The sequence below is a fragment of the Podarcis vaucheri genome (genome assembly GCF_965113315.1).
Source record: "Podarcis vaucheri genome assembly, chromosome: 8".
NCBI lineage: Eukaryota > Metazoa > Chordata > Lepidosauria > Squamata > Lacertidae > Podarcis > Podarcis vaucheri.
Window position 1 is genome coordinate 62,312,015 of NC_138766.1, and position 72,089 is coordinate 62,384,103.

The 72,089-nt window shown below is 41.2% G+C and overlaps 1 protein-coding gene across 3 annotated transcripts; it reads left to right on the forward strand.

The window, feature by feature from the left end:
• Nucleotides 1-11,030: 11,030 nt before the first annotated feature.
• On the forward strand, nucleotides 11,031-39,031 carry CRISPLD1 (cysteine rich secretory protein LCCL domain containing 1). Of its 3 annotated transcripts, none has more exons than XM_082233867.1 (15): nucleotides 11,031-11,246; nucleotides 12,877-13,199; nucleotides 23,150-23,268; nucleotides 23,415-23,547; nucleotides 24,553-24,668; nucleotides 27,440-27,540; nucleotides 28,897-29,049; nucleotides 29,147-29,207; nucleotides 29,310-29,376; nucleotides 29,952-30,082; nucleotides 31,309-31,352; nucleotides 31,451-31,523; nucleotides 32,226-32,301; nucleotides 34,920-35,050; nucleotides 36,832-39,031. In XM_082233867.1, exons 2-15 carry the CDS (start codon nucleotides 12,942-12,944, stop codon nucleotides 36,881-36,883), a joined length of 1,515 nt encoding a protein of 504 aa, XP_082089993.1. In that variant the 5' UTR covers nucleotides 11,031-11,246; nucleotides 12,877-12,941; the 3' UTR covers nucleotides 36,884-39,031. The 3 variants fall into 3 exon arrangements, with proteins under 3 accessions (XP_082089993.1, XP_082089995.1, XP_082089994.1); XM_082233869.1 differs by lacking the exon at nucleotides 11,031-11,246 and adding an exon at nucleotides 11,745-11,773; XM_082233868.1 differs by lacking the exon at nucleotides 11,031-11,246 and adding an exon at nucleotides 12,040-12,101.
• The last annotated feature ends 33,058 nt before the right edge of the window (nucleotides 39,032-72,089 follow it).

A 72,089-nucleotide genomic window follows, 5' to 3' on the forward strand; every position in this document is an offset into this window, starting at 1 on the left:
AGTCCAATTTTAAAAATAATTTCTTTCGCAATGCTTGCACTCTCTTCACTGTTCATTGTTTTGATGATAAATAAAATCATCCACACACCGCTTAGGCTGGCATATCAGCCCAATTCAGGCATTCATTGCACACCTTATTACAAATCCATGAGCAGGAGAGCGGGGCTGTTTCTGCTGGCCCTATCCTGCCATCTGTGGCTCACTGTCCCTCTGAATGTTGGGAGGAAGATTTGAAGTGGGGAGCCTGCTCTGTGCCCCTATAATTCAGAAGACTGCACATGTGATATAGAACCCTATAGAGCAGGTTCTCTGCTTTTGAAGGTCAGGCAGTGGGGATGTCAGAGGATTAGAATGGAAGACACATGCAGCTTGTGGGCAGACATGGCAGGTATGATCCAGCTCCATTTTCCATGCATACATTACAGTCATACCTTGGGTTGAATGTGCTTTGGATGAGCGCATTCAAGTTGCGCTCCGTGGCAACCCGGAAGTAATGGAGCGTGTTACTTCCGGGTTTTGCCGCTTGCGCATGCGCAGACGTTCAAAATAACGTCACGTGCGTGCGCAGAAGCGGCAAAAAGCGATGTGCACATGCGCAGACGTGCCATTGCTGGTTACGTTTGCTTCTAGATGCGAACGGGGCTCCGGAATGGATCCCATTCGCATCTAGAGGTACCACTGTATATGCCTGGAGAACCAGCATGTATATAGCTCTTGTGAGTCCATTTTTTAAATATTATACATGTTTTCATCCTCATATCTTAAACTCTAAAACTTCATCCAAAATCTGTATAGGAGAGAGAGAAACAGGCTTTCTTTCAGTTGGAACTTTCCGGAACTCAGTTCCGGCACCTCTCAGGTAGGCGCCATTGCCATTCTAAGAGAATGAGGGAGGTTTTCATGGTGATTTCCAGCATCTCTCTTTTTTTTTTAAAAAAATAGCACAGGACAGAACATATCCATCAAGCGGTGTGAAGGTAAATTCTCAAGTGCAGACTTTTTTCATTGCCATACAACCACAACCCTCCTAGATAATGCAACAAAGGCTTCATCATGTGCTATTTTGTGACATTTTGGCGGTCGTCATAAATACATTTTGCCATTTTTTTTTCAGAATAAAAGTGGTAGTTTTTAACCCTTAGCCATGTGTGGTAATGTAATTTCTCTCTCCCTCTTGGCAAGATTCTGAGAGAAGCTTATTTATCTGGCATGCAGAGGATTTGCAAACAGCACCCCAGGAGATGACATCATCACCCCTGCTGTGAAATAAGTAGTGTTGCTTCAGCCCTGCCCATCCTCGCCACTGGGTGAACCACATCATCTTGTGTATGCCCTTTAGTGAGGTCTGACAAATTTTAAGATGGTATGGTACAGGCTTCTTGGTATGATAATTTTCTCCTGGTTCTCACATGTATGTTTAGTAGGCCACATGTCTGCTAAAGGAAAAGTCAAATCACCTTTAAGGGAACAGCCAGCTATTACTGACTCCAACTTGACTACTCTCTCTGACACAGTTAAGCCCAAGCACTTTCCAAAGTGTAAATCTTTGAAAGAATTTGGATAAGTGAATGTGACAAGCACTATCAGGTAGCTAGGGTGAACTGCAATGTGAGAACTTCTTGGTCACTTACTTGAAACCTATTTTTCTAATGTCCAAAGCCGCTTTAAGATATTCTTGAAAGTTTATTTATGAGTCTGATCAGCAAAGTGTTCTCACCCTTCCTTAAATGTAATGCATTTAGTATTTTGGAGTAGCATGTTTTTCAGTGTGGGAGTTGTCATGAGGAAAGCAAATGTTTTATGTACGCTAGTTTTGTGGTTGTGCCACTGTGGGACTGTGGTTTCAGTGGTGATTACTAGTTCTCTTCACTGCCTGGCAAGCCTCCTTTACCACTTAAACAAGCAAGCTGATGTTGTGGTAGGGCTAGCAGCCAAAGGATAACGAGTCAAGTCCAATCAATATACAGAAAGCAATTCTGTGTAATTTCTTCTTACCATATTGAGCTATAATTAGTCAGTACACTGGTGAAAGGGATACCTTGCAAAAAAAATTATGACGACAAGGACAGTACATTTACATGAATATCCTCATTTAACAGCAATAACTCCAGCTTTTATTTATCTTTTTCATTTTCAGTTGACTCAGGTATTTTATCGTTCCAATTTCTTCTTTTTTGTTACTCTCTCTTCTTTGTATGTATATTTACAATGGTGGTCACAGATGTATATTTATTCCCCCCCCGGTACTAATTGATTCGTTTCAGCTTTGGTCGGTTGGATAGACATGAATATAACATCGGCTACACAATGAGACCAAAAACCTATGTCCAAGGTACCTGAGGGAGGGCTTGAACCCTTATATTCCAGCTTGATGGACATGGGATGAATAAGTGAACATCAGCAATTTCTGTCTCCATTTCTGTTTCCATCAGCATTCTCAGACATCCCTACCCTCAGCCACTTTCAATGATAACCCTCAAAACCCTCACCCACCAAAATTCTTAGGAAAAGTGCCCTCAGATCAAGGCAGAAAAATGGAAGCTTCTTTCTCAGGAGAAGAAAACTTGCAACTAATTGGAAGACGGATTGTGGCATAGCTCTTTCCAACTTTAAAACTCTGGAACTTATTTTGACACGATAGTTTAATTTTCCTGGTTCACACACCTTCACCTTTTCTTCTGCTACCTGCTCGTTGGATTAACATCATTTGCTTCATGCAGTTTTATTATGCACCTTTTGACTACAGGCTGGAAGAAACTGCTTTTCTAGCATTTTAAAGTGAAATGGGGAAAGTATGAAACATCTGGAATTAATGCATTCTGCTGCATTTTAAAAGACCCCCCCTCCTCACAGATTTGAGAAGGGGAGGGGGAAATGTCAGACACTTTCATCCAGATTACTAAAATATATATTATGTCTTGCTGACAGGTCATTTTTGGAGAACGTTATCATCCCAAGTCAGTGGGTGGGTGGTCCCTTCAGGATTTGAAGGGAGGAAGCACATAGCATTCATAGATTTGTACAGTATAAAGTGGGTTACCACACAGTTCCTGTGGGTACATGGCATGCTAGCTTTTACTGTGTTTGTAACATTTAATAATCCACTCAACATGCACTACATGGCAAAACCAAGGAGGCATTAGTAATTCATCAACTATTCCCTCCCCTCCCCATGCTATACTTCTGTGTAGCAGGGAGCTTTATCAGGGATGGCGATAATGGTCCAAGTAGAACTGTAGAACAGATAAAAATGCACTACACCCACAGAGCCAATCAGGTGCTTGTATTAATGCTTTGCACGACAGTAATCTCCCCACCACCTGCCTCCTCCTGGGAAGCCACAGTAGCCCGCCCCACCACGAAGTGAGTGTTGCAGCTCTGCCCCACTTGATGAACTTCTCCTGACCACAGATGATTCCTTAGAAGGTCAACTAGAGCCCTGTTCAGGGATGAGCATGCTGGCTTTCTTCTCTGCCACTGTCCCTGTAGCCCTCAAGGACATGGGAGCAGAATTTTCGGAAGTGCAGAGCTCTTTCTGGTCAGGCAGGCTACCTATGCAATTTTGAGTTCTAAATTGTTCGCGGAGGTGCAGATGTTTTTGTCCAGCTCATGAAGGGTGAGAAGAACAGGGTTGGGGGAAGGAGAGCTAGCGTGTTCTTTCCTCCTCTCCCACCATTGATTCTAACCGAATGGGTGACTAGAATGCCTGTGCAGGACTTGTGTTCTACACCTCTGGTGGCTTCGTTTAGGATTTCATCATTCCCTTTGAACAAGGTGCTTAAACTAGTGGATTGGAACAGCATCTTTGATTATCTGCAAACAGTGGGCACATGATGGCCAGAGTTAAACAGTGTCGAATCCTTCAGATTTCGATGGGATAAAGTGCACCTTTAATTTCCCCCGGATTATGCCATGTCATTTTTAATACAGTGCATTTTATTAACTGACCACATTCTCCTGAGCATGATGTTTGCGTAAATTATGCCTATTTAACATTTGATCCACTATTGGGTAATGTGGTGCATTACTGAGAAGCCTGGTTCAGCTGCAACCCTGTGTATGCCCCAGGACTAAAGGTGGATGCAACCATTAAGGTCCAGTCTGTCCCATTTCTGAACAGGGAATTTTTAAAATCCATGCTTGAAACCTTGCAAGCTCTCACTCTGACCTAGAGCAGACCAGCCACTAAAGGAACTCATGCTTAGGCTTTGCTAAAGTCTAGGTATACTCTGCACTCCCAGGCTACTGTGAAACTCAGGGAACCATATCCTTCCTTTCCATTTTCTAAGTGTCTTTCTACACATGTATTGTCCAAACCCCAGTCATTGCTACTGCCAGTATCTTAGTGCATGCCCCACTCCAAATACGATGAGTCTGGCAAGCAAAGTCTCTTGGCTGATAGAATGATAATACTGTGATGCTGAAATCCACCCTTTATCTGCAATGATCTGCATTTAATCTGCATCTGCTTGAAATTTATTTGTTTTTGCTAATTCCCCCAACTGTATATTGGCATTGATGAATTCCAAGTAATACAGTTATACAGTGCAGTGACTGAAAACCATGCTTCTGTGAATAAGCATCTATGTGTTCACTTGTATGTGTAAATAGAAACATAGGCAAGCCTGGTAACATGGTGCAGTATATCAAATGGTATGTTTGGCCCGGAATTGATTTGCATGTATTCCACTAGGCCCTGCATAGACAACCATAGCTTATATATGTTGTGGAGGTTATTGTGCTGTTGTCATCTGCAAAATGTTAGCTATGAGATAGTCCTACTGAAAGCAACGGGATGTAGATGGGCCTGTTCCTCTGCTTTCAGTGGACAATTACTCATGACTAATTTTTGCTCAGTTGTGTCTGTCCCAAGCAATGGAAAAGGCGAAAAGGAAATATACTTCCTACCATAAGACCATCAATTCATCAGCCCACCATAGATCCAGAACATGGTCTATCACAAGTACAGATAAGGTGCCCTGCGAAGTAGATACGTTTGCTCTGCCAGTGCTACTTGTAACTCAATACTTGTCTTATTATTCACATAATGATTCTTCAGAGAATCCGTAAAAAGTCAGAAATGGAGGGGGGAACCTGGCCTAACATTATAAAGCAATTTGCCCAGTACAAGGAAACACTGTTTAGCCAGGTTAGCACTCTTGCCCGTAAGCTGAATTGCAAATGACTAGCAAATAAGATATTAATTAAAATGGAAATTGAATCCATCTTATGGGATTTACGGGAGAAATCTGATTTTCATGAGGTCTCTTCTGAGTGCTCCTTGAGTATAGCTGGAAACAGTGCTTTAATCTTTATATAATCCAACTCAATAATTAAAATATTTTTTCCATAAACTTTAAAATATTAATAAAAACTTAACAAGTCTGGCCAAACTGCTGCTGGGCAATACTAAGGAGCTACTAATGATCATACATAATATATGCTTGCATTTTTGGCTCACTGGCCATTGCAATTTTTTATTCACAACTGCATACAATTACTGAAATTGAGCAATATTCACATGGCATTTCCCATCATTTTGTTAAATGCAATCTGCTGGTTGTGAGAATTTAAATGAGACTTTGAGGGACATTCAAAAGGAATGTGAATAGCATGCTAGCAAATAGGCAAGGAGCTGGGCAATAGATGTTGAATCCAATAGCCAGTATGGTAAGAACCCTTGGGTGCCAGAGTTCCAATCACTGGGTGCATGAAATCCTTGAATGGGAACACAGTCTCCTTGGGGGCAATGGTGATTATACCATTCCCCCCCAAAAAAAAAAAATCCATGCCAATCAATGGAGCAAAAATCCTTCCCTGCCTTTCTTCATGAGTATGGAAAAGAGGCTGCAATATATATGGGAAAATATTTGGGGTGGAACATCCTATTCCTTGCAGCACAGAATGAGATGTGGGGGTGCTTGTGTATTACTTTCTCCTAGCTCAGAAAGGTTGCTTGAATTAGGTCTTGTTCTAAGCCTACCCCACTGTCCTAACAGGGCCATGAGGTACATTGCCTTGAAGAAGCCATGGCTGCTTGAAAGAGGGCAGCTCTATGAATACAAGATTCTAGATGGTGGAGTAATGGCCTGTTTTCCTGGTTGCCAAGGATCCTTATCTGAGATTTTGTTGCCCCAGACTTTCAAACTATTCTGTGCATTGAGGGTTTCCTAGATTATTGGAAAAGAACTGCTACTCATAAGGTGTGCTTCTCATAGGCTGCCTTCTCTCCTAGAGGTGTCCAAGTGGGATCCATAAGCTGCTGCCTCTTTCTGCAATAGCTTAGTACAACCATAGCACAGTCTTCTTGGATGTTGGAAACGGGCAATGGGCCTGACCCACTATGCAGCGGGGTGAAGCAACCTGGTTCAAAGGGATGGGCTATATGATGGTCGGAAATGATGCCTTAAGGATGCAGTAAGACTTTACAAAATATTGACCCTAGAAATTATGTGTGTGGAAGGGAACCTTTGGGCTCCTATTCAAGTAGCGAAATGTCTTGGGCCAGCACCAATAGTTAACAGTCCCCATCGTCACACACAAAAGCCAATTGAGTGTTTATAAGGTCAAGGAACTGGTGGGGAAGTGAGCCATGGTGTTGTGCCCTGACTCTGACCTACACACATCCAGACTGTGTGCATTTATGCACTTAAGACTGTATGGATCTTAAGATACAGGGGCCGCAATAAATCCGCACAGTCTGCACACATAGAGTTTGCATGCACATAGTCTGTTCACACAATTTACTTAAGATACATTGATTGGAGGCAGAGCCATCAAGATCCTGCTTCGTCCCTCCATGCTCACATGAATCCATCAGGGATGAGGAACCATCCAGATGTTTTTGGACTCCAATTCCCCTAGTCTGTGAACACTGGTGAATTCCATAATTTTACTATGTGTTGTATGAAGAAGTACTTATTTTAAATTTTGTTTTGCTTTTAAATTGTCCCCTCCTCTTTTTATGGTGTTATTGTTTGGTTTTAAGTTTTTTACATTAATGTAAACCACTGTGATGTATTTTTAAATGATACATCAGGATATAAATATTTTTATAAATAAAATAAAAATCTTCTGAGATTCAACTTCATTGGATGTCCATGAATTTGAGTGTTATGGAGGACGGAGAAAAACTTTTTTCTGTCCATTTTCTCCATGCCATGCATAATTTTATAAATGCCTATCATGTCACATATAACTAACCTTTACTCCAAATGGAAAAAGTCCCCAATGCCGCAAGTTTTCCTCCACCCACTTTATAATTTTGGTTGCCCTTTTCTGAAGTTGCTAGTGAGTGAGGCGTGCTGTCCTTGCATGGGTAACTGAAAGAACAAATCCATAATCTGTGAGAGAAGTCTTGAGACCTGTATAAAATAGTGTCTTCTTACAATGTTAAGTGACGCTGGCTATTATTGGTTACCTTACAGAAGGCTAGGCAGATTGTCAGCATCAGTTCACCACAAGGTCTGACTGCATTCTTGTCACCAGTTTGGCTAGGGCATTTTTTTCTGATTGCAGTTCATCTATATGATGTAAGCTGATGAAGCAGGAAAGTGGTCTGATGAATCGCTCTTCTGTAGAACCACAGAGCAATGAAGGGCATCTGCCCTTTCTATCTGAACATCCTCACATACAAAATCCCCCTGGAATTCATTTGTGAAAGAGTGTGACAGCAGTGTGGTCCTTCCCAGTCATATAATTATGTTAAACCATGATTGCAGAAAAATGTGTTGGTTACCCACAATGCTATATTTCATGTTATTCTCTTAGGCCACCATTGCCACCAGTACAGAAAAAGAAATCAGCTGAGAATAGCTTAGGAAAAAACAAAATCATTCTGGTGGCAAAACCAAATCCTCTGAAGAAGTGGTTGTGAGCTCATCCAGTCCATCTCCATCTAAAGTCAAGTGTTTGTCAGAAGGTCTCAGTATTTGGGCTTTGGACTGATCACCAATGTTTCTTACCATCAAAGATGAGTTGTCACATTTCCACTCTGTCTGTTTTTGTAGTGTGGAGAGATGGACTGCCTATGGCCCTCCAGATGTTGTTGGATATAACTCGCATCAACCAGAGCCAGCTTGGCCAATACTCAGGGATGATGCCCAGCATCATCTAGAGGGCCACAGGTCCCCCCCCCACTAGTTTTAAGACTATGTGTGTGCCCACAAATTTATAGTAAACATATTCATGGAAACCACAGACTTGTAGCATGTATTCATGAAAGACTTTCATATGAATGCTCTTCAAATATTCTTCACCGTGCAGCTAACCTGCAGCGTAGACAGTAGGCCCCATTTTGTTGTGATCTGTGAAGTGGTCCTAAGCGTAACATGTAAATCCATACAATAACAACTCCCTCTTCTTTGTCACCTGAAATTCACAAGAAGGTTTTTACTTTAAACATCTAAAGTCTTAAGCAATACATGTAAGTGGGTTTTTTTTTTGGGGGGGGGGGAAAGCATTTTAATATCTGTCAGGATAAGAGTTTTACCCAATAAATAAAGGGTGTGTGTGTGTGTGTTTTTTTTCTTAATAAGATCAGTTGCAAACTTACTAGTTAGAGATAATCTAATGCAAAGTAAATTCTTATCTACCTTCCATGTAAGTAATTCACTTTGAATCTAATGTCTGTATGGAGACTGATTCTAGCCTCGGTCAAACCCACATTTGTCAAGGTTGCAAAAATGTTATGTTCCCACAAATCAAGCAAATGCAGTCAGAGCACAGTCATAAAGTTTAAGTGCTTATTTACTTTCTGATAATTTAACAGCCCAAACTGAAATTGTAATCATCTTAAGATCTATCGTTTCTGTTATATTTTCTTGAACATAAAAACTGCAATAAATTTTTAAGAGCAGATACAAAATCAGTATATCAGATCATAAGAAGAGCCTGGCTGGATCAGACCAGAGTAAAGTGAAATAATCTTTTTCATTTAAATTCTGATGGTGTAGGAGTATGCAAGGTTGCATGTCAGCCCAAGCAGACATCATTGAAACACAAACACAACATTTTTGGCTACAGGTTACTGTAGCAAAAAAAGATTAGAAACAGTGAACTAGATAATATTGATGGAAGTTGTTCTGGAGATTCTGAGGCTTAATCAGAAGTTGACTTTGCTGATGGCACTTCTGTTTTTCTTTTATATTGTTGATGTTTGTTATGTTGTTATTATGTTTGTATTATGTATTTTATAATGTAATTGTCATGGCACAATAAACTTACAAAATGAGAATAAGGTTACTCATGACCAGGTTATCCTAGTTATTGCTAGACTTTGATTTATATGATATGGCAAAGTGCCACTGATGGTAAAAGAAATGACCTCAGCTGATATGATGCTACACTCTACCACTGTTGTTTCTTTTGTTGTTTAGTCATTTAGTCATGTCCGACTCTTCGTGTACCCATGGACCAGAGCACGCCAGGCACTCCTGTCTTCCGCTGCCTCCCGCAGCTTGGTCAAACTCATGTTTGTAGTTTCGAGAACACTGTCCAACCATCTCGTCCTCTGTCGTCCCCTTCTTGTTTCTCTAGTACACCTCAACTGGACCACTGAAATATTTCTTTTGTATTCAAGTGCAGGGATGATTAGCAATGGGAGTTTTCATTGGCATCAACCTGGCTTCCTATGTCACAACCAAAATATGCTCAGTGGCACCAGCTTACCTCAAAGTGGTGTGATGTGATGTAAACATACATCAAATGTTACCTGTGTCACACCTGGCTGCCACTTTTCTGTGGCCTAATCAGCACCAAGGTGTGAACCATGTGGGCTGGATGGTGGCATGTTGGTCCTAACTACCAACAAGGATTTCCTGCCTTTATTTCTAGGTGGATCTCCACTCCTTCCAGAGGATAATCAGTTTATTTATTTCAGGTCAGGGGTGTCAACTTGAATAAAATATTGGGGGGGGGGCAGGGGCAGGTAAGCCCCACCCTATATAATCTATCACAAAACATGGCACACTCACTATTTGAATCAACTATGTGACACATCAACTGGGGGGGGGGGCTCAGCCCCCTCAAATATTTTATAGGAGAGGCAAAGGCACCTTGCCCCCCAGGAGTTGGCTCCCATGTTTCAGGTGCAAAACTGTCTCTGCCTTGCACGGCTGGAGCTGAGCACACTTTTTAACCTTTTGAGTTCATCTAGGCGGGACGTGGGTGGCGCTGTGGGTTAAACCACAGAGCCTAGGACTTGCCGATCAGAAGGTTGGTGGTTCGAATCCCCATGATGGGGTGAGCTCCTGTTGCTCGGTCCCTGCTCCTGCCAACCTAGCAGTTTGAAAGCACGCCAGTGCAAGTAGATAAATAGGTACCACTCCGGTGGGAAGGTAAACGGCGTTTCTGTGCGCTGCTCTGGTTCGCCAGACGCGGCTTAGTCATGCTGGCCACATGACCTGGAAGCTGTACGCTGGCTCCCTCGGCCAATAAAGCGAGATGAGCGCCGCAACCCCAGAGTCATCCGTGACCGGACCTAATAGTCAGGGGTCCCTTTACCTTTACCTGGGCTACAATTCTACCTCTTCCTGAAGGCTTCCCCCTCACTGCATCTCCATGGCAGAAGGCCCCAGTGGCTTCTCTTGAAGAGCAGGACAGGCCTCCCTATCCTGGAAATCTATGGGCCACTTTCAGGCCAGCCCGGCAACTCCGCGCCCCGCCCCTTTCCCACACGAGCTCGGCTAATTGCCCACTGACCCGCCCTCGAGCAGGTCTTTGAGTGACATCACGCTTAGCGTCTCACCGGAGCCCCTGACGTGGGCTGCTGCGGCATCCAGTCACCCAAAACGGGGTCAGGTCGGAGGTGGCTCTGGCCGGCAGGCGGGCGGGCGGGCCGGCGCGGTGAATGAGCAGGGCGGGCGCGTCCTGGTGGGTGTGGGCGCCCTCCGAGCTCGGGATAAAGGGCTGCTGGTGGCCAAGGAGGCGAAACAGAGCAGCGCCTCAGCTCCTCGGGCTCACCCGCGGCTGCCACTGAGAGGCGGGAGACCGTGCTCCGTCCGTGCCGCTGAGGGGGGGGGAAGGCGAGAGCGCGGGAGAAGTGGCCGCGCTGAGGGGATAAGAAAAAAAAAAGGAGGGGGCGAGAAACTTGGACGAGCCAAAGTTTGCAGCAGGCGCCTGCTGGCTTCTCACAGGCCCCGAACCCGCCTTTCACCTCCTCGGTGGGATAGGAGCTGAGGGGAGAAGGCGCGCTCGGCTCTCCCCTGAGCCGCGTATGCACAAGCGAGACCCCAGAGAGGCCCGAGGTAAGAGCTTTGCTTCACTCCGGCGAACTGCCGCGCGCTCTCTCGGCATGCCTGCCGGGAAATGAACTGCAGCTCTGCCGAAGCGCAACGGGCGGAGACGCGAAGGAACGAGCCGGCCACGCTTTTGCCTCTCTCTCTCTCTCTCCTCTCTCTCAGTGCCTCCTCACTCCCGCCCTCCTCGATAGAGATCAAGGTAGCCAGCGGAGAAGTCACGCTCGCAGGCAGGCAGGCAGGCAGGCGATCGAGTAGCGCGCGGGGGTGCTTGGCTCTCGGGAGACCAGCACGGACCGGGCAAAGGGAACTTTTTTTTTGGGGGGGGGCGCTGTGCAAAGGGTGGACTTCCTCAAAGCTTGCGGACCGTTGAACATCTCAAGGATGAAGACCAAACGTGGCATCTCGCAGGATTCCGAGCTGTGATTGTTTAGTATAAGGGCAACTAAAGTTTTCTTTTTAAAAGTTTCTGAGATAAAGCGCCCCCCCTCCTCATGTGACAGAAACGCAAGAAGACCAGGGAGCCGGTCTGAATGGTTCGTAATGGGCAAAACCCCACACTGTTTAAGATGGCCATATGATGATAGGTGGGAGGTAGCAAATTACAGCCGGCACTGATATTTTCTTCAATAATAAACGCGCTCTGTTTCTTGCCCACCTCCCCCCGCCCCCGATCATTTGGTTCACAGCTTTGAATGCAGGGGATGCTGAAACGTTTATATGGTTGTGGCCCCTTTCCAAGCTAAGCAATCCTCTGTTGATATAAATTAAATGATGTGCGCTCCATTCATTTCTGTGAGAACTGCCCTCTCTGTTCAGGACATCTACTAGAATCATTTTTAAGAGTGTCAGCAATACTCCAAGGTGACTATTAATTGTAAGGTAGAGTAAACCTAGGCTGCAGTTTATAGATTTTGAAAACCTTATTATAATTTGTTGTTATGATGGGCGTTGAAAAGATTTTTAAAATGTTTGGCAAAGCCTTTTCACCAGACTTGTGGCATGATTGAGCCAACACATTAAGTACTTTTACATTTTGGTGGGAGAGTTAAGCACATGGATTTCAGCGAGAATCAATGAGATATGCAGCACAGCCCTATGCACATTTACTCATAAGCAAGTACTTCAGTATTTACTGGGGCTTCATCCCGAATAAGTGAATTTAGGACATTTGGCTAAATTGTGCCTTTAATTTTTATTTTTTAGAAAAATCTGACTCAGAAAGCTAGCTTTCAACATGATCTCTTGGATATCTTCTTACGTTTATTTTAGGCTCATCATGCATCTTGAAGTTATAAAAATATTTTTAGATGAGCTTATGAGGGCAGAATTAATCTGCTAATTCTATGACTGCCTGTGCTTTCATGGAGAGAATGGGTTTCTTTCATGCAGGCTTGCATCTGTGCCTTCAAATATATTTGTACAGCATCCTTCAGTTCATGAGAATGAAGATAAATTATCATCTCATACATACAGTATAATTGTTGGCTGTCTGCATTAGTTGGCTTCTTAGACAGTCCCCTAGCTACCACACTAGAACCCTCCTCTTTAAAGCACAGTTTCACTTTTGTTGTTCACCAAATTAATTCCTAACTGTACCTTAGCTTCAAAATAACCTCACTCTCTTTTGCTTTTGCAGCAAGTCAACTTGGAAGAAGCCTTTATTTTGGAGTTAACCCAGAGGAGTTTTTTTAATCATTCATCATGAAGAGTGTAGTGGAAGACTGCTTCAGAGTAACTGCCTTGCTATTCATAGCTCAAGCAGTTTCTGCTATGGTACTCCCCAATGCAACACTATTTGAGGAGATGCTAGAAAAATACATGGACGAGGATGGCGAATGGTGGATCGCCAAGCAAAGAGGAAAAAGAGCTATCACTGACAGTGATATGCAAAGTATCTTGGATCTTCATAATAAATTACGGGGTCAGGTGTATCCACAAGCTTCCAATATGGAATATATGGTAAGGATGCATTGCTGCTGGTTTGTAGAAAGAAAGAAATAATGTAATAGTTTGCATCACTGAACAACATATAAATATTAACTACTTGGCATTTGTATGTTTTTCAAAACTTGCTTCCTATTTAACTGTTTGTTTGTTTGTGATGTTATGAGATTAATGAAGTAGGGTTGTTGTTTTTTTGTAGACCCAACACTTTGTTCCAGAAAGATTGAAAGGCTTCATCCGTTCCAATTTTTAAAACTATTTAAGTTATTTTAAAGGAATGTCTTAAACTAAGGGCATAACCCAGCAGTTTTAAGTCATATTGAACTGAGTGGAGAAGACTTATAGCAGGAGGTTAACTCTCCCATTGAAATAACGGGGACCTTGAACTGCTTAATTTTGGCTGACACACATAATGTTGGACAGTTCCTGAAAATTGCTGTGGGAGCCATGTGTGCCATACCTAAGATCACTTTGCAGCCATCTGGAAAAGCAAGGGTTTGCAGCCATTTACTTTTCAGAATGGCTTTCCCCTCAGAAGGAAGCACTACTATTTTCAATGGGGCTTACTTCTGTTGTACTGTAGCCCCTAGCAATGGACATGTTTTCCCCAGGTCTTTTATAATGAGGTTAATTTTTCTGTGAGCCTTTTCTGTGAAAGCTTTAAAAACCATTCTACCAACATGAACACTTATTTTTCCTCAGGGTGGCTGGAGACAGGAATGAAACCTGATTCTCCCAATCTAACCAAAAGACATACTGTTAGGATGCATGGAAGTTGTAGTTTCCTATTCTACCCAACTCAGTTTATGGAACTGGTGAAACCAGTATGTAAGTGGTAACCCAAGAGCACCATTAATTTTCTGGTGAAAAGGTTTGGGTGCGCAGGTGTGCTTTAAGGAAGCATCAAGGTATCATCAGAGCTCCAAGGAGAGACAATTCCATAGGAAGGGGACTGCCAGAGAGAAGGCCCTCCCACAGGTTGCCATTAACTGAGATAGGGGCACAACCAAGAGGGCCTCCAAAGCTGAGTTCAAAGCTCGGGCAAGGCAGTAGGGAGAGAGGTATCCTGGTTCCAAGTTCTTCAGAGCTCTATGTTAAAACAGTGTGGAACTTGGCCTGCTAGCCTACTGGCTGCCAGTAACCCTCATTCACCTTGGTAGAAAGTGCTGCTAGCCAACATAGCCACTTGGGCTTCCAAGAACAAAGATGAATTACTCCCCAACTGAATACCTGTTCCTTTAGGGGGAGTACAATTTCATCCAGAAGTGGCACATTGCTGAACAACTTCCCTCTTGCCATGATTCTGTTTCAGTTTATTGGCCTTCATCCAACCTGTTGCTGCATCTTGATTCTGGTTCAGTACCTACATGGCCTCATCTGATTCAAATGTAACAGAAATAAAGCTGACTGTCATCAGCATATTGTGCTTCAAACCTTTTAATGACCACTCTCAATGGCTTCAGATGATAAATAACATTGGAAACAGCACAATCCCCAGTGGCACCCTATAACACAAGGGTCAGGGGGCTGAGGTGCAGTCATCCAATGCTTTTAAAATACCAGTTCTTCAGATATGATTCAAACTACATTCAAACTCCCATCTCACAGAGTAGGTCCAGGAGGATAACATGGCCAAGGGTATTCAAAGTCACTGAGAGGTCAAGCAAGAGTAACAAAGTTGTACTGTCCCATCTCCTGGTAAAGAAGAACTACCAAGGTGACCAAGTGTGATTTAAGACCAGGATAAACCTGTGTTGAAATGGGTCTAGATAATCAATTTCTTCCAAGTACTCCTGAAGCTTTCCTGTCACCACCCTCTCAAGCCTAGGAAGGGAGAATCTGTGACCAGGCAGTAGTTATCAAAAACCTCAGGGTTCAAGGTGTGGGTTTTTTTGTTTTTGTTTTAATTCACATTAGCTGAATTATCTAGGCTATGATACTGCTATGATATCAATAGTGGTGAGAACAGTTGGCACGATGAGCTCCCCTGCTGCCAAGCTAAGGCATGAGGGTGGCTGTTACAATTTTCATATCATTGACGTTTGGAAGAGTCGCATGTTACTAGAGTGGCACGGAAGTGGTTTCCTTCTCTCCTAACCTCATGCTGCTCTGGGAAAGTGTGTGGCTTGGCTGAATGGGGGGAAAAGAAATTGCCTTGGTGTAGCCCACTGCTGACTACTCTGACTGCCAGAGGAAAACTCTCCAGGGTCTTGGGCAGAGGTCTCTCATATCATCTGCTACCTGATACTTCTTAACTGGGCATGCCTGGGATTGAATTTCCAGCAGAGCATCTTTCTTTAATTTCCATGCCAGCTTAAATATGATTGGCTTGGATTGAGTTGAGAAAGAGGAAGAGGTGGCTGATTGTGTGTAGTCAGGGCTCTTCTGAGGCTCTGTAATAGAATGCAGATTGAGACATTCAGCTAAAAATCCATAGATCAGGCACCAAGTGCTATCATGCAGGGGTTTTTTTTAGTGGGCATATACTGTATATCAGCCTATGAAACAATTTGAAAGGCACTTTAAATGTTTTAGGTATTCACCTTTTAAGGGCATGCACATGCTTTGTGGTGAATGACTTAACATTATGTTTAAGTTTCAGAAACTGTTATTGCTTTTTTATAGTCAAGTTTAATGTATTGTTAATATATATTTGCTACCATTACCACACCAAATAAACAGAGGAAAGCATTATAAATGGAAGAAGACAGAGAGCGTCCAGACAATGTCTGTTTTCTTCAGTGATCATAGTGCTCTGCATGTGACTTGAATACCGAAATGCTGGTTTGCTGTGTACTCTTGATATAGATGCTGAAAGTGCCACAAGTCATGCTGATTGTTGCTACTCAAAATATAATATTAGACAGCATAGGGAACAGCAGTTGTTGTGCGAAACAATGTCTCTTTCATAAGGTACTTCCTGATGTTGTAAACCGCCCTGTGATCCTGAGATTGAAGGGCAGTATAAAAATTTAATAAATAATTACAATAATTTGCTTCTTGTTGGGATTACCTTCATTGAAGAAGCTAACACTTGGAAGTACTCTGTTATTCAATCAGTATGATCAGCCATATTTGCTAATATTTGGTTGGGGTTCTATTATGCAGCCAAAGGTAGAGATGACACAAGTAGCAGAAAAGGGGAACTTGTAAAAGTGAACTCCCCTTGTTTGATCATTTGCAGTGAGTTGTAGATTGAGCAGCTATCAATAAGTCCCCCTTGATTTGCACATTGAGTGTTCACTTCAGTAGTTGTCACCTCCTTCTCTTATTTCGCAAAGAGTCATTTGAATGTATTTGAGGCAAAATAAGGGGTGCCACCTCCCAGCATCCCCAGTGACAATTTCTTCTTACAAAAGGTGATAGCAAGAAAGCATACTCTGTCAAGGAGTTGGAGCTGCCACTTTTTCTTCTGCCCCAGGTAAGAAGGGACAGGAGAAGAAGGAAGCGGCAGAGGTGGGAACAATTCATGAGCACCCATGATTTGTGTGCCCCTCACTTGGAACATGCACAAAGGATTCAGCCCCTTCAGGGTTGAATGAAGGTACACTTATGCACCTATATTCAGTGGGTTAGAGGGTTACAGGTGCTGTCAAAAGATTCATATAAAGTCTACAAAAACATTTATTTTTGAATGAATGAGAAAATTATTACTGAACACTGAAATTTACACGATCGCTTATAACATTGTAACTCACCAGCGTTACATTTGTAAACAGGATCACAGTGCCATTGTTTTATGCAACACAAGTAAAAAGTTCTGTAAGCAACAAACTTTAATTTGATTCAGATAGAGCCTTTCTAGCTACAGTGTTGCCAGGGATATGAGTGGAACTACAACTTGTTAAAATGTGACAATATGGCAGTGCTGAATTTATGAGCTTTTTCTCTAAGCTTGCTCCTTTCATGTATCTCTTAATTTGCAGAAAGTGGATGTACTTTCCAAAAGATAAATTGAATAAGTAGACTAATTATAGTCCCCACAAGATCGCCAGTTTATTAGAGTGCCACAATTCTACCTGTTCTGTTCAACATAAGTGCCATTGCTTTCTTGGTGCAACTAAGAATTCCCTGGCTCCTGGCCATGTGCTACTGAGCACAATGTTTTGCACACTGTTTACTGGAGGGCAACAATAACACATGGTTTTTACAAATTTCATAGTGATCTGGTTTTCTCTAGGATGAAGGAAGAGAAGCAATTGTAGCATCAAGTTACTTCCTTAAAAAGGCAGAAGTAAAAAGGTGAAGTAGCTAAATCAAACAATTAAAAAAAGGACAGTTAGTACACTTTTGACTTCAGTTGATATTTTATTGCAGTAAGGAAGTGAAAGGTCAAGTAGAAACATGGAGTCAACATATTAGCATCTAGTAGAGTGGTTGAGACTATCCTTTACCTGCTGCAACATGCTACACACAGGCTGCAACCCATCTTTTGGTTGTAGTTTCGTTCACATTTTCATCATTTGAAAATGAAAATGAAGTCCTGTAGCTGGAAAGGATTGAAAGGGAAAGGCGTCAGGGGCTTAAGGTGAATCTTATAAAATGCAGCAAAGAAGGCATGAAAAGGACCTCAGAGAAGGATGAGACAGGTAACTGACAGAAGGCATTGAAGAAACATGGAAGAAGACAAAGTAACAAAGATCAAGCAAGAAGAAAGTAGGTAGGATCAGCTGTGAGGATAGCAGAAATAAGGAGGAAAGGGAAGAATGTGGGGAAGCCACAGGGGCTTAAGGAAAAGAAACAGATGAAGATGTGGCTAGAGAGAAAGGAAGCAAGGAAAAGTGAAAGAAGGAGGAGAGCTGGAGAAAGCAAGAGGTCATTGGAGATAAGTAGGGTGGTCAGGTGTCCCACGAGCCTTCCATTTGAAGGGATGTCAAAGACAGTAATCTGTTTGAAAGACTTGTCCAGTCCAAGGACTCAGCTACATTTGTAAAGATAAAATGCTTTACATGTGTTATAACACTGTGACATCAGATGGAGCTGCGGAGACCCGTCTTTCGCCAACGGAATTTCTCTGTATGACGTTTACAACACGTTTAACTGAATTGCTTCTTTGATGTGTCTAGATCCAGCCCAAGACTGTCACAAGTTCAGTTCAGGAGAATGCTGATTTGGCCTCACATGATTCAGTAGGGAGTAATTACTAAATATTATAGTAATTATAAATTAGCATGGTCACCTTTTATGCAAATTTGTGTCCGTTCACCCTCTTTTTTGCTGATGTATTTCCTGTTTTTTGGTGATGTGTTAGTGACAAAAGCTACTGAGTAGGCAGGGGAAGTTGGTTCTAGCACTATTTATTTACTTAGCGATGCCTCATCTTTCTATACATATTTACATTACTTGTCACATATAATGAAGGTTTATAGCTGAGAGGAGTCAAAGGGAGAAAAACTAAAAAAAAGGCCTGTTCTAAGGTTAACAATACAGTATTATACGAGTATACTTAGAAGTAAGTCCTACTGATTTGGATTTACTGCCAGGCAAACTGATATAGGATTGCAGTTTTAGTAATCCTATATAGTACTTACTTCTGAGTAGGCTTGTATAGGATTGAACTGGAAAAAAAGGTTTCCAATATGTCTTCCTACTTATTTTAAGTACTTTTCATATTTTTCTGCTTTCTTTTCTTTTCTCTATATATTTATTTATTTCATTTCATTTTTTATTTACAGTATCTGCTGTTCAGCCAGAGCAGCTAACATAAAATCAGTAGTTTCAGAGACACCTAATGAACACAATTCCCATTTTCAAGAACAGAGTACTATGGCCTGTGGGGCATTTTAAGTGGTTGGTTTTCATAAGTAGAGCACTTAACCAAGAACCTAGCTAAAGTTTTCAAAGTGAAAATGCTTCCTCTCTAGCTTTCCACTTTCCTGCTTTACTTCAAAGCTTGGCGGAAGTGCTCCAGATTCCATGCCTTCACCCAGAGGCTATTGACATGGCATCAAAGGGCTGAGCAATGTCAACTTATCCTCTTATTCTTATCTGGAACTTTTCATCAGTAGATTCTGCTTTGTGAAAGTGGTCAAGAGGGCATGTAGGTAAATTTCTGCTGTGATACCCAAGGATGTATAGTCTTGATGTAAAGTTTATCACAGTGACAACAACAATTTTAAAACACAGAAGCATTCTTTCATTTATCTTTCATTTTTGTGCATTTATTTTCTGTTAAATTCATTTTAGCAGTATTGAGGGCTGCAGGCTTTAAGTACATGTAATCAGCACACTAACCAAAATAAAAGATCAAATCAAATGCACACACATTTACATAGCTTAGCACAATCACCTGATGCATGTATACCAGATCAAATCAATGTTTCACCTCTATGGAACTTCAGTCAGAGGTTAATTAAGGTGACATTTTTAAACTGATGGCACTGAGATTGTGTTCTGGCCATTACAGTTACAAAATTAGACATGCTTGGTGATATTGCTGGAGGGGTGGAGTTTCAGTGCCCTCCCCATGATTTTAGTGGCATAAATTACACAAAATAGTCCAAAGTGCCTAGGATAGTGCTGGTGAAAGCTGACTTCCCTGCCCAGTCCTATGCCATATGTAACATGGGGGGAACTGATGAAAAAGGAGGAATCCCTGCAAGATGGATGGAGACAACTTCAGCTAGTAGAAACAGGAGCTTTGAATATTGTTTTTAAAAAGATCCCAACTATTGGCATTTAATTTGCAGCATTGTATGAGAAGTTCAGGCAATATATTTTTGAATAAGGAAGCTTCCCATTGTTTTTAAATAAAGTGAGAATGCCCCTGTATGTCAGTGATATGTACTCATGTCTGTATATACCTTTTCTAGCAAATGCACACAAAATTTAAGCCCATGACTCCAGGTTCAGCAAGAGATATTCATGGAGGACTGCTTCTCTACCTACATCTCTTTAGCTGGATCTGGGCATCTAATTAAAATGTGCCGCTTTGCTATGATATTTCCTATCCAGTTTTTGTATCCTTCTTTCACTTATTCATTGTGATTTGGCTTAAAGAATATAGTGGGTTTTATTTTAAAAGTAAAAAGCACCATACTGTACAGTGATATTTACTTTACGAGTCTATTCCTTATATTTAGAATGAATACTGCATTGAGGCTTTCTATCATGCCACAGTAAATGTTTACTTTTGTTGGTGCCAACTGTATGCATTACTGTCTTTACCAAGTCTGAATCTTAGCTCTTTTTAATTTACTTTACAGGTTTTCACATATTGCTTTGGAAAGGTTTTCTTTGTGTTCTGTATGCCACTCCAAAAGATTCTGTGATTCTTTGGCCCAGTTCAGATTTTACATTAAACCATGGGTTAAAATAAACTATGGTTAAATCATGCAAATGCCCAGCTCATTGCTCAAATGTTTCTGGGTTGCTCTTTCTCCACTTATACTACTGCTATGCTACAGATTACACAAGCTTGCCATTCCATGTGAACTGGGCTTGTGGTACGTCAGGGTTCATTTTAGCGAAAGAACCACTGAGCTTGGATTCTGATGATACAAAAAGCCACATTTTAACTGTTCTGTCTGTGAAGTGAGGGCGGAGTGTAATGGGAACTTTTGAGCAGTGTGCCTTATTAGCATGCTGCTTGTTCACATTTAACCATAGTTTATTTTAAATTATGGTCTAATGCAATGTGCACACCAAGCCTTTGTCTGAGACTCAGGATACTGATTAGAAGTTGCTTGTAGAAGCATTTCGGAGTACAATTATGAATCCGAAATCAGTGACATTTCTGGTAAATTGTTTGAAGATTGTTTTATAAGATAGTTGCATGTTTCTCAGGGTGAGGCATCTGCCTTGGGGATTGGTCCTGAGGCAGCTGGAGATATCCTTTTTCACATTTTAATTCATATTCAAATCTGATGTACATATTCAAATCTCTGTGCAACTTTGTGTCATACTGATTTTTGTGAAAATTAGTATAAATTCACAAACATTAAGTTGGTTGTATTTCCACATGTGAACTTTAGCAAACTGAACAGAGCTTGAGGGTTTAGTATGGAAACATGTATCTACTGATAACTATTAGTTATTGTACAATCATACTAATATAATTGCTTGGATATTTGTCTGAAATTAGGCTATAATGGAGAACATCACTGATATATTAGAAACCTGTGCATTTCAGAATATTGTTTTGCAGCTAGTTCAATCTTTCCTTGCTACATTGGAATAATTTAATCACTGTAAATGGATTACAAATTAATTTTAACTTTGTAACTGTGATTATTTCTACATCAACAACGACCCAGGTCATATCTTGTGTAGATAAAGATTCCCATTCCATATTATTTTAGATGCTATTTAATTGTATGGTTAATGTTAAGTGGTATTTAACTTCAAAGATTAAGAGGTCTGTATTTCCTTCCTTTTATAGAGAATACAGTCCCAAAATATTTGTGCCCACCTCAACATTAATTGAGGAGTTAGCTAGTGGAAATGCACTGAGCAACTGTGCATGGATCAGTACTCAGTGGACAAATACCTTATTTGCACGAAACTTGCATGCAATGCATACGTTTCAACTACAGTAATGTAGTTAAAGAAAATATACATTATTCTGCCTGCATTTAAACATACAAAAGTAAGGTGGATATTTTGCCATGTAGGCAATGTAGAAAACAAGATATTATTGTAATTATTTTAAAAAGTATAAACCTTTCAGGATGACTTTCAATAATCGATCCAACCTCAACAGTTCCTAAGGATGTATATGTTCATCTGTCATGAGTGAACACAAGAAATGAAATGCTTCATTAAAGGCAGCTTATGCAGTGCTTTGGACAGTTGTACTTCATTATTCACTGCAGAAAATGGATTCCCGCTAAAAATCCCACTTGATCACAAGCATTGCCTTACTTGCTGGAATATACTATAGAAAGATTACCCAGTGGGATTCTCTATATATGTCCACTCAGAAGTATGCCCCATTAGGTCCAATGTGGCTTTCTGCCAGGTGGTTGCTATAGGATACTATTAATTATTACCAAAGTAGAAACATCTCCAAAAAAAGTATGTAGAACAGTGAAGGGGGATCTGTAGGTCATCAGATGTTGATAGACTACAACTCCCGTCACTCCTGATAATGAATTGTCCTTGCTGGAACAGAAAGGAGTTGGAGTCCAGCAGTATCTGGAGGGTCACAGATTCAGAATCTCTGCTTTAGAATAGCATTGTACAATTTGTTGAAGCATCAAATTTCTTGAATTTGTAAAAATCACTAGTTTAAATTACAAAAAAACCTTATCATTTCACTGGGTCAAAGTCAGTCTCATTATACAGATGGGAGTTATGAACAGATTCGATTTGACACGTGGACTGACTAATTATGAATTCTGGTGATACCACTAATTCCAGTTCAATCTGCTTCTCAGGTTAGCAAAGGGGGGGAAAGCTAATGACAACAAATGTGGTATTAACAATTTAGAAGCTTGACAGTTGAAATAATCTTTATGATATAAGTAAACTAACCTTCTTGCAATTTGGAATCTGGCAACCAATTCATGAGTCCAAACACAGATTATTGTGAAAATATAGACTCTTCAGGGGATCCAAGACATATCTGGAAAACTGTATGAAGGATATCTTGTGGCTTTCTATTCAGGTGTCTCAGTTTAGGCCTTGATTACAAGAATAAACTTTTCATTCCAAAGTCTTGCTTGTTTCCTACTTCTTTGTAAGATAAATACGATCAAGGACTCTTTTTTTTGAAAAAGAATGAACATTTTAAAAGAATGAACATTGTCTTGTTAAGCAAGGTCGGATGAAGGGGGCATGATTCAGACCAATCAGTCAAACAAAGACTTATGCCATAAGTATTGCCAAATGAAGTTCTATTTCACTGGGATAAGTGGCGTCATAGCTTGTTTGTTCATGTGCATCACAAAATGTCCCTTTTCATAAGCTTAAAACACTTTCAAACAATTGCATTTTCCCTTCTCTCCCTACCTCCTCAAATATAGACATGGGATGTAGAGCTGGAGAGATCAGCACAATCCTGGGCTGAGACATGTCTTTGGGAACACGGTCCTGCAAGTCTTCTTCCATCCATTGGACAGAATTTGGGAGCACACTGGGGAAGGTATAAATAATTATATTTTACAAATGATTTCAAACAGTGTTAAAAAAAAAGGTTCTCCTTAAAAATGTCATATAAACATTTTCTCTGTTGATAACTGCAGCGGCTGTTTGAATTATTTTTGAGTTTTGCTGGTTCCTTTTTTGTAGATATAGACCTCTAACATTTCATGTCCAAGCATGGTATGATGAAGTGAGAGACTTCAGCTATCCTTATCCTCAAGAATGTAACCCTTATTGCCCTTATAGATGTTCTGGTCCTGTATGTACCCATTATACACAGGTAGGTATGCATTATTCTTCCCAATATCAGATATAACACCAAGCCAGCGATTGTGTTTCTTTTCTTCCACTCACATGGGCAAAGAAGGCAGAATTGGCCTATTCATGATAAACCATTAACTGTGGTTTACCTTGACAGTTACCTTGACTGTCATGAATTCAGTGTAAAGAGACAAGTATAGAATTTAGTAATGAGACCGTCAGAATTCATTTTAATCAAGTTTTGTTTAAAGTGACACTTAATACAACTGATTATCTATCTATCATCTATCTATCTATCTATCATCTATCTATCTATCATCTATCTATCTATCTATCTATCTATCTATCTATCTATCATCTATCTATCATCTATCTATCATCTATCATCTATCATCTATCTATCTATATCTATCTATATCTATCTGTCTGTCTATCATCTATCTATCTATCTATCATCTATCTATCTATCTATCTATCTATCATCTATCTATCATCTATCTATCATCTATCATCTATCATCTATCTATCTATATCTATATCTATCTGTCTGTCTATCATCTATCTATCTATCATCTATCTATCTATCTATCTATCTATCTATCTATCTATCATCTATCTATCTATCTATCATCTATCTATCTATCTATCTATCTATCTATCTATCTATCTATCTATCTATCTATATCTATCTATATCTATCTATCATCTATCTATCTATCATCTATCTATCATTGCATTTTTATGCTTGATCAAAGACCATAAATGTTTTATTTTATTGAGATCAACAGATGATGTAAATAAGCGGAATCCCGTCAGAATCGGGATTCCACTCATGCTAGCAAGAGATCTGCAGTATATGTACTTTCCTCGGCCATTCAGTGTGTTAAACTTTAACTATATTAATTTTTCTTCTCTCTCTATGACTGCAGTGCTGCCTATATTTTTTTCTGGATAGTATTATAATATTCATTTGTTTTGATTTGAGTCAGGCATTTAACTGTCTTTCTTTCATTTTGTCCAATAGGTGGTATGGGCCACAAGTAGCAGAATAGGTTGTGCAGTTAATTTGTGCCATAACATGAATGTCTGGGGACAGATATGGCCAAAAGCCATTTACCTGGTGTGCAATTATTCTCCCAAGTAAGTATATATGACAGATTAAGAAGTTAGCTATGGTACATTGGTACACAGAGATAGGTATAAAAGAACCCCAGTGCCATTTTTAAAAAAACAGAAAAGCTATTGGGAGGGTTACTTTGGGAGGTTTGGAACCCGTGGCCCACCAGATGTTCTTGGACCAGATGTTCAGCCCCAGATTTGCCCCAGCCAAAGGCCAAATGGTTAGGAATGATGGGCGTTATAATCTAACATCCGCAGGACCAAAGATTAGTAGTCATCCCTGGACTACAGAAATGGTGGGGGTGGGAGTGCTTTATTATTTCCCCACAATCTGCTTTTTAATCTCATAAAGTACACATGGGTTTATGACAATTTAACACCCTGCTCTCCCCAACATCATGTTTCTGTTCCATATTCCCAATCCCTAAGGTTTCTTTTCTTTTAGCGTGGGGGGGCGGGTCTGTTACATTTATAAATATATCAGCCACTCCATATGTGGCTGGGTCATTAAAATATTACCCCAGCCACATGGAAGCTGGTCCCAGAAAATGTGCCTGTTACACATAATTAAACCTTGACACCTGTGTTTATTTCGAAAGGACAAAGGAACTTTTTAAATTAAGCTTTCAATTTTACATTTTTTAAAAAATAAACATTTTACAAACTTTAAAATATCCTATGACTTCCCTTCTTCTCCTTCCATGGTTCATTTTATGTATCATACATTCCTGCATATTTTGCTATAACCATTCACATCAGTTTTCCACTTTTACATCTCTCAAAAATTATTTACTCTGTTGAATTTATCTTAGTGCTGCCAGCGTTTTCAGCTGTATACAGTTATTTTCAATAAATGTTTTCCACTCTTTTTTAAATGCATGTTCTTCTTGCTCTCTTATTCTCTGTGTTAAATGTGCAAGTTCTGCATATTCTATCAACTTAAGTTGCCAGTCCTCTTTAGTTGGGAGCTCATTCACTTTCCAGTTTGGGAATAACAAAACACAGGCTGCAGTTGTTGCTTACATAAATAACCTTTTGCATGCCCAGTCGCAGACCCCTCATCCCCAGGAGCCAGGCCTAGATAAATAAGAAACAACACAGCATAGTTATGGGATTAAAATTAGGTCACAACTTTATTAAATTTCAGATGTAGGAAACCTTGGATTAGGCATTGGGCATATATCCATCTCAGCCCCCAGTAGTGGTCTGAGGCTAAGAAGGGACAGACAGGAATTATGGGGGACACTGCAAAACATGTGTTTATACAGCTGCCCCCCCACTCCTCCAGTTCTGGGAGTTTGACCATACACCGAGCACTCATGGTCAGTGACTCTCAGCATAAACACCTCTAACAGGGCCCTGCTAACAATAATTTTCAAATAATTCTCTTTCAACGAATAACATGCAGTAAATTTCAGGTCGCTTTTCCAAAGCTTCTGCCAGAGGTTAAGATCTATATTGTGTCCTATATCTATTGCCCAGTGTGTCATTGGAGCTTTACCTTGCTCGTCTTTTGTTTCCCATTCTAATAAAAAATTATGCATTATGGACAGAAATTTATCCTTATTTTGTAAGAGTTCTTTTTCAAATTGTGAGCTTTGGTCCAGAAATCCATTCTTTCTATCTAATTTAAACATGTCATATACCTGGTGATATTGCAACCAATCTGTAACTTGGCTCCTTAAGTATTCCATTGATTTCAGTTTGGGTCCCCCCCCCCTATACAACCCAACAGTTCCCTGTAAGTCACCCATTTCTGTCCGCAGACAAAGGAACATTTAATCTATTAGGTAACAGAGAAAAATCAGACTGAATTTTCTGTTTTGAGTTTCTGTAATATGTTGCATTGTTTCTAGTGGAGCTTTGACCCAGTGCAATGGTAACACGTTTTGAATTTTGCAAGCTCCAACCTAAATCTGTTTTAGTCCAAAATTACAACATTCCAAGCATTCTCGAAAATCTGCCAGCTCCATTTATATACACAATCTGCTCATTTTACAACAGATGATTAGAGGGGATTTGATTGGCAGCAGTTCACCTGCATTATGGTAATTTTGCATGGTGTTAAATAAGGCTGCACTCAGCTACATTCTTCCTTGGCTTTGGAACAGTATGGGCAGAGCAGACCTATACTCCAAATTTTTTGGGTTTGGGAGGGGAGGGAGATATGGCGCTACTGTGCTGGCAGAATGATAGTGGAGGGACAGCCATAAATTTCCCATAAGGAGAAAAATAGCAAACACCACTTCTCCCTCCCAGACAAAAATACCCCTCAGTTTGGCCAGTTATCAACCTCAGCCCTCATTTGTGAAATCAAGCAATTTCTTCTGTACCTTTGGCTCTACCAGCAGGAAGGATAATCTTCTGAGCATGTTTCTGGGGATTAGCTATATATGTTGCAGCTATAGATCACGTTGTCCTACTTACCAAATGCATTAATTGTGCCTGTAGCTCAATAAAATACTATATCAAAAGCTTATTAAGGCCTGAGAATACATGTCTCTGCCCTCCCTGCCCCCAGGGCCATTTAGGGTAATGCTTTGGAAGCAAATCTACCATTCATGGCATGTCGCCATAGCTATAGCTGTGCCACTCTTACGGCACCATCTAGGAGGTATGACTTGTGCCCCCTAAAAAGCAGTCCAGGTGAACCAACCACCCCAGTTGGGTGAGAGGAAGTTTCACAGTCACAAGTGCCTGTGTCCTTATTAGGTCAGTGATAGACCTTTTAAACTGTGCAAAACAAAATATTTATCATGAATATATTTCACTAAATAGCATTTCTCCCCTAGGGGTAATTGGTGGGGGCATGCACCATACAAGCATGGTCGCCCATGTTCTGCATGTCCACCTAGTTTTGGAGGAGGCTGTAGAGAAAATCTTTGTTATAAAGGTGTGTATTCAGCAAATTAAATTGTATCTGCTGCCACTTTTCTTGGTATCTAAGGGAAAGGGAAGGGATCATTTGATTCCATGGGAATTCTATGTGTTGGTCAAAGGCTTATTCTTATTTTTTACTCCACATGAAGTGACTTTGATGGTCAGAAAAACATAATGAATATTTGGCTTTAACAATTTGTACCAAAAAGCTTTTGCAAATCGACACCTATATCATTCCATCTTTTAAGAAAGACCAAAAATCATGCAATGAATTCATTAACAGGGCAATCATATATATGTCTATTCAGAAGTGAATCCTACTGGGCTTACTTTCAAGTCAGCAAACATTGAATTGCAGCCTAAATGTATTCTAATTCAGAACCTTCTGAACACAACAGAAGGCATTTTCACACTTTCTATCTGGGGATAAAATGTAGCATATAGTGGTACCTTGGTTTGCATACATCTTGGTTTGCAACCTTTTTTTGGATTACAACCCATTTCCTTCGTATTATGAACAAAAAATTTTTGGAGGCCCCATTGGCGAAAGTGCGCCTTAGGTTACAACCTGTTTTGGTTTACAAACGGACTTCCGGAACAGATTATGGTTGTAAACCAAGGTGCCACTGTACTTGGAGTGCTGACCAACATGTACTTATTAGAATATGAGTAAAGAACTTCCCTGCGTAGAACTGTTCTTGAATAGAGTTTTCTCTGTGTAATCTGGAATGTTGCCTTTGCAAGCTTCCTGAGTCCATAGAGCAGGCACGGGGAAGCTATAGCTCTCCAGATGTATTTGGACAACAATTCCCATCATACCTGGCCATTGGCCGGGGTCAATGGAAGCTGGAGTCCAACAACATCTAAAGTGCCATAGGCTCTCTACCCCTCACTAATATAAACTGGCTCTCTACAGACATTATAATGAACCACGTGTATTGAGGAAAAGCCTGTACTTGTGATGCTGCCTCTTCAATGCATGTTCATTATCTTCAGATTGAAGAGGATAATCTCTCATTGTGTCAGTAGCTTTGCATCCTAATACATTTACTTTTGTTTGTAACCGTCACTTAGTGACATGATAGTAAAAACAATTATCACAAGCCGGCCAGTATTAAACATTTTTAAGTCCCATTAATTGTAGTGAGAGATATTTACTCCCAGCAGGGCTTGGAGGTTCTAAGTACTAAGCTGCATTTGTATGCACACAAGCTCCATACAGTGGGACTTACTTCCAAGTAGACCTCCATCAGATGGCTTTGGCTTCCTCATGGCTAGTTACAAGACATACTTGCTATTCCATTTCTGATTCACAGGAATTGACTGTTGTTTAAAAAATGGCATTTGTTTCATTTGTTTGCTATAACAGAAGGTTCAGAAAGACGTTACTCTCCAGAGATGGAAACCAATGAGATTGAACGGCAGCAGTCACATGTTCAGGATTCATCACAAAATCGATTAAGGTCACACGCAGCATCTGATGATGGTGACAGAAATGAAGTCATAAGCAAACTACAAATGTGTAAGTCAATTTCATTTTTATCACCAGTTTCATTTTGTTGTTGGATTTCTCTAACACTGTGGGACACTGAAATAATAATGGCCACTTTCTCCCCCAGCTCAAATTGTTTCCTGTGAAGTACGGCTAAGGGACCAGTGCAAAGGAACAACTTGTAATAGGTAGGGCATCCTTCCAGTTTATCCAGAATCCATGGGATTACATGCATTTTTAAATTTCATTGTTTTTGCCATTATTCTCAGATCAAACTGTTTCCCCCCCAGGTATGAATGTCCTGCTGGCTGTTTGGACAGCAGTGCCAAAGTTGTTGGAAGTGTACATTATGACATGGTAAAAATATTATAATTAACACTCACTGTAGCACTATTTGATTACATTGTTTTTATCTAGGAGGTTAGCTAATGCACATTATCATTGACAAAACATTATGTAAACAGAACTGAGTAAAAAGTAAGCTAAAATTGATAGAAATATCTGAGGATAACTGTTTGGTGAGATTTCACTCAGTATCTCATTTTGAGTTGGAGATTTAGTTAGCACCTCACATAGAGAATTCACAAGTATAGTCAGACATACTGGGTCGTATCCAGTGTCTTTCACATTCAGAATAGACATGTTGAAATTGATTGACCTGATTAACTCAGGTCCATTGATTTCAATAGGGCTATTCTGAGTAGAACTTAGTTGGACACAACCTAATATATCTGGTATCATTTGCTAACTCACCTTTGATAGCATAAAACTGAAAATGACTAATAGATGACTGACTTGCAGTATGCCAGAATATAATAAAAACACAAGAGTTTGCTTTGAAGTAGAGGTGCTCCTCCTTTTGGAAATGTCATGGGGGAAATAATTGTTCGGGTATGGATCTTAATTTCTGTTTCTGTGTTTTTCTATCGTAGCAATCAAGCATTTGCAGAGCTGCAATACATTATGGCATCCTAGATAACGATGGTGGCTGGGTTGATGTTACCAGGCAAGGAAGAAGAAATTATTTCATTAAATCCTATAGAAATGGAGTTCAGTCAATTGGGTGAGTAGAAATACAAATATTCAGCCACAAATGTTGTAGGTAGGTCTCAGGTTTTTAATATATTAGCCTATAAGCATATATATGCTTATAGGGAGCCCTGACCATTATGTCCAGTCGTGACTGACTCTGGGGTTGCGGCGCTCGTCTTGCTTTATTGGCTGAGGGAGCTAGCGTTTGTCCGCAGACAGCTTCTGGGTCATGTGGCCAGCATGACTAAGCTGCTTCTGGCGAACCAGAGCAGCACACGGAAACGCCGTTTACCTTCCTGCTGGAGTGGTACCTATTTATCTACTTGCACTTTGATGTGCTTTCAAACTGCTAGGTTGGCAGGAGCAGGGACTGAGGAACGGGAGCTCACCCCGTTGCGGGGATTTGAACCGCCGACCTTCTGATCGGCAAGTCCTAGGCTCTGTGGTTTAACCCACAGTGCTACTCGCGTCCCATATATATATATATATATATATATATATATCAAAAGCAATGTAAATTCTGTTTTTCTGCCATATTTAGCTGCTTTTATAATCAAGCAATATATAAATGTTGTGAAATAAAAATATATATCCTGAGCAGAGATTTTGTTTTACCATATAATACTTGTCACTGTTTACTGTTATGTTCTAACATAGTATCTATGAACCTTGAATAGTAATCAGAAAATTACTTCAGTAGTTATCTCAGTCTTTTGAAGTAACCTGGCTGTCACTACATTCATCTCCCCAAAATTTCTGCATTATAATTTTTGCCATCTCTTGTTCAGTCTGTGGAACTTTAGGCTGAATCAACACAGTTAAGGATTCTCCAGCAGGTTTAAATCAATCACTTGACTTTGTGTTGGATGCTCTTAAATGTTTAGCACTTAAATACATATTTATGCAGACTCATTGAATTTATTTATTTATTTATTTAGAGACCTAAAGCTGCATTCTTATTCAAGCTTGGGAATGAGATGCATTGAAGTTAATGAAATCTACTTCAGAGAAGACATGTATAACACTACACTATAAGTTAGAAAGATGCTTGCAGAGTGGATTTCTACACAGTTGTAGAAGTATTCAAACAACATATTTTTGTTCCATTTTCCCATTAATTTGTGCCCCTTTTGCTCAGTTATTAAAAATGTTTGTGGCAATTGTTTTATGATTTCATTGTACATCACTTTGGAGAGCATACATAAAGCAAATATATGGATATTGGTAATAATAGCTATGTTTCTGTTTTTATTGTAGCAAATACCAGTCTGCGAATTCCTTCACAGTCTCTAAAGTGCCAGGTTAGCATTAATTTAGATAATACAGTACAGCATTACTCATTCATTAATGTATATGTTATCTATTAACACTTATTTGAGTATGCTTTTTAAAATTTCAGTGCAAGCTATCACTTGTGAAACAACTGTGGAACAATTATGCCCATTTTACAAGCCAGCCACACATTGCCCAAGGTAAGCTATTTAATTTTGTCTGTTGTTTAATTGCCATTCCTATCACAATGCAGGGGAAAGGCTATTACAAACCATATGGTGATGTTGAACTAGAAATATTAGAGTCATTAGACTTCCTTATATATTGAACTTCAGGCTGCTGACATTATACTGGACCTTGTGAATATAAGTTCATACACTGAGGGTGCAGATGGGGGCCACTATGCCAATCCTGGAACAGGCATATTTATTTTCCTTCCCATTAAAACATTTTTTATGGGGAGAAATGGAAAGGGAAAAGGGGAAAAAAAGGAAAAGGAGCCTGGCAGGGCTTTGGATTTGGCCATTTGCTCACCACAACCACTCCTTATGTTGACTAAGTCAGATTGCTCTGTAGTTGATACATAGGTGGAACTCTCTGAGCCCCCATTCATAAAAATGAGCTTCTCTATTCACACAGCGAGTTCTGTGTGCACACTGAAGCATGTACAAGTACTATGAACTGAAGGCAAAGCCAGAATTGTTGGGAAATCCTCAAGCAGTCCATAGTGTAAAAAGCCCATATGACCAAGAGAACAGGAAATATAATAGAACAAAGCAATGCATGAACATAAACTGTTCCATTATGTGTGCTTTTCATTGGATGAAATGATTGAAAATTTGTACTTTACATGTGAAAAAGTTATAATTGCCTATGTTTTTATTTTATTTTCTATTTTCAAGGCTCTATTGTCCTCACAATTGCATGCAGGCAAATCCACACTATGCTCGAGTGATAGGATCAAGAATTTATTCTGATGTAAGTAAGATAACATATTTCTAAATCTGGAGTGTAAAATAATTGCATTTATACAATTATTTATTATTTATTTATACTAGCTTAGCAGGTGGGAAATTGAATCATTAAAAATATGTGGCTTCATTTCCAGTTTAGATCCATTGATATACATTGATTCTCTGATTTAATTTTTTAGTTCAAACAGACACTATGTTTACAAAGCTGCTTGTTGTCTGTTTTATCCACTTGAACCAGTGGTACCTCAGGTTACATACACTTCAGGTTACATACGCTTCAGGTTACACACTCCGCTAACCCAGAAATAGTGCTTCAGGTTAAGAACTTTGCTTCAGGATGAGAACAGAAATCGTGCTCTGGCGGCGTGGCAGCAGCAGGAGGCCCCATTAGCTAAAATGGTGCTTCAGGTTAAGAACAGTTTCAGGTTAAGAACGGACCTCCGGAACGAATTAAGTACTTAACCCGAAGTACCACTGTAGATACATACAGTTCAGATATATTCAGTTTCTTTCCAGTCACAGGATACTTTTACACATACCGTATCCATGTGGTAAACCCTAACAATTAAAACCTATTTCAGGATGCCACATGGCCGCAATACATATTTTGTGCTAGGAAAGATCTGAAATTGTCAAGAGGAATGTTGAACTGCAAACAGAAAGTAGACCACACAACACAAGCGGACTAAGAAAAGCCAAATCAGGAAAGGTTTCACTGACTGGCTGTTCTCCTCAGCTGACTGTGGCTCCATTCATACACTTACATGTCTCAGTTGCTGTTGGCATCCGTCTCCCTCGGGAGACAATGGGGGAGTGCGCCTTTGGGGGTAGAGCCAAACTATTGGAAGGTTACACCACCTGCTGTGGCTCTAGAGACTGAAGTGGAAGAGACATGTTTTGCTGCAGCCAGGGCAGATGAAGGTGTCCAGTTGTGCTGCTGCAGATGCACCATGGCGTTTCTTCTCTCTGCACTCCTCCCATTTCTGACCTTTAAAGCCCTAAATGGCCTTGGTCCAGTATACCTGAAGAAGTACCTCCACCTCCATCGTTCTTCCCAGACACTGAGGTCCAGAGCTGAGGGCCTTCTCGTGGTTCTCTCGCTGCAAGAAGCCAAGTTACAGGGAACCAGGCAGAGGGCCTTCTCTGTAGTGGCACCCTGTAGAACACCCTCCCCACTAGATGTCAAAGAAAAAAACAACTACCAGACTTTTAGAAGACATCTGAAGGCAGCCCTGTTTAGGGAAGCTTTTAATGTTTAATAGACTATTGTATTTTAATATTTTGTTGGAAGCCAGATGGGCGGGGTATAAATAATAAATTATTATTATTATTATTATTATTATTATTATTATTATTATTATTATTATTCTACTACTCTGGTCATTGCTATGGATACACGACTTAACTGTCTGTCTCCAGGCACTGCAGTTGCCTGCAAGGGATTCGCACATGGTGGGGTTGATGTTACATGTCATGTTTGCAGACATATTTGAAGACAGAGTTGTCCTGGTGCCGTAAGCCAGCTCCCCGTAGAGAACGTCCTTGAGAAACTTCCCGTCTTCCATTCTGTGGACATGACCAAGCCAGCATAGATGTCACTGGAACAGGAGTCTCAGTAGTGACTGGCTATATCACTACGCAGTACCCTCCAGATGTTTTGGATTACAGCTTCCATCAGCTCCAGCCAATATGATAGAAGTTGTAGACCAAACTATGCTGAGGGCATCATGTTGGGGAAGGAATGAGGCACAACCAGCAGTCTTATAAGCTAGAAATGGTTGCTGCCAAATTCATGTTTCCGTGGCTCACTTTTATTGGTTTTACCATCACTTGTTTGTTAGAAAATACTCTGGCAATATTGGTTTATTCAGTACTTGTCAAGTAATGTGCCAGAAATGTGATCATGCCCTTCTGCTGGTGACTGCAGTCGTGTACGATTTCAACTATGCTGACAATCTGATTGCCATTTGAATTATATACACACATCTCTCCTCATATATTTGAGAGCACATTGATAACTTTCTACAGCAGAATAGGTAAAATTCCCAGGAATTCCATCTGTCATCAATAATAAATATCTATGTAAATAAAGGCTTGAAAGATCCTTTTATAAGTGTTTAACATGCCTTTGCAGACTGATTCTATGCTGTTGTAAGTATCTGGAATTTTGCTGAGTAGTGAAAGAAGGAAAATGATTAAGCAGCTCGGTATTCAGATTCTGTGACCTGTTAAATGCTGATGAATGCCAAAGGGTTCACAGCACAGCAATAAAACAAGGCCTTGTAATACTATATGAAATGTTCATGCTAACTTTTAAAGTACTTTAGACAGTCTTATTTATGCATGGGGCTGTACTGCAACCCAGTAAGACTATGGCCAATATATATATATAATTGTTTAGTAAAGTGTGTTAAATGCAGACTATGAGTTACCCAGTACCTTTCATAGTTACCAATGCATGGTCATTTCGTCTTTATTAAAACTACATTTCCCCCAAAGAAAATGATGGTGAATACCCTGGTGCTACATAAACCACAAAAGAGAGAGAGAGATAAAAGTTCCGTCACTTGATTTGCAATTTTTCATTTTTTTAAAAAAACCCTTCTATTTTAATTTTCTTAGGCATCTAGTATCTGCCGGACAGCTATACATGCTGGAGTGATTCGGAATGAAGGGGGCTTTGTTGACGTTATGCCAGTGGATAAAAGAAGGATGTATACTGCTTCATTTCAAAATGGGATTTTTTCAGAAAGGTACAGAGTGTGACTTTGAAGACCAGTGTTTACTATCTACATGCACACACCTGCCATTCTTTGCAATCCTACGTTAATCCTGGAATAGTTGTGTTCTACTTAATGCTAATTAACCAGACGTGAGTTGTATAACAATGGCAATCGCCAGGGAGAAGCAGCTGCCTGTTTCCCGTAAGCTCAAATCATAACCCTAAAAGCTGCTTATGAATAAAAACAACTCTTTTGTTGTTGATCCAGTAGCAAATACCATAGTAGCTGATAAGAAAGTTGCATTGAGTTTCTTCAGGATTTTCAGGTTTGCTTCTGCCTAAGTATACATGTTTATATCCACAATTTATTAGCAAAATCCTGTCAACATTAAGCATGTGCAATCTCATTTAATTCAGGGATAGAGTTGGCATTTAAAAGCAGAAGTGTTTCACTTTGTATTGTGCCCTAATTATTTAGTGTAGGTAGCTAAGTTTTCTTACACAGGAGGATTTCAACCTCCACCTCCCCAAATAGCTGTGTACTGTAAATAATCACTATATATATATATATATATATATATATATATATATATATATATGCAGGTTTTGGTGTCTTCGGGTGTCTTCCCGTGTAAGAGTCGGGGTGTCTGTATCTCTCTCATATATATATGAGAGAGATATGCAAAGGTATAGAGAAGATATATTTGGTGGCATGGAGAAATAAACAACAAAATAAGTTTTACTAAATTTGTAAAATTGCAAAAGAGCATAATAGAACTATCCCAATTCCCTAGTGCAGATGGCTTGAATGGTGGTGGTGGGGTGGTGGTTAGGATAGTGTGCAATTGCCTATCCATTGGATTTCATTGCTGGAGAGGAATCTACTGGTGGGGAGGTTCCGGCTGTGTGGGCAGAAGCCAGTGTGGTATAGTGGTTAAGAGCGGTAGTCTCGTAATCTGGTGAACCAGGTTTGCATCCCTGCTCCTCCACATGCAACTGCTGAGTGACCTTGGGCTAGTCACACTTCTCTGAAGTTTCTCAGCCTCACTCACCTCACACAGTGTTTGTCGTGGGGGAGGAAGGGAAAGGAGGTTGCTAGCCACTTTGAGACTCCTTAGGGTAGTGATAAAGCAGGATATCAAATCCAAACTCCTCCTCCTGTAGGAAGCCCCTAAATGAGCTGGACCAGTGCCTTGTGGATTTCCCAAGGGATCCAATCTTTCTTTTCTCTGCTATGCCAGCCTTGTTTGGTAAATAGTAAATATAATGACAAAATCTGCAACCCCACCTTCTGCCCGGGCTGGCATGAGCTAGTTGGGCTCAGGATATGGCAAAGATCCATCCCTGGTGGCTTTCCAACCTGAGGACATTAGGCCTACTCTGCCCATGTCATAAAATGTGTGTCAGGATTTCTGATCCTAGTAGTTGTTTTGATAGCGCTAAGCTATTGAATTGTATCATAATTTTACATGCTGTCAGGCATGGGTCTGTAATAACCTTGAACACAAGATTGACCTGGTGTGTGTGTGTGTGTGTGTGTGTGTGTGCGTGTGTGTGTGTTTTGCTGGAAGGGTTGCACTTATTGAGAACTAGATGTTTTACTTCAGCAGAAAGTATTTGGAAGTACAGATGGAAGTACAGATAGAAATTTCTGAATGTCTATTTGCACATCTGATGGTGGGAGGACCAGGGCTTCTGCAGATGGCTTAAATGTATGGGTAGATTTATCTCTAGAATAAGTGCTTGGTAAGATTGGGATCTTAAAACACAAACTAAGCTATATGAAATGTTACTACTTTTTCCCTTCTGTAGTTTACAGAATCCTCCAGGAGGCAAGGCATTCAGAGTGTTTGCTGTGGTTTGAAGGTAACAAGTAAACTGTAAAAACAAAAGCTAAATACAGTGCTTGGAAGAAGAGAAAGAAAATGCCATCTAATTTCCTTCCTCAAGTTTGTATAAAGATGTAATATTGCTGTACAGAATATATTTACTGTTTTCTGACTGAAAAGCGGTTTAACTGCATGTAAATCTTAATGGGGGAAAATCTGTAAAGTTAAACATGGGAAAATGCATATGCAAAACTATGATGATAAATAACTTGTTTTGAATCCTGTGTTAAATATTGCTATATTTTCTTAGCATTTATTCCTATGCAATTCGTTTGAAGCTCATAAATGTTCCACAATTTAAAAACAAAACAAAACTGAATACATTATTATTATGGTGTTTATTATTATTATTATGGTGTTTTATGTATGCCACTAACATTAACTGTAAAGGTATATCTATGATAGATCTTATATCCACTGTATATATCATTTTTCAATGCTTAAAATTGGGGGAGGGGGAACTAATTCCCTAAAGCAAGCAGTGAACATATATTATTGCAGAAACACACAAAGTCAAAAGAATGAGATATTTTGCCATTTTTACACTTTTCTGTTTTGATCCACCTTTTTAAAATGCCAGTTAAACGAATCCTGGTTGAGAGCAGTATATTTTTAAAAATATAATAACTGTCTTGTTTTTGTATCGTGTTGGTAATTCAATTTTTTTTTTAAAAAAAAGCAGGATCAGATGCCACCAGCTTGGTACAAGCTGTTGTTTACATAATGATATGTAAAAGTAGGGCAGCAGCAACATCAGGTCTGCATGAGTACACTGGCAGAGTCAATTTAGCACTCTCACAGGTGCACACAAGGACCTTTCACCTCTCTGTCACCCTGTCCCAGCCCCATATGCATTGCCCCATGACTCCTGTTAAAAACTAAGAGTTTTAAATCCTATAATCGTGTCAAGCATTGGTGAGACTGACATTTGAGTAAACCCTTAGAACTGGGTTTAAGACAGACTATATACGGTACTTTTCCGTGTATAGGACGCCCCCCCCCCGTAAAAGGTGTTCGCTTTTTTGGGGGACTCCATATAGAGAAAATGGGGGGAGATTGCCCACAGTTGCTGAGCTTTTTTCGGTGGGGATTGCCCAGATTTGTAGAGCTTTTGTGGGGGTGAGGGTTTGCCGAAATTTGCTCACCTGTAGGAACACAACAGCCAATCGCATGCACATCAAGGACACCACCAATCGTCTGCACGATCACTGAAAGCAAGCACCAATCTCCAGTCCAATTGCCGCAGCAGCCAATAGCCAGTAGACCTTGCAGCACCCACCAATCACCTGCAAAAATGCAGCAGACATTATATTGCTTGCAGCAGCCACCAATCGCTCGTCACACCTCTCCACTATCCGTATATTAGATGACCCCAAGTTTTTAGCATAATATTTTAATAAAATAACCTAGTCTTATACACGGAAAAATACCATAGTTCATTTGGGCTCCAGTAAATCAGCTCCCAGAAATACAATAGACATAGAATCACAGAACCAAAAAGCTCTAAGGAAACACAAGTGTCACCCTTCTTGCAACCCCCTGCAATGCAGGAATCTTTTCACCCAACTTAGAGCTTTTTACCCAACCCTGAGATTAAGATGCTCTACCAAACTGAGCTCTCACTATGCACAAGGTTGTTTGTAAGACTGACACCCCATACTACATAAACTGTCCTGTATAGTACTGGTAAATGGTGAAACTGCAGAATAACGGAATTTGTAACATAGGCTCTAATACCTTTAATTTCTTCATCTGATGCATATTCCTGCAGGGCGGGACACAGTGCCAAAGATTACTATCACATTATTTCACCATTTCATTTGATCTCATTTATGGTAGATAGCCCTGTGCATTACATCTGCCCTATTGTGGTATACTAGAGAAATTATATAATGGTGACATTATCAAGCTTTCTATGAAAAGTGTATTGTGTAAGACTGTAAAACTGTTAAATAGTTTTTTCCCTGTTATTTTTTTATCTTTATAGTTGTGGCCTTTCTTTCGAAATGCCATTAGTAGCGATATTCTTCATACATGCATCACAGTATTATTTTGTTCAGCTACATGTACTACCTCATGTAGTTAGGCAAACTTTTTTTGAATAAAAAGTCTACTAAATGAAATGACAGTAAAATTGTGGTTCTTTTTATAATGCTAAAGAAATATGTTTTTGGCATATCACATTTGCTCATTATAGAGATTAAAGCAGATCTAGGGTCTCTTTGAAAGAGTCCTCCATTTGACGATCACCCTGTCAGAGTCTTCCTCGCTATGCTGAAATTATAGCATTTCCATTTAGTTTAGAGTAAATATTTCTAAATCAGTACATATAAATTAGCACATGCAAATGTTTTTTTGTGATGCATTTACCCTTTTTGCCTGATGCATATGTGACCACACCAAACAGTGCATATACTATGAATACAGGAAGTCTCAGATTCAGTCTTTAGTACCTCCAGTTAGAAGATCATGAGTAGGAAAGACCTCGGAACCTGAAACTCTGGGATGCTCCTGCTATTCCAGGCAGACATTACCTGGCTGAACACATCAACACTGACTATAGAAGGTAGCTGTTCTATTTTTTTTCCTTTTTACTTATTTTTAATAGGAATTAAAAATAAGCAAATCACTGGTCCCAAATACCATTCAGCCAAGAGCACACATGTGAAATTGCAAACATATTGCCAGCGGTGGAGGAAACCGATCAGGCACCTGGGGCGGCATGCCCAGGACTGGGAGGGGTGGGGCAAGGGCAGGGGGAGCCGCCCATAGGGGTGGGGTGCACCACGGGGCCTCTGGAGTCTTCCTGCCTCCTCCCACTCAGCCGCCCTACAGCTGGGGGGGGGGAGGCAGCAGGCATACCATTTGGGTAGCATGGAGTCTGCACACACCCAAGCCACTGTCTCTCTCCCTGGAGAGACGTGTGGCTTGGGAACACTGCAGGCCCCGCAGTGAGTGCCACCCGGCATTTTGTCATCCTCCTCAGTGGTGACACCCAGGGCGGACCGCACCCACCGCACCCCCTTTCTTATGCCCCTGCATATTGCAGCCACTGAGGTCCTGTAAACACTTCGCTGAGCCATCTGTGAGGAAACATCAAATGCATTGCTCTCCCCAGCAACCCTGGAGATGCATTTGGGAGGGCCTTCCCCATCCTTATGGGGTTCGTGGTAGGGGTGTGGGTGTTAGGTTGTAGCGAACATATCAGGCGACACAGCGATTCTTCAAACAGCGCTTCTTTATTCTGAGGCCAGAACTGAACTGAACTGAAGGGCTCAGTCAGCCTGCTTATATAGAGCTCCAGTACCTTGTTACTGTAACAACTTTCTAAAACTATCCAATCACTGAACGTCACTTTCGATCCTTCATTTGCATAACTATCTACAGTATCCCCCTGCTGGCCCAGGGTAAGAACTTCAGTACATAACAGTGGGGAAGATTTTGCCCGCAGTTCAACAATGTCACAAAGCACAGCACTTTCCTTTCTCCATAGGAAAAATGGCAACCACTTATTTACAGGAGAAAAAGTAAAAGGATGCACTCAGAAATGCATTGAGGTAGAGTTGAAACCTGCTTCCTGACTGCTTATCCCAGCCATTGAAAAAGAAGCTTCTTTTGAATTATGACTCTGCTCTGTTTCACAGTAGTGTATGACAGGATATTGACAAGTCATGAGAGGAGTGGCCAGCATGGTGCTGAATGCAGCATGTCTGAATGCAGCTCCCATTGTCCCTGACCATTGACTATACTGGTGGGACTGGTGGCAACTGTTAACGACATCTGTTGGCTATGCCTGACCTAGAACGATTATCACAGAGCAATTCAGAGAAGAGCAGTGCTTTGAACTCTGGCTTATCAAATTCCATTCTAGCACACCACTAGAGTCCACAGTCTATTATCGTGTCTAAAAAATACAGTCTATCTGAGAATGAGATTGGTCAGTTCCACTAAATAAAACTTGCCTCTTAGACTGCAGAGTCTTTGTTCCTTCTTTGTCAAAATCCATCTGTTTCTTGTTTTATTTTTATTTGTTCTGGAAGCCTTTGCCTTCTGAATAAGCAATTCTATTCTTGTTTCAGGGCAGCTCCAAAACCTTTTGGGCAACAGGCAGTATTAAGTACAGAAACAGAGAGGTGATTTATTTATTTATATGTAATAAAATTTGCATAAAAGCTTAGGGGTTTCTTCTTCTTCTTCTTCCATAAAAGCTTATTTTCCAATTCTGGATTAAAACCATTTGAAGCACACAAAGGACTGCATTGTGAGATCTGATTTAATACTTGCTGTGCTGGGGGTGATATGCCTACCCTGGCACAGCTATAACGGATCCAAGAGCTAAAGAAATGGCTTAGCAAAATACTCTGATCCTCTCTCATTCATCTAGAATGAATTATGGGCTAAATTAGATGCTCTGTGTATGTGTGTGTGGTTTAACGAAACACTTATTTTTGCAGTAGGGCTTGGCCTAAATATATCTTTAACCATTAGCATCAAGCTAATGGTTATCAAAGCGTGGTAACACAGGAAACTGTTTTATAGAAGGTGAGATTATTTGTCCATCTAGCCCAGTATTATCTCCTATTATAATGTCTCTCCAGAGTTTCAGGGAGAGAGGGTCTTCCCCAGCCATTTAATCTGAAATGCCAGGATTGAACATGGGACCTTCTGTGCAACAGCACTAAGCTACAGCACTTGCCCCAAAATTTAACTACTGCAAACAGAACTGCATTCTGACCTTCAGTGTAGAAGCTATCCAGTTAGAATTAATTATAAGCATCATTGTTAAATCGATTTAAAGTCAAAGTTTCTTATTGGTGCATCTGCTAATGCCCAACAGTCAGAATGGTAATTAAGCCTGAAGGGATTTCCATTTGGAGCACAAAAAAGCCCCTGATGATGTAGCATTTAAGAATCATAAAACAGACAGACACGTTAATTGATGTACGAAGCCAATTTACCTCACATAGTCTTTCTCAGACTGAGCCCACAGAGGTCTGAACTCCTTGGAGGAAGAAGAACATAAACAAAATAATCAAGTAAACCAACCCTTTTGGATGAGATGTGCCAACTGTCACAACTTTCTTTGCTGTTCATGGCAGCCATTTTGTGCTGGCACTCACAGCACTTTTATATCAAGATATGAATATCAGCATCTCTCTCTCTCTCTCTCTCTCTCTCTCTCTCTCTCTAAAATACACACACACCATAAGTGTATTTTTTGCTAGATGACTACTGGCACATGAGTGATGAAAAAGAATTGAAGGGTAAAGAATTTAGCTGAGTGGCAATGAGACACCAGTGGAAAGTGGACTGAAAACATTGGGAATGCTGAATTGGGCATAAGATAAACCTAACGTAGCATCATTTTACGTAGAAAGGGTGGGTTGTTCCTTGGATTATGGAACAAAGCTAAAACCTGCACCAGCATCAATGAATAAGTTAAAGCACTGCTTCCATCTTTTCCAGTTGTTTGCAGCCTATTTGGAGAGATCCAATGTGGGGGAATCTACAGACATATAAAACAATTCTGAAAATGTTTTTCTTTTTTAAAAAAAGCTTTTTTAAAAAATACATTGAATTTCCCATGAGGCTCACCATCTAGAGTCACATTGCGTATTGCACCTAAAACTCACTTAAAACGTTTTATTTGCAGCTGTATAGCTGAGTTCTGTGTCCAGGACTCCAAGCAGTTCTATACTTCCTTCTCCCTCTTTCAGTTTTACAGTCAAACTGTATTGAATCCCACTTCAATAGTACCATGTGTTTTTCTCTGAATTACAGAACAAATCTAGAATGGAGAACTAACAGTATGTGTGACTTAATACAAGAGACCTCCATCATGTTTACCCTCTCAGTTTGTTGTAGTTCACTTTCCGTCTTCACTCCTTGTTCCTTCCAGCCCATTTCTTAAGGAAGCCTCACCCTCACAAAGGGAACCCAGGGAACACATTTTAATCAAGGAATTCTGCTTTGCCTTTGAGAGTTTCCTCCTTGTGTGTTCTCTTCTCTAGGCTCCATTTTTCACCAGCAAAATACTGTATCCTTAATCTCTGCCATCTCCCCTGTTGCTTCTGTATCCTTAATGGATGGCTGCCAAAAATCACAAAGCATCAGTGGCCTGACATCCAAAGAAGTAAATTCATCAGGATGCAGAGAATTTTGCATAACTATTCAGAAATAAAATGCTGCTTCTCTATAAAAAGCAAACAAAAGTACCATACTGAAAAGAGGAGAAGCATTTGGGAGAGAGGGGAGTCATGGTTATTGTTTTTCATGGAAAGGTCTCTTGATGCCCTTGATCAAAAAAAGCTTTCATTCCCTCTTGGAACCAGTTCCATGAATGGCATATGAAACACCTTCATCCCATTTAAGGCTTAGTTTAAATTGTCACCCTTTTCTTTCTATCCCCCAAGGCACTGCTTCATTTTTATTTTACTTATACATGTAAGCAACCCAATTTACCTTAGATATTGGCTCTTTGGCAATCTCGGGGAAAATATCATCTAACTACACACACTTTGTGTAAACAGCAAAAATAGCTTTCTTAATGTGCGTAGTAAAAGTAAATAAGTATCTTCCAACATAAGCAAACCGGTTTGCCAGCAAAGCCAGATAACTCCCCAATAAGGTTTCTTAAGGGGGAAAAAAGAGTTGCCTTTATAATAAACTGTATAAAAGCTGGAGTCTTTTGCAGATTTTAAAAATAAGTCTGATGTTACAGTAAAAACAGTATGGGTTGTTAGAATTAAAATGTCTTATGCAAGCAAAAGAATTGGACATGTCCTGACTTTACTCCTTAGTAAAGTGAAAAATGTTAGCAGATTAGTGATATATATATATATATATAATGGGACGCGGGTGGCGCTGTGGGCTAAAGCCTCAGCGCCTAGGGCTTGCCGATCGAGAGGTCGGCGGTTCGAATCCCCGCGGCGGGGTGCGCTCCCGCTGCTCGGTCCCAGCGCCTGCCCACCTAGCAGTTCGAAAGCACCCCCGGGGGCAAGTAGATAAATAGGTACCGCTTACCAGCGGGAAGGTAAACGGCGTTCCGTGTGCGGCTCTGGCTCGCCAGAGCAGCGTTGTCACGCTGGCCACGTGACCCGGAAGTGTCTTCGGACAGCGCTGGCCCCCGGCCAATAGATGTGAGATGGGCGCACAAACCCCAGAGTCTGTCAAGACTGGCCCGTTCGGGCAGGGGTACCTTTACCTTTTATATATATATAATAGCACTTTGTTTTTTAAACAAATTGATTGCTGTGTTAAAATTGTGAGGCAAATAATGTTAAAATAAGATCTGCTGCAAAACTGTCCTGTTGATGACCCTAGGAAATGAAGAAGGTGGAGATGAGAACATGAAGTGGCATAAAAGATTGAACCAAAGATACATCTAGATATAATACAGTACTATCTGTCCTTAGGTACAGGGATTCAGAACTGTACAGCTTTTGAAAATGGATACTACAGTATCAGCCATCACCCAAAGTTTAATTAAATTCCTTCTTTCTTTTGTTACTAGAAAGTCAAGACATTCAGTGAAGTTGACTTGCATTAGTTGACCACAGACAAAATGGTGCCCTTGTACCCATGGATGGACTTTTGACCCAGCCAATGCATCTGCTAGTGGGAAGGAAGGGAAAGTAATTTTTACTAATTTCCCTTCTCTTCTGCAGTTCCCAGCACTCCCCAGATTGTTTCACAAACACCAGGTACCTCTTGGATTCCACCCAATAAGTTATTCACACATAGTAAAAGTATGGACTTTGGTTCCACTATTGCTCAGTTTGCATGGCAACAGTAAACTTTTCAGATTGTGCAGTATTGGTAGAGTGTGACAGAAATGCTTCAAGTGTCCTATAACACTTTACTGGGAGCAAATCCCATTAAACTCCATGGGTCTTCTTTAATGAGGGATTCCATCAGCAATTTATAAACCATGTTGATATTATGGTCTTTTCGTATGTTATTCTTTTATCATTATTCTAGTAAATGTGAGGAACATTCATTACATCAGCCCAGTTTGCACACAACACTAAACCATACATTTTTTGTGAATACATGAGCATGCAGGCTACTAGAAAGGAGATTGTAGCTACTTTGCTCCTCTCCTGGTCTTGCTGCTATTGTGCTGCTGTGAGCTAAGCCATGGTTTGGCTTAGCATGCCCTGGTTTGCTTCCTCCGGACAAACTACAAGGGCTAAGTCAAAGAACAAACTTATGGAAAGCTAAAGTTATTGAATGCTCTTAGGCTGGCATACAGAACACATATTTAAGCCCCTTCCCAAAGAATTATGGGACCCATAGTTGGTTAAATGCGCTGAGAACTGTAGCTGAAGGAGCGTCTCCACCCCCATCGTTCTGCCCGGATGCTGAGGTCCAGCGCCGAGGGCCTTCTGGCGGTTCCCTCATTGTGAGAAGCAAAGCTACAGGGAACCAGGCAGAGGGCCTTCTCGGTAGTGGCGCCCGCCCTGTGGAACGCCCTCCCATCAGATGTCAAAGCGATAAACAACTACCTGACATTCAGAAAACATCTTAAGGCAGCCCTGTTCAGGGAAGTTTTTAATGTGTGACATTTTAGTGTATTTTTGGTCTCTGTGGAAGCCGCCCAGAGTGGCTGGGGAAACCCAGCCAGATGGGCGGGGTACAAATAATAAATTCTTCTTCTTCTTCTTCTTCTTCTTCTTCTTCTTCTTCTTCTTCTTCTTATAGCTCAGTGAGGGGATAAACTAGAGTGCTTTAAATGGATGGTGTGTACGCAATTTTAGTGTGCACAGAAGTCATGTACAATAATCAAATAGTATGAATCAAAATACTGCCAGGTTAATTCTTCCAGATACCTGGATAATGTCAGCGCAAAGGTGTTGGAGCTGAGTTACATTATAGGAAGTGGTTGTTGCTTGTGCCCTACACTAAACTACTGACAGAAGGAGGACATTTCTCTAGCACCCAGAGAGGCCACCAGGAAGCTCTATGAGCTCAAGTCACATTGCAGGAATGACGTTGATAACTCTTCACAACATCTACTTCCCACCGGTAACCCCTTTAGCCAACAATTTTATACCCTCGAAAGCACTATTCAACTCTTTCTTACAAGGTAAAGTCACTGTAAGTAAGGTTTAAGCTGCTACAGTATACAACTTTTAGCAGGATTAGATTCCTCCCCCCAACTAGCTCCCTGTATTTATGAATTCATGAGCTCTGGAGATGATCCAGCTTTATTTTCCAACTTGTGACATGGTGCCTGGTCTCTGATCTGTACAGAAATGGGATCAAGGTGCAGGCATGCTGATTTGTTTACATTCCAATGAGAGTAAAAGGGCCCAGACTGAGACAGCACTAACTCTCTCTAAGTATGTTTTAATAAGGGTTTATTTCATATTAACTCTGGTCATTGACCTTAGCAGTGGAAAATATAGGTGTAATTAGGTGCTCAAGCATCATTCAGGAAAAAGAGAGCGAGCAAGCAAGCATCTGATTTAAACAGTGGCCTTCCCTTTCATACTTTAATGTATCTGGGATGAAATTTGGGTTAAGGGAATACATTAAAGAAATTGTGCTTTCAGAGGACTTTTTCTTTCCTACCTTCTCTCTCTGGTCTTTTAAACTGCTAGGGTAATTCCCCTTGGATTCTTTGTAGGAGCACAAATTGTGCTCAGATGACAGCACACCTGAGGTTCCACGTTCTTCAAGGATACTTTTATTTATTTAACTTTATAAAAAGCATTTTTATACCTCCCTTTCACCATAACAAGGATCCCCCAAGGTGGTTTGCAAGAAGGTGACCCCCTGTCACTTTAACAAGAACAGAATTACAGTATCAAAAATCAAGACGAGCAGAGCTGAAACCTTCGACCTCAAATTATGAACCTTTAAAAGCCAATAAAAATATTTCTGCTGCCCACATAAAAGTCATCATGGATGAGGCCACTCTAACCTCCCAAGGGAGGGATTTCCATAGCATGGTGCTGTCACAGAAAAGGCCCTGTCCCCCATTCCCACTAGCTGAATTCCTTTTAAGTGATGAGATATACAACAGGGCTTTGGGAAATGATCTCAGTTTAAAGCCATGTTCATAGGAGGATGGGGTCTTTCCAATATTCTGGATTTAAATTGTTTAGGGCAGGGGTGGAGATGTTCCAGCATGCAGGTGAAAATTGGCCCATCATGTCTCCTCATTTGGCCTGTAAGGTTATTTTCAGGAAGCCACACTTACCTGTTTTATACCTGATGTCAGGTGTGAGGCGGGGATTGTTCAAAGGAACAATCAGGATGTTAATGTGGGCTCCCTATTGCTCCTCTGCTCCAACCCACCCATCTTCTGGAAGCCACTTCTCCCTCCCATCAGTGTTCTGAAGCCCCAATTGTTAGGAGTAGCACAAAGCTTTTAAGCAACCACCCAGATGCTCCTTCAAATGAGTTTTGTCCTCTTTTGTGATGATGCATAAGGACATAGCTTGATTTGGGTGCTGAACTCTTTTGTTCTCACCAAACCTTTAGTCCCTAACTCCCAGCTCTAGTGGATAATGGATTATGCCTAAACTTGAGATGATGTGATTGACCTTGTTTCCTGCTACTTCTGGTTGTTGTGGGAAGGCTTTTTTAAAAACAAAGAAAGTATGGACGTGCCTGCAAGCCATAGGGGTCTCTTCTGTTTTAGACTATTGGTATCAGCCAGATCCATATCTGGCATACCCACTTTAGTAATAAAGGAAGCGTTGACATGAAAACCCATTTAATGATCAGATTGACAAGTGTGAAGAAAATATATTCAGTATTTGGGCCTATTCCTTGTTGGGCCTCAGTTATTATACTGTCCTGTGCAGCTGTTCTTGTACATTACAAATCATGTATTAGATGCTCTTGAGAAAAATATCCCAAATTTTCCTTTTAATTTGGCTAAGGGGCATGTTTCTGTATGAGACACAATTGGTTCAAAGTTCATTAGCTCTAACTTCCCTCAAGCAGTTGCTTATTCATCTAGTTTGGCTTATTCATCTAGCTGGAGAAAATGAAGCACATGAAGGAACATATTTACACAAAGCCTGATTTGGTAGAATTAATAATAATAATTTAGGCCCTAGGTGTTCAATAAAAGCCAAGTCCTACAAACATTCAGTGAATATTTAGATTTCAAGTTTCCGTAGTATAGTGTGGATCCCTTACAATTATGGCTGGAAAGGAACCACCTTTTCACTGGTTTCAAAATCCAACGTTCTACTTAAAAGTCTGGAAAATAAATAGAACTATATGGAAAGCAGCTTTAGTAGTCAAAAATGAAAAAAGAGGGGTGTTGTTCTCCTTTAGAAATATCATCATAGTCACTGAATGCCAGGACCAGGACCCAATGGCAGTAGATCCAGTGCAGAGGCAAACATGGTTACTTGATTCACACCCTCCTGAGACCTCAAATAGGCAGTGAACTTGTCACACTGCTGCAATCATCTCTACGTATGTATCTTTTGTTCATTATGCAAAATATACAAGGTCTAACTCTCTAATGTTACAGAGGATGAAATTCTTAATTCAGTCCTTGGACTGCTTGCTTGCTGAACATTTATAGACTGCTTAATAATAATAATAATAATAATCCCATAAGTGTTTGACAAAATTTTTTTAGAAGAAAACACTGATTAAATCAACAAACTTTAAAGACAGAAAGACATAACAGAATTATTGAAATATTGATAAGACCAGCCCCCAAACGGCTTAGTTTATTTATTTATTGTCATTTTCAATATATATATATTTAAATAACTCCATAACATATATCTACAGAACATAAAAAAACCATAAAATGCAATCAACACAATTTTAAGAAGGCAGTCCCTGAATGATTTGGGCCCTAGGTACCTGATGCCGTTACTTTCCCTGTATAAACTCGTCCAGGATCTCAGATTGACAGAAGTGGCTCTTCTTGATGTCCCACTGGCAAATGTTTTGGGGGGTAGGTCCTTCTTGGTAATTACACCACAACTGTAAAACTCTCTTCCCTTGGAGACATGGATGACTACATCACTGTTGAGCTCCAATCACTTAATTAAAACGTATCTGTTCTCACAGGCTTTCATTGTAAATGCTGTGTTACTTTGTTTAGCATTGGAAACTGCTTTTAACCACATCTGTGATAAAAAGTGGCCTACAAATTTTACAATAAACTAACAGAACAGAACAAGACAGGACAGGCTAAGCAACGAAAATATTATGCTTATGTTTATATCCTGTTTCTTGAAAATTAATAAAAGGGGGGAAAGAAGATGCCCAAATTTTTTTTTAACTTGGAGCCAAAAAGATGACAAATTGGCAATAATTGCACAGGACTCGTTGCGACCATGACAAGGGAGGCTTTCATCCTCTTTGCATAGGAGACAACTCCAGGGGGCTGTGGGTGCTTGGGCACCCAGAAGAATATAATTGTGGGGAGCCTGGTACCCACAAAGTCAATGAGCAAAGCCAGACAGAAGCAGCCAGCCAGCCTCTGCGGCACAGCCTCTGAGAAAGAGGCAGTTCAGCTCTGCCCTCCACAGCCATCCAGCAAGTCACCCTTTTCCAGGGGATGGGGGCTCAGACACAGAGGCAGAATCTCTCTGCCTCCATGTCTGAGCCTCTTCCCGCAGAAGAAGGTGCCTCGCTGGCTGTGGAGAGGAGGAGGAAGAGGATCTGCCACTGCCGATCACTGCACTGTGGACATGTGACAGCACATGCGCGCACGTTTTGGAGGAGCCCCCCTCCCAAAATGTGATATGATGTTGCACGTTGTGTGTGTGACATCAAATGCACTACATGCAGGCCTGCGCGTTGACATCGCACATCCACATGACAGTGGCAGGCACCCACAATCCTGAGGGTCAGATGGCGCCCCTGCCTCTTTGATATATAATGAGTAGAAGTTACTTCAAGAAGTGTTCCCCCACCAAAAAAAGAGATTTTATTAGAAGTCTGCTTAGTGAACTGAGGCTTGAGCAGATTATATCCTTTGAGACTAGACTACTCTCTTTGGCACACCATTAGGCATGAATATGTGGGTTGAAATTATTTCAGCTTTATAATCCAAATCCACACACATACCTTTTAATCTAGAAACTTTTCCAACTTTCCTGGAAGAGCAGGCACCAAAAGATAGAAAAAGTGTCACTTTTGGAATGTATTTTTGTTTTGGATAACTGAGAGTCCATCCAGACAGGTGTTTTATTGCAGGTGTAATCTGTAACATTTTCTTGACATATTATTATTATTATTATTATTATTATTATTATTATTATTATTATTAAATTTGTACACTACCCTTCATCCACAGATCTCAGGGCAGTTATCAACATAAAATTTAAATATAAAACCCACAAACCACTAAAATAGTGCATTAATAGTGGATTTATCCTGCTCTTTTAATCTGTGGTGCTTCTGCAATGCTATCCCATTAATGCTGTCCAGAGGGACTAAAGGTAAGGTAAAGGTACCCCTGCCCGAACGGGCCAGTCTTGACAGACTGTGGGGTTTGTGCGCCCATCTCACATTTATTGGCCGGGGGCCAGCGCTGTCCAGGGACACTTCCGGGTCACGTGGCCAGCGTGACATCGCTGCTCTGGCGAGCCAGAGCCGCACACGGAACGCCGTTTACCTTCCCGCTGGTAAGCGGTACCTATTTATCTACTTGCACCCGGGGGTGCTTTCGAACTGCTAGGTGGGACTACCATGCCACAAAAGTAAGCCAAAAAACTCCAGAGCATCTATACTAGGGAAAGTTATAGGATTTCAGCTGGAAGTTACAGGATGTGCACTAATTGGAAATGAAGCACTATGACTACCCCAAAACATTTGCACGCACAAACTGTATTGAAACTGGGATCACGTACAATCAGTCTAATAATATAATGAGCACAAACCATCATGAATGTGTATTCAAAGGGCCAGCCCAAGACATTTTGACACCTGAGGCGTACCCCCAAATGGCGCCCCCTTCCTGCCAGGGAAAAAGGGGTGAGTGAAGATGTACATCAGGAACAAGGGGGAATAAAGATCTACCTCAGGATCTGCTGCCCCTGTGGATCCTACTGCCTAAGACAGTTGCCTCACCTTGCCGGCCTTGTCCTGAAACATCTAAGCATGTCAAAGGAAGCTTCTATACAAGCTTTCTACTGCACTCTGAAGGTGAATAGTGATGGCTTCTTTCAGAACTAAACATATACACCTGCCACATACAGGAGTACAATCTCCTCTGGTGGCCTATGGCTCTCCATGGTCTCAAAGGAAGATTTTGTCGCTCAGTTCTGCTACTTGAGATCCTCTCGACTGGAAATGACCGGGGACTGAACCCAGGGTCATTTGCATGCAAACCCTATATTGTACTGCTTAAATGCGTCTACAGAGAGGCATCTATACATGCCTAACTTAAATGCCTTTACAGAGAGGCATCTATCCCTATAATAATCTACTCTGCTGAATACTGTGCCTTACTAATGTAAGGTGAACTACCTTATTGACATAAATAGAAGTGACATGTCACCACACGCTGCGTCACTGTGGCACATAGGAACAGATGTGCTGTTCAGAGGCCTGCGGTTAAAATATCTGTAATGTGTGATTAAAGCAATATTTGTTTTTCAAATGCAATAGATTTTCTACCCACATAAAATATGCCAGACTAGTTAAGGACCTTGCTGCTCAGTTACAAGGCTTCACGCTTTCAACAATACTGCCACTATGGCATTGTATGCTATTTACAGAACAGCGCTATGAAAGTCTACTCACATGTACAATATGTCCAGTTTGGTTCGGTGGGGTTTACTGCTATGTAAGGGACGCGGGTGGCGCTGTGGGTAAAACCTCAGTGCCTAGGACTTGCCGATCGCATGGTCAGCAGTTCGAATCCTCGCGGTGGGGTGAGCTCCCGTCTTTCGGTCCCAGCTCCTGCCCACCTAACAGTTCGAAAGCACTCTTAAGTGCAAGTAGATAAATAGGTACCACTTTCTAGCGGGAAGGTAAAAACGGCGTTTCCGTGTGCTGCGCTGGTGCCGGCTCGCCAGAGCAGCTTCGTCATGCTGGCCACGTGACCCAGAAGTGTCTCCGGACAGCGCTGGCCCCCGGCCTCTTAAGTGAGATGGGCGCACAACCCTAGAGTCGGACACGACTGGCCCGTACGGGCAGGGGTACCTTTACCTTTAAGGGGGCAAAAGATCCCTCCTTTTCTTTGTCTCCAAGTACCACTGTTCAAGGCCTATGCATTTTTGCTCAGAAGTCCTGTTAGAGTAATCATGTGCTTAGGAGTTCAGGCATGGTCCCCCTCTGTAAAAATAATTTCCTACTTTCTATCAAAGCTGTTGTTAATTCTCTTTGAGGAGAAAAGGGACAGAAAATCTAAGCAACTGCTTCTGCTGTAGTCAAAAACATCTGGATATGGCCAAGGTTTCATACGTATTAGATATAAATAGTAAAATTAGTGCAATTATAGCCAGTTAACCCTCTCCCCCTTTCAAAATAACTATGCTGCACTTAGGGCAGTATGTATTTCGTAATTTTTTGTTTTAAAGCAAATTTTCCTTAGATTTCTCTCTCTCTCTGTGTGTGTGTTTATGTGTCTTCAGTGGGATATTAAATGGCTCAGCCAAAGTTTAAAGCGCACCACAAAAGCACCTTTGCAGTGTGCTTTCTTAATCCCACAAAGTTTTTTAACTTCTTTCATTCACTTTGACATTCCAAAAATGCAACATGGGCTCCTTGCCAAGAGAGAAAATTTTGTACTGAAATCTAATTTAGCACAAGGAGAGTGACTGCCATGTGTTTTATAAATATAGAAGCTTATGTTTATTGAAAACGTATGTGATCCTCATGCATTTTCTTTATGTTGCTGGGAAATAGAATGATAGTATAATTGTACGATGCACTGTGAGACCAATCTAACTCTGGTTTCTTTTGGAACAAGAGAAATCCACAAATTGGGAAGGTTGGAAATCAGGCTCTCAGTTTTCTGAGACAATTCACTACATACCATACAAAGCACTGAATGGATGATTTGAAAATGCATCATAATCCTCTTCCATCACAGTACTTGTTGCATATGTCCGCCTTATGCACTGTATGTTCGAGATGGTTTGAAACCCTCCATCTTAATTGAGAAGATACTTAGAAGTTTGTATCTTAGCAGTTTGGGGGACAGGGGGCGGGTGGGTGGGGAGGACTTCCTGGTTCTGAATGGGGTAACTGTGCCTCTGAAGGACCAGGTGTGCAGCCTGGGAGTCATTTTGGACTCACAGCTGTCCATGGAGGTGCAGGTCAATTCTGTGCCCAGGGCAGCTGTTTACCAGCTCCATCTGGTAGGCAGGGTGAGACCCTACCTGCCCGTGGACTGTCTTGCTAGAGTGGTGCATGCTCTGGTTATCTATCACTTGGACTACTGCAATGCTCTCTATGTGGGGCTACCTTAGAAAGTGACCCAGAAACTACAACTAATCCAGAATGTGGCAGCTAGAATGGTGACTAGGAGAGGCTGCTGAGACCACATAACACCGGTCCTGAAAGACCTACATTGGGTCCCAGTAAGTTTCCAAGCAGAATTCAAAGTGCTGGTGCTGACCTTCGAAGCCCTGAATAGCCTCGGCCCAGTATACCTGAAGGAACGTCTCCACCCCCATTGTTCAGCCCGGACACTGAGGTCCAGCACCGAGGGCCTTCTGGTGGTTCCCTCACTGCGAGAAGCCAGGTTACAGGGAACCAGGCAGAGGGCCTTTTCAGTAGTGACACCCGCCCTGTGGAACGCCCTCCCATCAGATGTCAAAGAAATAAACAACTATTGGACTTTTAGAAGACATCTGAAGGCAGCCCTGTTTAGGGAAGTTTTTAATATTTGATGAATTATTGTATTTTAATATTTTGTTGGAAACTGCCCAGAGTGGATGGGGTATAAATAAAAATTATTATTATTATTATTATTATTATTATTATTATTATTATTAATAATAATAATTTCTGGAGGATACTTATATATTTTTCCATTGTTTATACCTACTATGCCAAAATCTCAAAGAGACTCAAAATATATTTAAATGCAATAAAACAGATAATCTCAATGTCCTTCTCAGGATGTGGCTTCCCCACCTGGATTGATGCCTCATGTGCCTCCTGGCTCCTGGAATGAAACACAAGGAGACCCTGGGGAAGGCAAAATCAAAGGTCTTTACAAGCATCTCCCCAGTCCTGAGATAATTTGGTTTTACTTGATCAATTCCAAACTGGAATGGGGAAAGTTCACACCATCCATTTAAAATCAACAATCCGAAAGCTTTCAAAATCCAAACCCATGGGAAAACATCTAATATTACTGCATTTTTGACAATACAGGCTCCAACCCATTGTGGTAGGGCCTGTGAACTTGCTAAGACTTGGCTTCCCTTAGTTCATGTCACCTTTTGGTCCAATACTTCAGGCTCATGTTAGTGCAGTATTTGGTGTGCAGTCCCTCAAAACTGCTGGTGGGCGTGTGTACGATACGAGGGCACCAGAAAGGAGTGGGGACATCTTCCAAACATCTTCCTATTGCAGGGAGCATTTATTTATTGCAAACACAACAATTAAACAATATGCCCTAATATTAAAACCACATAGTTTGAAAACACTGCCCACAAATTACCCCATACAGCAGCATTTATTATGGAAAGACAGCAGTTGGATGGAAAATACTCAAACCTATTAACTGTGGCTGAATTTACAAACGTTTTCTTGTCATCCAGTTTGGCAGCTTATCTGGAATGGTGAGACTAGCAGGAGCCAGTGTGATCCAGTGGTTAGAAGAGGGTTACATCTAGGTTCAAACCAGCTCAGTTATGTACTAGATTATCTTGGGATTTGAACCAGGATGTTCAGGTGATGGGCATGGCCAGGAGTGCCTTGGCCCAACTGTGGACCAGTTATCCATATTCCTTAAAGAAATGAGAGATCTGACCATGCTGACATGTGCTGTACTTGCATCACAATTAGACTGCAATGCCCTTTCCATGAAACTCCCTTTGAAAAGTCTCCAGAAACTTCAGTGGATTCAGAAGACTGATGCCAAGCTGTTGACAGGAGTTCTCTATTGAGAGCAAATGCATTTGTAAGACTGTACCTTCTTTCTTATAATTAAAGTTGGACTAAGCTGCTGTTGACCACAGACAGAAACACCTCTGAAAATTGTTCCACTTCCTGTACCAGATCACCATGGAATCAATGCTACATAGCATCATTTTCATAGGAATCTGACTGGCATAGATTGGTGGGTCACAAAGTTAAGGTGGAGGAAGCAAAGAATAGGAGGAAGGTGGAGGAAGCAAAGAATAGGAATAAATGGACAGTCCTCCAAATGTAGTCTCCCAAGGATCATTTTTGGGACCTGTGATTTTTAACTTGTTCATAAAAGATCTAGAATTAGGACTGAGCAGCAAGGTGGCCAAGTTTTCTGATGGGTCAGGGTTGTTAAAACAAAAAGAGATTGTACTCCAAAAATACATCTCCAAACTGAGTGAATGGGTGACAAAATGGCAAAAGCAATTCAACAACAACAACAACAACAACAACAACAACAACAACAACAAATAATATTTATACCCCACCCATCTGGCTGGATTTCCCCAGCCACTCTGGGCGGTTTCCAACAAAAGATTAAAATACAATAATTCATCAAATATTAAAACAGGGCTAAACAGGACTGCCTTCAGATGTCTTCTAAGTCAGATAGTTGTTTATTTCTTTGACATCCGATGGGAGGGTGTTCCACAGGGCAGGTGCCACTACTGAGAAGGCCCTCTGCCTGGTTCCCTGTAACTTGGCTTCTTGCAATGAGGGAACCGCCAGAAGGCCCTCAGCGCTGGACCTCAGCGTCTGGGCAGAACGATGGGGGTGGAGACGCTCCTTCGGGTATACTGGGCCGAGGCAGTTTTGGGCTTTAAAGGTCAGCACCAACACTTTGAATTGTGCTCGGAAATGTTACATTGACGGAAACTTCAATGTAAACAAGTGTAAAAAAGATGCATGTGGGGTCAATCCTTTTTCTTTCTCAGTTTCACATATATGCTCCCATGGTCTGAACTGGTGGTAAAGGCGATATCAAGGTAAAGGTAAAGGTACCCCTGCCCGAACGGGCCAGTCTTGACAGACTCTGGGGTTTGTGCGCCCATCTCACATCTATTGGCCGGGGGCCAGCGCTGTCCGAAGACACTTCCGGGTCACGTGGCCAGCGTGACAACGCTGCTCTGGCGAGCCAGAGCCGCACACGGAACGCCGTTTACCTTCCCGCTGGTAAGCGGTACCTATTTATCTACTTGCCCCCGGGGGTGCTTTCGAACTGCTAGGTGGGCAGGCGCTGGGACCGAGCAGCGGGAGCGCACCCCGCCGCGGGGATTCGAACCGCCGACCTTTCGATCGGCAAGCCCTAGGCGCTGAGGCTTTAGCCCACAGCGCCACCCGCGTCCCAAAGGCGATATCAAAGACGGGTATAAAATGATGCATGGCGTGAAGTAAGAGGATAGAGAAAAGTTGTTCTCCTTCTGTCATCACTCTAGAACTCATGGGTCTCCAATGAAGCTGAATGTTAGAAGATTCAGGCCAAATAAAAGTAAGGACTTCTTTGTGCAGCACGTAGTTAAACTATGGGACTCACTCCCACAGGAGGCAGTGGCCACCAACCTTGATGGCTTTAAAAGAGGATTGGACAAATTCATGGAGGAGACAGCTAGCAATGGCTCCTAGCCCTGAAGACTATGCTTTGCCTTCATAACTGGAGACAGCAGTACTTCTGAATATCAGTTGCCTGAAACCACAGGAGGGAAATGTGCTTTTGTTCTCAAATTCTGCTTGTGGGTTTTTCACAGGCATCTGGTTGGCCACTGTGAGAAGAGGATTCTGGACTAGATGGACCATTGCCCTGACCCTGCAGACTCTTCTTATGTTCTTAGCCAGTGCTATTTTTTTTAATAGAAAAAGAGGTGCTGGAACTCACCACGAACATCTGGAAACTGTCCCAGATGTTGTTGGACTACACATCTACCCTGACCATTGGATATGATGGCCATGGATGATTGGGGGGGGGGTAGATAGTCCCAACAGCATCTGGAGACCAAAGGGGTGGCTGTGCTAAATGATACCAGGATAGCTTAAGGACTGCCTTCTCTCGTGTGAGCTTGCTCTCCCACTTACATAGGCATTTCCCCATTTATATTGCACCAATCTCTGGGCTATATTTGCTTGAGATGCAGGAGCTGACCTTCAGTGTAGAAGTTCCTGCCAAGAGTGGCTTCTTGCTGCTCTCTGATGGCCTTCTGCTCCTGTGCAAATATATTTGCTTTATAGCAGCCATTCTGCCTGCCAAGCCGTTCAATTTATCTCCATTTTTGTCAGTTGAAATTAATTTAAAAAAAAACAATTACTGTAGCCCCTTCCCACAGTAGCCAGTATGGTGTAGTGGTTAAGAGCGGTAGTCATGTAATCTGGTGAACCGGGTTTGCATCTCCGCTCCTCCACATGCAGCTGCTGGGTGACCTTGGGCTAGTCACACTTCTCTGAAGTCTCTCAGCCCCACTCACCTCACAGAGTGTTTGTTGTGGGGGAGGAGGGGAAAGGAGATTGTTAGTCACTTTGAGACTCCTTCAGGTGGTGATAAAGCGGGATATCAAATCCAAACTCCTCCTCTTCTTCTTCTTCTTCTTCTTCTTCTTCTTCTTCTTCTTCTTCTTCTTCTTCTTTATTTTGAATTTTCTTGACCTGTTGATCAAATTATAAACCAGTTTAAAAACATTTCTTTTTATGGAAAGGGTGTGTATGTGTGTGTATAGTGAAATTACCGTATTAGCCTGAATATAAGCCTCACTTTCCCCCCAAATTCCAACCATGAAAAGTTAAAGTGCGGCTTAAATTTGTGACCTTACAAAAATTGGCTTTTGCGATATCACTGCTGAAACAGACATACGGTAAACCGGAACGGGTGTGAGTGCCTGCGGAATTTTAAGGGAGCGGCTTATATTTGGGAATTGCCTGTTTTCCCTCTCCCCCTCCCCCTTGAATTTTAAAGGTGCGGCTTATATTCAGGAGCAGCTTATATTTGGGCCAATACGGTATGTGCTAAGTTGTTTTTGTTTTTGTTGTTTTAAACTGAGTATATTTTAAGGATGCAGCTATGATATCTGCCAGCTCCCACTGGGATTTCTGGTTATCCATCTTGGAGGTGGAGGGAATCACTGGGAATTTCCACTCACTCAGAGCACAGTTTGCATTTGCAGTACTTTTTAGTGGACTGGAGAATCTGATTTGTGAAATTAAAAGAGCTATCAAGTAATACAGTGTGTGAGCACACATGCAGATGAACACCCTTTTCGCTTACATCACATCCCCGTGTAGTGCAAGTAAATACAAAATTTCCATAGCATTTGAATTTTGCTGCTTTCCTGGACTAATAACATAGGTAATCTAATGTATAGCTTTTTCATTCTAAATGATCTTTTATCATCAAAATGTATTTTCTAAAAAAAGGTTTGCCAGGAATTAGTTTAGATGGACATCGTTTGGTGTCTCTATTTTAATGGGGTGCAAATATACCCTAAAATTAAAGCCTAGTGCTCTGTTTATCCCTGCTGTTTGGGAAACCGTCAATAAACTGCCAACAACATCATCTCTCTAGTAAGCTTCCAATGTCAGCTGTTTCTGTGGCCAACTTTAACCTACTGTGAATGGATTTCATTTAGTTCCCCCATCTTCCACGTACAGTAGGCTGACTATCCAGGAACCATATTTTATTTTCAGCTTCCTTTCCACTGCAAACAACAACAAAAACTGATTCATATCCCTGGGTTTGCACTGTTCTCAATCTTTGGGATGTATGTAGATGTGTGTGCATGTGCGTATGTGTACCTACCATCTCAAAGACATTGATGTGATCCAGTTTAAAGAGCTCTATAAACTGTGCAGGCCCTCCTGAGCTGATCAATAAGAAGCCGGTCTGAGGTTCATGTATCAGCCCCACAGATATAACTAGGGATCAAGCACACACACACACACACACACCTCAGATTCAGTTCGGATCCCAGTCAGTGATTCAGATTCAGGGCCCTGAATCAAGATTATGAAATCTGAATCTCCAGTCTTACCATGAACCTGTGCTAAGAAATCAAAATGGCCATAACTTTTTTGGGTTTTTTCCACATACTAATGAAATCTGGAGACCTTGTGCTCCTAGAGAGGAGATTAACGCTGACAAATTTTGGAAAGGTAGAGCCAGGTACTTTTTTTTGTACTAGCCACCTTTGAAGTTTACTCCCCCCCCCAAATAAAATAATTGTAAACAACAACAACCTTTTCTGCTTATGCTCTGACTGTATAACATGTATTTAACTATGTATAATGTACTCACACGACTTAAACACACACACACACACACACACACACATCAAAGTTCTAATAAAGTCAGACCCTGATAGCACTGCTGTAAAGAAAGTGCAAACCTAACCTTAAAAAAACTAGGGCCAAAACTGGAGGGAGGGATAAGAGAAGTGATACTGTTTAAGTAATTAGTAAGGCTAAGGGTTAATCTAGACTTCCTTTTGTGTTGTGTTTCTAGGTACAGATCTGAGCATTGTCTCCTGCTCTTTCCCCACAAAAACCTGCTCTTTACCGCTGAAAAAGTTCTGAAGAAAAGCCAAATTGCTCTTGGACATGGACCAAGAAAGCTAAGTGTGAATATGACCCAAGACAAAAACGTAACAAATTGTGTGGGTGTGATCAGTTCTAATTAGGGAGAGAGAGAAGACCTTCTGAAATGGCCCCTTTGGACCCAACCAACAGTTGCTCATTGATGGAAAATCAGATCTGACCATCAATAAGAGGTCAGGTACAAAGGATGGCCAGTCTGCAACAGGAATACCAGTATCTGGATTCAAGAACGTATAGACCTGTGGTAGTCCCTGTGCAAAACCTGCTGTGCAAACCAGCACCTATCCCCAGAGAGTTCAAGGGTTGTGCTCTCAAGTAAACATGCAAGAGGGCTGTAGCCTAAACCCAAGCATTTGCATTTGCTGATATCAGCCTCAACTAACAGAACTCCTCTGAATGGTCTCAGTGATAGAGAGAGGATATAAGAGCTTGGACTGTCCTTAAGGTATCCTGGGTCTAAGTTGTTCAGGGCTTTGTATATCAAAAAGTATACTGATACTTACAGCATAATCCTATGCATGTCTACTCAGAAGTAAGTCTCACTGAGTTCAAAGAGGCTCTGAATTAAGTGTACATACACATTCTGCCCTCAAACCTCTCCATTCTGAAGGAAATCAGCCCTGAGTGCTCACTGGAAGGACAGATCGTGAAGCTGAGGCTCCAATACTTTGGCCACCTCATGAGAAGAGAGGACTCCCTGGAAAAGACCCTGATGTTGGGAAAGATGGAGGGCACAAGGAGAAGGGGACGACAGAGAATGAGATGGTTGGATGGTGTTCTTGAAGCTACTAGCATGAGTTTGATCAAACTGCGGGAGGCAGTGGAGGACAGAAGTGCCTGGCGTGCTCTGGTCCATGGGGTCACGAAGAGTCGGACACGACTAAACGACTAAACAACAACAACAACACATTCTGCCCTAGTAGTTTTCTACGGTATGTACCTTCCTAAATGAATCCTTATGTTGGTGTGGGATTTGAAACTAGATTTATTACATTTTTCAAGCTTTCCTGGAGAGAAGTTCCCAATCATTGTGGTTTTGTAAAATAAATCCCTCCCACACTTTGATATACTTTCCTTTCAGTTTATTCACTTTTACTATCCATCCTTATATACTTTCCCCCTAAACTAAATATGAAAAAGAAAAAAGTTAAGAACTGAGCGGTTTACCAGAATGGTTAGCATTATAACAACACATAAAAAAGCTGAACTGTATTTTATTTTATATTATGTATATATATTGCTTTTTGGGCCTCCAGGCAGTTCTGGCCCTCAGAACTCTTTACATGCTATGAAAATTTAATAATAATAATAATAATAATAATAATAATAATAATAATAATAATAGGGACATGCTTCTACACAAGTGGGAAAGGCTAGCAGTGGAGCCTGGCAACTTAATGGTGAAACTTGGTGAAAAGTGGTGAGTTAACACGATCCACACTCGGCTATTTTACAAGTAAAAAGTGGCGGAAAGGGGTGCTTCCAGACAAGTGTACAATATGATCACATTTTGTGTGCAATTAACTTGCGTGATATCAACTTTATTCAGTTGAAAGCCAGCTGACTGAAATCCTGCAAATTTAATGCACACAAGGTGGGAAGCTTAAAAGTTCCCTTTGTACTGGGTTTTCTCTTGTGGTCTCTGGGATGTTCTCGCAAGATCTTCTGGGAACTTGGACAGCCCTGCAAGATCTCATGAGAGCATCCCAGAACCTAGCAAGTAAAACAGACAGCTTAAAAGTTCCCCGCCTTGCTTGGAAGGTAAGGACAGTCACACCTGTTTCCAATGTGCCATTTGTGATATATCAGCAATCCATTTGCAACACTAAGCCTCTGTCTGGAAGCACTGAATAAGGTAAAGGTAAAGGGACCCCTGACCGTTAGGTCCAGTCGTGACCGACTCTGGGGTTGCGGCGCTCATCTCGCTTTATTGGCCAAGGGAGCCGGCGCACAGCTGGTCATGTGGCCAGCATGACTAAGCTGCTTCTGGTGAAACCAGAGCAGCACACGGAAATGCCGTTTACCTTCCCGCTGGAGTGGTACCTATTTATCTACTTGTATTTTGATGTGCTTTCTAACTGCTAGGTTGGCAGGAGCAGGGACCGAGCAACGGGAGCTCACCCCGTCGTGGGGATTTGAACCGCCGACCTTCTGATCGGCAAGCCCTAGGCTCTGTGGTTTAACCCACAGCGCCACCCACGTCTCACTGAATATGTAGCAGCAAATGGTTGCAAGACCATCAGAAGGTGGGCTTTTCACTAGAAGGGAGCTCAGAAAAAGGACAACTTCCATCGATCAACATTTCAGTATTGCTCCTTCATTTCTTTTGTTATTTATAGCCTGCCTTTCTACATCTGCATCCATAGTCCTGTCCGTCAGTGCATTAGATGGCCTAGTTCAGACTCTGTAAATTAAATGGTCATTTACAAAATGTCAGTGTAGAGCAGGCTTCCTCAACCTTGGCCCTCCAGATGTTTTGAGACTACAATTCCCATCACCCCTGACCACTGGTCCTGCTAGCTAGGGATCATGGGAGTTGTAGGCCAAAAACATCTGGAGGGCCAAGGATGAGGAAGCCTGGTGTAGAGTGAACCCTTGAGCTTGGTTATATGACTACTGCAGTGTTCCCCAACCTTGGGCCTCCAGCTGTTTTTGGACTACAACTCCCATCATCCCTCACTAGCAAGACCAGTGGTCAAGGATGATGGGAATTGTAGTCCAAAAACAGCTGGAGGCCCAAGGTTGGGGAACACTGGACTACTGTAACAAATGCAAATAAGAAGCGGTGAGTAAATATGGAATTTTACAGTGGCACTCCTCACGAACTTCCAAGGGTAGATCTACAGTTTAATTAAGAGTACGTGGGGATTTTTAATTTTTTTAAATTTAAAAACAACTCTTAGGCCTCAGATGGCACTGGTACAGTTTTAACAGGTCGGTGCAACACAAGTCGTTGCTTCCCAAAGCTGAGAAAGTACCTGCTCAATTCAACAGCTTGAATGTAATGTTCCTTGTGTTTGGGGAAAAAGTTTATTTATATATGGGCAAAGAGGACAGTGAGGAGTCATATAAAATATTGAATGGAAACTTTGTAACAGCTTCTGCTGTATACCTTGGCATATTGGTATAAGGCTGGTTTTTGCTTATTATGATTGGCTTACCATGTGGATTGGCAAACTGGTCTACCAGGCTTGGTGTAACATTAGCTGTTCGCCTCATCAAATATTGAATTTTGGTGCATTTAGCTTTCATCACTTAATTTGCCTGTACAATAAGATGTTTTGGAGCTTTTGGAATTGTTGACATCTAGAACGTAGATCCTGTTCATAAACTGATGGGGAACTCATGGTAAGTTATTTTGAGGGAATATGGGGCAAAGAAGAAAGATGCAAACAATTTGGGGGTAGACTCTCATGTTCCCACCTTTGTTAACAAGGTGTGTCAAAGCAGATCAGAGAATCTTCAAACTTCTCTTCCATTTTTCAAAAGAAAGTTACATTCGCAACCTGGGGAATTGTCCAGAACTTGAGTAAGAAAGTGGTGGGAACATCTGTTTTGATGAAAAGGTCCAGCTTTTAATCGCAGTGCCTAATTTTTCCAGTGCATTCCAATCATGGTGATTACTAGGACGGATGGTGAAGTGAATAAGCTAAACAGAGTTGTTGTTCCTGTGTGTTGTCATTCATCCCTGAGTTTTGATTGTGCGATTTCTCCCCTTACCATTCACCACTGTCTTCCCCTAGCTTTTGTAGGACCATTCATGGCCACAGAAACAGCCATATTTCTCCCTCAAGAATACATCTGAGAAAGATGCCACATCATGATGTAGCATAACTCCTAGTGTAATTCTGTCTCAGGAAGACACCTAAGATGCTTAAAGCAGCCAAGCCTTTGCTTGAAGCACCAGCAAGGCTCTTCCTTGTGGTTGAGAGGGGGAGGAGAAGAAGAAAGAAGATATCTTATTTAAATACCTCCTATTTAAAGGCAAGATTTGAAAATCATCACCCCTCCCCAGAGTAATCCAGTCTTCAGAAACTGTTTTTTCATGCACATACCCAAATTGGAGAAAATCATTGGGCCAAATGCTTCTGCTCAGAATAAGACAATAAGACTGAGGTATACCACATATAGAAGAATGCGTGAGGACTTCCTAAATATTAAATGCCCAGATTGTATCTTACACTTTTGGGACGTGGGATGTTACGTTGATTATGAACAAATTTTGATCACTTTTGTTACCATCCCAAAATCTGCTCCGAAGGATTGGGGGAACCCCCAGAACAAATTTAGGAGCTGTGTGAGGGCAGAGAGGGGAACACCACTCTGGTGTGCCAGGAACATCATTTGTCTCTGGCACCCACTTATATTTATTCTCTCAAAAGCAAATAGATCAGAAGGAATATTTGTCTTTGCCTTCCAGTTACTTTACATCTCTGTAGCACTGTAGAGGTTCTCCAGTGACTACATTTTGCAGGACTATGTAATTTTTTTCTGTAATAATGTCCCAGTACATTTACTGCACACGGCTGTATAAAAGGTAGGAGATGTGCTACAGTACAAAAACATGTTTTATTAGCTTTCTGGGAGGCCACCCATGCTGAGATTGGCATAGACAGTGTAGAAAAGAAAGTCTTCCTGTGCCTCACTTAACCTACACCAAATTTGAGCCATAAATCCATCTGAGGCTATTAAAAAATGGCATCACCTTTACCAGTGTTTCCCTTTCAAAACTACTCACATCTTCCCCAGTTCTTCTGTTCACTCTGGACATTTAAAGCTATTTTAAAACAGAGCAGCTGCCTGTAAACAGCATCTTAAAAATACTTACAGCATGTTTGAGTGCTCAGATTGTGACAACGGTGCTGTAAAGTAGGTCAGTATATTACGATTGTCTGCACATTACAGATGTGGAGCTGAGGCTTAGAGGATGACGCCTTGCCTAAGATTACTTAGCAGGCTGTAGGGTTTGATCCAAGTGTTTCTGGTTTCCGACGTAGTTCTTAGCTTCTACACTGCTATACTATTCTCCTGGCAAGGCCTACAGCTCCTCAGTAAATAAGATCTGAAAGAAATAGTTAATAATGTGCTGTCTTAAAAGCCAGTTATATAGCTGTTTATGCACATACATAGCTCATAGGTGGGGGAGAGGAAGAAACAGAGCTTTACTAACATTTGTCTGGCTTCAGACTGAAGCAGAAATTCTGTAGCAGCATGAAGGACAGCTGTGCCCAGCAACAAGCTGTGCTATGATACAACAAAGGAAGGGGCATGACTAGTGCCCCAAGTCACATGGGTAGAGCATTTTCCTTCACAGCCAAAAAAGCCACCACATTTATGCATTGCTCTGCAGAATCACTGGTGCAGAGCCTGGAGCATGAGGATGTCGCAACTGGCATGGCCAAACATCTCAGTGGTTTCCCTGTCCCATTGGAAGACCTGGATGCTCTCCAGGCTCAATAGAGAGTGGAAGAGTGACCTAGCATCTTTTTTGCCGATAACAGCTTTGTTGGCTCAGGATATGGACAGAGGGGAGGGCTTACATGTAGTAAGTCCCAGCGGAAAGAAAAAGAGACCCACTGGTGTGACCTGTTGCAAACTACTGTGCCCCTCTGTGACTGCACCAGATAGAACATGTGTCCCAGGTCCACAAGTAGTTCAACTGTTCCTTTTGAGTCTTTCCATTAGTCCCTGGAGTGCTGGACAAGTCCTTCTTTTAGTAGGGTGCTGTAGAAGATGGGGCATGGAGAAAGTATTTCTTTTCTTTTCTTTTTTCAAAAATAGGATTTTATTAAAGCTTTTTTTTTCATAATACAATAAGAGAAATGATCTACATAAAACAAAAAACAGAGAAAGAAAAAAGAAAACTCCAAAGGAAAGCCAATAAATAGAAGAAAGAGAAAAGAAGAAGAAAAATAAAAAGGACTTCCGATTTTCTGTCTGTCGGTTACATAATATAAATTATTTTAAATATTCACTCTAGAATGACAACCACCTGGTCTACTTTCTGTTAGGCAACATTTTCCCAGTCTTCCAACCCAAATGTTTCAGATTAATTCAATTTTCCTTTTTACACAAAAAAGTCCTTCTTTAGACTTCTCTCATTATTGTTATTAATAAATTTCAGCAACAGAAGAATGTGGTTTGGTGACATGCTTTGCTTGCTTCCTGAGGAAATAGGTGGTGGGCAGAGCAATGTGGAGATACAAGGCTTAGCCACAAACACACTGTTCAGATGGTTCCAGGACACCATGAAGTTCCCTCCTGAAGACCATGGAGCCATTTGAGGGCAAGCAGAGTGCCCCAAAGTAGTGTGCCAAAGAGAAGGCACTCTTGTATCAGCTAGTGTTGTTTGATCATTAAACAATTTGCTTCCATTGAGGTGAGGGCTCCCACAGAGGAGGCTGGAGAAAGTGGCATGTGAGTTCAGCTCAGAGGATCAGCATCCTTGGCTTCCACCAGTGCATGGCAGATTTGATCAACAGGCAATGGAACGATATAAATGGTGCTGACAGGGAACAATTCTGGGAACTGGTTACCTCTGGTGTGCCATTCAGGGATGTTTTTGACAGAGCCTTGAACTCAAATGAGTATCTCCTTGGCCCCATTGTGCCATACAAGACATTGTGTGGCATAGGAACAGGTACCTCTACTGATGGGCCTCTCATTATGTATTGTGGGTGGCATGGCCATTCATGCTGGAAGCTGTGTCCAGATTGGCTGTGTTGTGCAAGAACGCCATGGATATCATGGACATGTCTGGTCTCCTGCTGCTGCAATTATTTTCTTTTTCTTGGCAATGGCCCTCCAACCCATCACCAAAGGGGTTTGGATGTGGTGGAGTTTGTGCAGGCCGATTGCCAATGAATATCTGTCCCCTGGTAGATTTCTCCACTTTGGGTTGCTCTGCTGCTCAAATTAAAATAGAGGAAGGAAAGGTTGCTTACGTTGCAATTTCAGAGGGCAATACCACACTATGTGGGGTTTTGTTATTGATGTTATAAGACTCAGGAAGAGTTCTTCAAAGGGGGTTGTTCTATTATGTTTTATAACACATAATAGCTGGATTTCCCGGTATTCAGATCATTTAAACCCCAGTCCTTTCTGATAATTGGACAAATTACAAACTATGTTAAGGTCACAAAATTCTCCTAGTGCCAGAGATATTAATGTGTTTGTGTATGGGGGGTGGGAAGTATCTGAGTTGTTAAATATTTGAAACCTTAGTCTACAACCACACGTATAAAAGTGGAATAAATAACCTTGCCTTGCTTGATAATTTTAATGCCACACGTGAACATTTATTTTTCTTGCCATCAATTATTGCTTAGCACAGTAAACTCAGCATTTCTTTAAAATACTAATTTCCTGATTTGGTTCATTGTTATTTTATTGGATGAAATTCAGATGCTTAATGGAATCTTAATTACATACCAGACAGCAGCTCCCTGGTGTTCAAATTTTCACAGAGTTCCAGTCAACACTAATTTGTGAAACCTCTGTCTGTTTCTACCACTTGTTTAAAGAAAAACAGCACCTTCCTGTGCAGATAACATTTCCTCCATTCCCCTTCTAATCAGTAGTAGGGCTCCAAGGAATGCCAGAACATATGCTTTACCTGTATGTGAACGAATGTTTCACCACAAATGAATTACCGTAATTGCAAATAGCTAAAACTGGAAGCACAATTAAAAGGTACTTTCCCGTTAAAAATGTATGAAAAGGTGGTCAGTTAGTATGGTAAGAATTCAGTGGCTCTGATTCACAGCAAGGGCGTTTATCTCCTATAGCAGAGGGGGCCATCCAATTTATAAGTTATATAAATACTAAAACTGCACAGGGATTCAGGGCAGGCAGAGTTTGATTGTATTCCGTCACCATGAGTGATGCCATGGATACCAGTTGTACTGGAATATATCATTGCTTCTGGGGAAAGATTTTTGTAAAAAAATTTTTGGGTGATCAATTACCTCTTTAAGCTCTATGACAATCTAAAGGAAAAACCCTGCTTTTCCACCGGTGCACATTTAGGAAGAGGAAGATTCATAGTCCTTCCAAACATCTAAAAAGCCTAGGTATAACCATTATGACAGACAGCATCATATTGATACTAGGAATATGTGTTCAAAATGCCTACTGCAAGACTGAGCAGCTTCCCTGGACAGATTTCTAGATATTTATTTAATTTTTTAAAAGGTTAGTTTTCTGTTTCCAGTGTATACTTCTGCCATTCCTATCCAGGAATGCATATAAGAATCACTGGGGTGTATCTGGCTAGATTCATTATGTTTTCTTTCTGGAACACTAGGACAATTATATTCTAATGTTTTCTGGGGGAAATGCCACTTAGGATAATATTATTAAATTCCTTTTTTAAAAAAAAGAAAGAAGAAGACTGGATCCTACATGTCAGCAAGTTCTCTTAAAAAATTCTGGTGGGTGGAGTGTTCCAGATTGTATGTCCTTGTACAAGGAGCTACCCATGTTCCGGAAACTAGATAAAATTTTAATCAAGGCTATGAATTGTACAATAATACATTTGCATCCTAGATCTTCACAAGTTTATTCTTAAAGCATTGCTTGCATGTTATAAAGAACATGTGCTTTTTGGATAACATTTCTCATTATTTTTGAAGCAGCTTTCTCGTTCCAAAATTGTATCCTACTATTTCCTGTTCCTGATGAGTACAGACTTGTCAAGGCCTCCTGGTATGGTTCTTTCATTTCCTATATGCGACTGTAAACTAAGCTTTAAATAAGTAACTTGTTTTAGAAATGCTTGGGGGGTTGGTTGGGGGAGGGGTTACATCTCTTGAATTTTTGGTCTCATCTTTCCAGGCCATTACATGTCAACTTAAGCATTTCTTATTGAAAGCAAAGAAACTTTAAAACGTGCTTCGTTTCAGCTGCATCATGCCTACATTTTCCATTATAATTGCTCAGACCAGTGACCAAGTCTGATCAGGAAGCTTTTATAGCAGGGATAACCTGCTACTCTCCAGATGTCATTGGACTGCAACTCTCATCAGCCTCAGGCAGGATGATCAATGGTCAGGAAAAATGGAAACTGTTGTTCTGCATCTAGATGGCCACACGTTCCCCATTCCCATCTTATCGAGATTAAGTACTAACACCTAACTAGATCTGACCAGCTGGCTTCTTTGATTGGTCTGACCTCCATACTACAATCAGTGTGAAGTGGTGCTGCAGACCATAGATCCTAACTGACATCCTTCAAGTGAGCCCCCACTTCAAGACCCACTGTGGGCCATTTTAGGAGTGAGTCATTAGGAGTGGGTCATTTTCAAGGTGGGGAAATACTTCATCAAAACAGAATGACAAAACAACTTTTTTGGACTACGGGGGGGGGGGGATACCCCACTCCTCTCTATATCTTGAAAAATTTGATGACCTTGTTAAACAACTGTAAGCTGGAATTCTAATATATAGTAGGCAAAGTAAAATATGTTACATCAGGGTTAGGTAATGTCATGCTTCTCTAGGTATGGCATTACCTAACAGAAGAAAACACAAAGTTTTTCCAGATGAATTTCAAGCACTAAAAACATACTGTGGTTACTTACTTGTTGCATAGAATCTAGACATCTTCCTTCAAAGAAGTGCTTGTTTCTATGGTTTCTGCATTTTCCACTATGCAACTCAAATTTATTATTACTGTGAACATTTATGCAGGTGGGAGAGCCATTGTGATCTGAAGTACTGAATGAGCCCTTATTTCAGCCTTGTGCCCTCCAGATGTTTTTAACTGAATCTCCCATCAGCACCGCTTGGATAGGGCAATGGTATCGCTTGTTGTCAGCAGCACGATACCCATCCTTTCCATAAGCCTGGGCTTTGCTAGAATCCTGACACCAGACTCGGGACACCAAAAGGCGACATCTGAAACTGACTAATCTCAAGGCAACCTAGCCCCTTGCCATCCTCAGCAACCAATCTTCAAGGCTTTACCATGATGCTATAGACCAGAAGGCTGATCGCTGAAGAATTGATGCTTTTGAATTATGGTGCTGGAGGAGACTCTTGAGAGTCCCAAGAACTTCAAGAAGATCAAACCTATCCATTCTTAAGGAAGTCAGCCCTGAGTATTCACTGGAAGGACAGATCCTGAAGCTGAGGCTCCAATACTTTGGCCACCTCATGAGAAGACAAGACTCCCTGGAAAAGACCCTGATATTGGGAAAGATGGAGGGCACAAGGAGAAGGGGTGACAGAGGATGAAATGGTTGGACAGTGTTCTCAAAGCTACGAACATGAGTTTGACCAAACTGCAAGAGGCAGTGGAAGACAGGACTGCCTGGCGTGCTCTGGTCCAGGGGGTCACGAAGAGTGAGACACGACTAAATGACTAAACAACAGACCAGAAGCGGCTAATTGCTTTTTCTTTGTCTTTTCCTCAAGGATCTAAAATTACTGTCAAAACGAAAATACGGATATTCATTTTCAATCACATGGCAAAACTTTATTTCACATATTAATGATAACCATCCCTCCAGTGAAATATGCTACAATTTGTAGTTCTTAGAAACTATACAGCTTTAAGTGAGAATACCATGAAACCTCAAGGACATTATCCTGGCATTTATAAATAAAACAAATATTTGAAAGGTCACTATATCACCTTTCCAAAGACACAGTGACTCAAAGATCAAGGCTGCAGATAATATTCTGAAAACTTTGGGTCTTAGGCTATCTTAGACGCACAACTCTGACAAGGGTTTAGGGAAGGGGTGATGTGATTTGTTTATTACCGGTTGAGAATCTTCACTCAAATGATTCTATGGTGAGTTTGGCTCTCAAGAACACAAATGCTAGTAAGGTTGGTAGAGGAAGAAACCCGATGGTCTCAGAAATGTTCAGCTCTACTCTATCAACTTTTCCCAGATAGCATTGGGTAACTCAAGTCATTTCATGGATAGATACCATTATCATATACTATTACGATCCAACACTATTGGTATTTTTATCTACAGGCCTTATATATTCCAGTCCTTCCAATTTCTGGAAAATGTTCAGTACAAGCAAAAAAATCTGCTAATTCATGTAGCTGGAACACAGTTACTATATCTGAAGGAAACATAAGCCTGGGCATTTTTGCAAACTAGTAAAGAATTGTTGAAGTAAAAATATTTTCTTTGGGAAAAATTATACTTTCAGTAGAGCTAACCTGGAAATTATCTTGACTAACAAAGCTCAATGCTGTAGTAAAAGGTACTATTTTCATTTTTATTAACCCATTCAAAATTGGTGTTTTGCTTTAGTGATTTTTTTTTAAAAAAGAGAAACAAAATGTTCTAAATATAAGTTTTAAATCAATTCCCTACTTCAATTGGTGCATCTTTTTAAAGCCATAGAACTTCCAGAGAAGGAGATAACCCACCCCATTAATTTTAGTATGAGTATCTGTAAGGATATCGGGGGGGGGGGGAGAGCAATCAGGCAAATGCCTCCCTGGTCGGCTGTTAAAGCCTCGTTATTGGTGCCAAAAACCCTTCACCATGCAGAGTGCCACTATTCTGTGGCTCACTCATTCACTGGCAGAATCTGTGAGTGGGCGGTCCTTAAACCTTCCCCAGCAGAGTAGTTTCTTGACACCCAATCTGCGCCTCCCCTCTCAGCGCGGAAGCCTACTGCACAGGGAGGGCATGGGTAACAGAGGACCTCTCTCCTCCCCGCTTTGCTCAGGCAAGGTGTCCTGGCACCCCCTCGTCTCCTCCGAGCCCTGATGCTCCTCTCCACTGGAGGCGTGGTTACTTTCCTCCGCTGAGGAGGTGCTGCTTCCCACGATCTTTGGGGGCTCTCTGTAATCCATCCGGCTTTTCCTCTCTCGCCCCTGAGCCGATGGCAGTTCCCTGACAGTATCCCTTAAGAAGGAAATACTCCTATTATTAATGTTCCATTTATTTTATTAGGTTTTATTATTTGATTTTTCAAAAGCAAATTTAGCTTTAATCCATAGAGGGGGGAAATAAACAGATTTGTTTGCCTGAGATCACACACCTGAGGCATTCTGCAACTATCAGCTCCCTCCTATAGCTATGTCTTTGATTCAGAATAAACTGCCATTAATTATCAGGTTACCATGAAGAGTTTCACCAGCTGATTATCAGCTTGTACCATATTTGACCACTTCAATCTGTGGAACCTGCACTTTGGCAAGTGCCATATAATGTTTATTCTGCACTGTGGCATAGCATGGGTTGCCAGCACCCAGGGAGGGAGGGAGAAAATTGGACGGAGTACGCCTGCACATTCAACTGCCTAACAGCATTTGCATCACCCAGGAGACTGCAGCCACTGATAAGAAAAGAAGAGTCATTCCTTTGTCTTGAGAATTCCAAGGCATTTAGGATCTTAAATCCAGAGTTCTGAATTGTACTCCAATATGGACCACACACACCCATGTAGTTGTTTTAGAACTTACATATTCCAGTGAATCACTTTTTAGCAGACTGATGCCTAATCGGAAAGAATGCTTCTCCCTGCATGGACCTAATACTCAGGACA

Coding starts and splice junctions, on each gene's coding strand:
- CRISPLD1 (XM_082233867.1), top strand. CDS start 12,942: ATGAAGAGTGTAGTGGAAGACTGCTTCAGAGTAACTGCCTTGCTATTC. Junction 29,050..29,146: donor CATAAGCAAACTACAAATGT/GTAAGTCAATTT, acceptor TTTCTCCCCCAG/CTCAAATTGTTTCCTGTGAA. Junction 29,208..29,309: donor AAAGGAACAACTTGTAATAG/GTAGGGCATCCT, acceptor TTTCCCCCCCAG/GTATGAATGTCCTGCTGGCT.